The sequence below is a fragment of the Dromiciops gliroides genome, chromosome 4 (genome assembly GCF_019393635.1).
Source record: "Dromiciops gliroides isolate mDroGli1 chromosome 4, mDroGli1.pri, whole genome shotgun sequence".
Lineage (NCBI taxonomy): Eukaryota > Metazoa > Chordata > Mammalia > Microbiotheria > Microbiotheriidae > Dromiciops > Dromiciops gliroides.
Window position 1 is genome coordinate 233,907,436 of NC_057864.1, and position 53,962 is coordinate 233,961,397.

Here is a 53,962-nt window from a genome sequence, read left to right on the forward strand (position 1 = left end):
ATGTGATTTGCGTAAGAATTAAAAAAAAAAAGAACTCCTGGGGTCTTTAGAAGAGTCCAGGAAACCAGGCACCTGGGTACTCAATTATCCCTCTCTCTGGGTACTCAAAACTCAGGAAATGGCTCCAGTCCTTCAGAAATCTGACATTCGACTCCTGTACATTACTGTGACTGGGTGGTCCAATGGAAGAGTCCTGGGTTTGAATCTTGCCTCAAACACTTAAGAGTTGTATGACTATGGGCAAGTCATATGCTTTACATATATAAAGGGCTTTGCAAACCTTACACTGACATGTAAATGCTTCTTATTATTATTAATTCTTATTATTATATTAGTGCTGATCCTTTCCTTCCTACCTCTGCTCCTTCTCCTCTAAACTCCCAGCCCAACCAGACCCCCAGAGATTCAGGCCCAGGGGTGTACTAGTAAATGTTTAACAATTGGCTCTACAAAAATCTATGCATGGCACATTTAAATTTAATCTACATTATTAACATTTTCTCTATCACTTTTTTTTTTGCTGGGGGGGGGGGAATGGGGGTTAAGTGACTTGCCCAGGGTCACACAGCCAGTAAGTGTCAAGTGACTGAGGTCAGATTTGAACTCAGGTCCTCCTGAATCCAGGGCCAGTACTTTATCCACTGAGCCACCTAGCTGCCCCCTATCACTTTCTTAAATATAGGAAATCAACAAAACAATAAATCAAGCCCTGCTTTACAGATCTCCTGATTTTTAAAGTATAAAACTCACACTGACTCTTGAGCTAGTAAGATCTGGTTTCAGTACACTTTCCCTGCCCACCCCTACCCCCTAACACTCTATATATTTGGTTATCCTGTAGGAGACACAGGGAGGATAGATAAGTACCTGTAGCCCATGTGAGCCTCTGCCCTGACCTAGGGCTCCAGAGGTTAAAGAAGTGATGGCATGGCAAGGAGTAGATGAAAAGGACGACATACAGCACACGAGTCTTCTAGGAGAGAAGAATCGCTTGTAGGTGAAACTGTACATTCAGAGTGACAGGCTCTCTAGAACCTCAGAGATAGACTTTGACCCACACTCAGAATTATGCCAGCCTCTACCAGCTCCTATACCTCCAGGGACCTGAATCTTCAGCTTTCCTCTATCCATCTTCTCAGAAAACCAGGGGAGATCTCCAAATCTCCACTGACTCTACTCACTTGAGTTCTGCTCTCTCTCTCTGACTCCTCTTCCTCCTGAAGTTGAAGGTCCCTGAGGCACACCCAGTCTTCTAGGGGATTCAGCTGGCCACCCCTCCAACTCTGAAGTCTCTTTTAGGTTTAGCTGCTCTGAAGGTGACTGCTGGCAGATCCTGGAATGTTATCAATGGAACTTGGAGCCACTGGGTCATGAACAACTTTGACTTTATGGCAAAATGTCACCATCTCACTTCAAAGAGATGACAAGATGACCACCTCCACTCTTTTTTTTTCAGGGCAATGAGGGTTAAGTGACTTGCCCAGGGTCACACAGCTAGTAAGTGTCAAGTGTCTGAGGCCGGATTTGAACTCAGGTCCTCCTGAATCCAGGGCTGGTACTTTATCCACTGTGCCACCTAGCTGCCCCTCCACTCTTTCTTTACAGGATATGGCATGAACTTCAGCTGGACTGAGATCGGGGGATGAAATCTTCATTGTTTTGCCTTCATTTTCTAGCTCTGATGAAGTATGAAGTACCAGAAACCACCCCATGGGAAGGGAGTGGAGCTCCACTTTGGAACTAACAATGTTAAGGGTACTGGACTCACCTCCCTTTTCCTTTCCTATCTCACTGCAATCCAGGGTAGACTCTGCTATCTAACAGAGCAGGCTTAACACCCTAGAACTTACCCAAGAATGATGGAGGGTAAGATGTTTAAAAACAGAAGGGGCACATGATTGCAAATTGGAAGACCCGGGTTCAAATCCCAGATTTGCAGTTTACCTGTTTGATTTCTAATAAGTCTATCACTTCTCTAGACCTCCATTTCCTCATTTGTAAAACAATATAAGCTTCTTCTAGCTCTATATTCTAAGACTAAGGCAGACCCACATTCATTTGGCTCTGCTTAGTTTGGGACACCCCCACCTAGGAAGCAGAAGCTTGATTAAAGGGTTCCACTCCACTCCACTCACAAGAGCCTGGCCTCCCTTGCCCCACTGCAGGACTCAGACTGAAATATGTAGAATATGTAGAATACTAGACATCATTCAGTCCAAGAAGCTCTTAGTGCTGCCATCTTCAACTGTCTCAGAAGGAATCTTGGCTTATAGATAGGGGCCAAAAAGTATAGTTGTAAACATCCTTGGAACATGGAAGAAGTTCTCTTCAGACTTGGGATGAACATGATCAGAGCTGTCTTGGCTAAAGGAAATGTTGGGAAGTAGCTCTCTCTGACCTTGGCAGAATACAGACCAATTTGGATTTTGAACTTGACCAGTCGAAGATAGGGACTTGTTTTCAGTTTTCCTTTGGTTCCATACCAAACCCCCTCTCCAATCCCACATATGAATTTTCCAGTGTCCAAAAAGTTAGAAAGTTTTTAATATATGTGTGTGTATGTACATACAATACATGTATACACGCCATACAAAGATACATTATCCTCCCTGGTGCCCAGGAAGAGGAAGGAGGAAAAATGTTAAATAAGGCATAAGCTGCAATAAGCACCAGTTTGAGAAAGGGCAGGAGAAATGGTTTTGGGGGACATGATAGCTGGGCACTGGGACCTCAGCCTCAAAAGGAGTATATATCTGGATTCTTCTTAAAGTGCTATGGGTCCAAGAAGGGCTCCAGGGAGACTGGGTTTATATTGGCCAAAGAAGAAAAGGTATATTGTAAAATAAAAGGGGAAAATCACTGGCCTGCAAGCCCGGAGACTTGGGATTGAGCCCTGCCCCCTCACACCAACTCACTGTGTGACTTTGGTCAATTTACTTTTATTTGACCTCAGTTACCTCATCTGAAAAGGAAGAGTTAAAAAGGTCTATGACTAGAATGTTTTTTGAGGGGGTACTATTGATATAATCAAATCCCCCAGCTCCTACATCTATTTTTCCTTTTGATATTATGATTCTGGGAAGTAGAATGGGGTCAGATCAGAATCAAAGGAGGTAGAAAAATGTAAATAAGGGGAAGGGGAAAATGGCTAGTGCCTAGGGAATAGAGGATAGAAAGGGGTAGCAGGGAAAGAGGAGTGAGAATGATATGGTATAATCTTTATGGAACGAGATACCAATGAGAAGTAGTAATGACCATTATTGGGGGTTTAGGGTTGAGTTGAAGGATCCAAAAAAGGAAGAAGCCTAAAACAAAACCCCTTAGCATTCAGCACATGCAGCATTTGTTCTTCCTTACTTCTTGTAGGGAATAGAGCTTCAGTCTTCACAATGAAGGCTTTCAAAGTTTCTTTGGGGGTACCCAAGCCCTAGCCTCCACTCCTAGGATGTGTCTCCTCAAGGCACCATCATCTTGGAGGGTGGTAGTGGCCATCTTTGATGCTGGGGCCAAGCCAGGGTGGTAGCAGACGTCTTGGAATTCTGTGGCCAGGATATCTATCTTTGATTACATGGGCATCCTCTAACTGGTGATGACTGAGGGCCCTGGATTGGCATCTCCTGGCTTCTCAAAAAACACGTAATCCTGGGGAGGGGAGGAGCCAATAGGGATCCAATAAGAGGGATCCTGACACAGTATGATCCTTTAATCCCCATCCACATTCTCCCAAAGGACTGTCCCTCTCCATTTACCCATCTATTCTCTCACATACTATTTATCCACCCTTAATCCCACTTCCTTGAGATGAATAAGACACCCAGACCAAAAAGGAGGGAGAGGGAGCATAGGAGATGAGCACTCACAATGAGAAAGGCTGCCCCCAGCAGCACAGCCTTCAATCGAACATCAAGGTCCAGGGGAAACTGGAGGCCAAACTGGTCTGCATCAGTGAGGGCCTCTGGCACAATGCCTCCCCACTGTTTACTGATCCGACCCACACTCCGTGATTCATCCTTGGTCTTCACCTGATGACCAGGAGGAGGCAACTGATGAGCCATGAGGAGTCTACCCTCTCTTGTCCCCCTGACAAAAACACTGACAGGCCCACAATGGATTATTAAGGAAAACCAGGTTTCTATGGAGAATTTTAGCATTATGGAGCTATCATTCCTGTATTGATCTAAGCCCTTGCCAAACATATGTCTTTGGAGCAATGAATTCCTTTCATTTAGAACATAGTTATGGTGTTGCAAAGAAGCTCTTTTATTTATCCCAAAACTACTGCTTTTGAGCTGATTCTAAGGGTTTCTGAAAATTCTTCTGTTTGGGAATATGGTAAACATGGTCACAATTGGCTTGACTATATAGCCTAGGCCATGCCAAGCCTCACTCTGCCCCCTTTTCTTTTTCTCCGTAAGCATTTTCTGAAATACTTTATTCAGATGTCTACTCAGCTTCCATAACATTCTACTCTATATCACATACTTATTTTGGGTATACATCATATCCCACCATTAACTTGTAATCTCCCTGACAGCAGTTATTTCATGTCTTTGTATCCTCAGAATCTGAGTTGGAATCCCACTTTTGCTACATACTACCTATGTGATATTGTACAAGTTACAGAGAGTCATTGGTTACTGATTAATTAAGTAGTTACTGATACTCTGGTATTAGTTTCTTAAAGTGAAGGGGTTTGATTAGATAAACCTAAATTATCTCCCAAATCTTGTGATTCTATGAGTAAGTTTCTTTTTTTTTTAATTAAAAAATAGGGAGGGGGGGCAGCTAGATGGCGCAGTGGTTAAAGCACCGGCCCAGGATTCAGGAGGACCTGAGTTCAAATCCGGCCTCAGACACTTGACACGTACTAGCTGTGTGACCCTGGGCAAGTCACTTAACCCCCATTGCCTAAAAAAAAATAAAAAATAAATAAAAAGTTTAAAAAAAAATGGGGAGGGGTTAATCACTTAATTTCTATGAACCTCACTTGCCTTACCTGTAAAATGAAGGAAGGGGTTGGATTGGGTGGCCTATAAAGGGCATTTCCAGCTCTAAATTTATAATCCTATGGTCCTGTGTCTCACTGCAAACTACCAAATTGACTTTCTAATGCAATCAATAGAATGTCAATGCTTGTGAGCTTGAGTGCCGCAAACTGGTTTTCCTGACTGGTAGCAACTGGACAACCCATGGAATGCTAAACCAGTATCATTAGAATAAAGATCTTGTCTAAGAAGACGGTAGAAACTATAAGTTCTCCTTTCTCCTATGTCCCCTAAGACATCATTACCAGAAAGTAGCCACTTTGACAGGTGTTGGCATATTGCAGCAAAAGAGTCTCAGTCTTGCCATCACAGCAGTAGCCAAAGCATTAGACCATAGAGACTGCCATCATATGGAGGTATATATCTTTGCTCATAGTGGCTGCCATATTGGATTTGGTTGTTAATATTAGAGATGATTGATCTGAGGATTGGCCATCTTGCTTTCTAGGGGAGATCATAATATCAAGATAAGTATGTTAGACTTTTGAGTACTTTCCTGTTTATGGAAGGGGCCATCACTGTTTTATGTAGTATACAATATTAAATTCCAGAGTTCTCATTGGTTCCTTAACCAGTCAGAATTCCTGCCTCTTAATCCCTACCTCAAAGTTGGTGTCACTGCCACAACCACAGGCACAGCATGGCCCCACAACTCGAAGCAGTGTCTGGCGATCTGCATCCTGAATTGAGAACTTGGGCAGGAAGGGATGCCAGGTCTGTAGTACATGCCCAACAGTTGTGCCAGGGGGAGCCTGTACTTCCAGCTAATGCCACGAGAAGACAGAATCACTACAAGGTTCCAAGCTGTACAGTCCCCAATCCAGGCTCCAGTTTTCTTTGTGGGCCTGGGCCCATGGTGGAAGAAGACCATCAGGTTCTGGCTCCCTACCCCCAAGGCCTCTCAGCCCCTCAGTCTAGCTCCCTCAGCCTCAACATCCCTAACTTTAGCCTTCCACCTCCCAGGTTCCAAATCTTTGATCCCTTGCTCTTCTAGGCTCTACCTCTAAGACCTTGTCCACAAACCCTAGCTCCCCTCAAGTCTCAGACATCCAAGCCCACCTCCTGAAGGCAACAGGGGCAGCAGCAGGACCCACAATGTAGAGGGCGAATCAAGTGTAGGACTTCACGGTTCCTGGGATCAGCCACACGGATACGCATGGGCCGGCGAGCACCACAGCAGAGACGGGCACAGCAGCTGCTTTCTTCAACTGCCTGTCCCAGCGGTATCCCTACTCCAGACTGTAGCTCATATCGGTTACAGATATCCCAGCCAAAAAATGCTAGGAGCAAGAGGTAAGAGATGAAGATAGGGAGAAGTAAATACATGGACATTAGCACTGAAATTCTGAGCCCAATTTACATTTTTTATTCATTCATTCACTCACTCATTCACTCAATAAGCATTTACTAAGCACTTTCTATGTACTAGATATTATGCTGACACAAGTACAAAAATGAAATAGTTCCTGCCCTCAAGGAGCTTACAATCTAGTGGGGTCTGTGAAGAAACAACATGAAAATAAGTAGATACTAAATATATACCAAGTAATTTCTGGTGGTGAAGGGAAGAGCACTAGCAATTGGCAAATCAAGACAGGCCTTCTGCACAAAGTTGAACTTAGCCTGGAAGGAACTTAGGGATTCTATAAGAAAGAAGTGAGTAAAGGGGGAATTCTAGGCATGGGAGAAAGTCTATTCAAAGTCAGGGTGACAGGAGATGTAATATTGTCTGTGAGGGAATAGGGAGTAGGCCAATTTGGTTGTACCACAGAGTTTGTGAAGGGGAGTGATGTGAAATAACCCAGGAAAGAGAAACTGGAGTCAGAATGTGAAGGGCTTTAAGCAACAAACAGAATTATCTTAGGGGCAATTGGGAGCTACTTAGACTTCCCGAAGAGGGAATAACAAGGTCAAATCTTTGGCAGAATTGTAGTAGGAGTTGGAGAGTTGGAGTAGAGAGAAACTGGATGCAAAGAGACCAATTAGAGGATTCTTGTGGTAGTCCCGGCCAGATGTGAAAAGACCACCTTTACACCAAAGTAATGGAGTGAATCCCAGTGAATGGAGAGGAAACAGATGGGAGAGGCATGGTAGAGGTAGAATGAACATGATTTGGCAATTGAATGGATAGATAAAGAGAGAAAAAGATACCTCTGAGGCTTTGTCTACAAGGATGGTCCTACCTTCCACAAAAATAAGGATATCAGAAAGAGTGGAGGTTGGGGGGGGAGGGGGGAAGAAGGGGAGATAAAGACTTCGGTTTGAGATTGCTGACTTTAAGATGCCCATGGGATATCTGATTGGCAATGTGCCATATGAGGTATAGGAATAACAGAATATTCCTCTGATATAAAAAATGATGAATGTGAAGAATACAGAGAATCATTAGAAGTCTAAGATCAACACACACACACACACACAGAATGAGGTAAGCAAAAGCAGGAAAACAATATATATGAATACTTCAACAATGTAAGTGGATAAAACAAATTAAAACTGACTATTATGTGATTATAACTATATATAATATAATGCAATTCCCTGTTTTTGGAAGTGGGGAGTTACAGGTGTGGAATGATGCCTATGATGTTGGACTTGGTTGCTATGTTGCTTAGTTTTGCTAAACTGACATTTTTTCCCTTTCTTTTTTATTCTTTGTCATAAGGGATTGATCTCTGAGTAGGGGAAGTGAAAGAAAAATATTGGAAAATGAACATGATGTAAAAACAAAAGATATCAACAACAACAAAATTTAAAAGGAAATACCCAATTGTCTATTAGGAAGGAATGTAACTAAGAAGGGAGTCTAGTGCTAGACAGATAAATCTAGGCGTAATTGACCTAAAGATGATAGTTGAACTCAGGAGAAGCTGATAAGGTGATTTAGAGATAGAAGGTACAGACTGCTCCCTCATTTTTTATCCTACCAGTTTCCAACCAGGAGATTTTCTCTTCCAGCTCCTACCTCAACCATTCTCCAGCCTATTAGTTTTCCATATCTGGCCATAATTATACCCCACTTACCTTTCACCCGCTCAATCTTCTGCTGAATCAGGATCTGATCAATCTAGGAAGAGAGATATATACGAACACACTTCTCTGCTACCCCAGGGATCTAAAAAAAAAGGCCTAAATCTCCAGCTATATTTGCTACTACATTCCCTTTCATGCATTTTTTGCTTAAGCCCCCAGTTTTTTAGTCCCCACCTTCCTCCACCTATCCAAATGTCCTTCAGGACTCTAGCATCTTCTTCCCAAAAGTCTTTCCTGATTCACTACTAACACAACCACCTCTCAAAAGTACATTTTTCTCTTCTAGCATTTTATCTCTCATGTCACTTAAATACATTATATCATATATTGAAGTTATTAATAAATATGGTCTTATCTCCTTTATCAGACTAAGCTCCTTGAAGTCAAGGACTATATCTATATCTGCTGTATGTATGTATATATATATGTATGTGTATATATATATATATATATATATATATATATATATATATATATGTATAAAACTAAAATTCATTTTGTGTCCCCATTACATCCTACCCATCCAAGTAACAACCTCCAATCTCCATTTCTTCAGCTATAAAATGGGCATAATATTTGGAGGAGGTAGGGTATCTACCTAACACCACATTTTAAGGACTAAATGAAATAATGTGTATGTGAAAATAACTTAGGGTCCAGATCCCAGAATCTTCTTCCCTCATACTTCTAACTCACCTGTACAAGGAATTCCAGGCCAGAAGGGACCCCAGGCAACTGCAGGAAGGGAACAGTGACTGGTTCTGGTTCCAGGGGGGCCACAGGACCAGGGGAAGGGAAGAGGTTGACCATGTGGCCTGGGACAGGCGCAGGATTGGAATATGAGGCAGACTGGGTCACTGGGTATGGGGGTGATGGGGCATAGCCTTTGGGGGGTAAGTAACCTGTAGGAAGGTGATATGGAAGAGGGAAGAAGTGAGAAGCAGACTGGCCTCCTTAACTTTCCTTAAGCTCCCCAGAGAACTAAGGGGAAACACAGAGGAAGGAAGAAATGAAATTAACAAACACCTGGAGAAAAAGATGAAAGAGACAGCATGAGAGCAGAGCAGGGAGGGGCCCCTTCCTAACAGGTTCAACTACATTTTCAGGAGATGCCTCCCTTGACATCCCACTCCCTCCTTCAGCAGCTTCCAAGCCTAAAGATTAAGAGATGGGAGAATGAAGGATAACAGAAGGCCTTATGGAGGTCAGCCCACCCTCACTTATCCCTCAGAGACATGATCCCTCCCATTTCTGCCCAGTAACCACCCTACCCTGGGAATCCCTAATTACCTCCACAGATGACACCCTTACCTGCCATGGAGGGGGTGTTGTTAGCAGGATGTCAATGTCCTGTGAGGAGTGTCTTCTAGAGAAAGAGAGCCGAGGGGGGAAAGTTGTAGAGAGGAAAGGGGGAAAGGGAGCAAAGAGACATAGAGGCAGAGACACAAATCTGAGACCAGGAGAAAGGCTGGGTCCGGGCTGTGGCTCACTCGGAGTAACAGGAACAGTGGACGCAGGAATCTGAGATGCCGGCGTGGGCCTGGGGGTGGGTAGGTGGGAGGGAGGAGGCAGGGAGTAGCAGAAGAAGCCTTACAAGGGACCCAGGTGTCCTGGAACGCCTTAAGTCCCAGCCACACCAGTCCAAGCTCCCTCCACTCACCCCGTCTCTTTGTTCTCTTCTCCTCCCTCAGTAGTCCCGCCCTGCTCCACTTCCCTCCCCGCCCTAATCGGACGCCTCTTCGCCCAGGCTCACAGTAGGGAGCCCCCACCCCCACCCCCGATTGCTGGAGGTGCCAGGCGGCCTCCGGCTGTTCAGTTCAGAAAGAGTAAACTAAATTCAGATCCGTGCGAGCCCTAGAACTGCCTTTCCACCTAAGTTTGGGGGGAAAGGCCCGAGCACTAGTGCAGAACCTCGAGACGGGGTGGGAGAGGAGAGGACACACAGCTGCTTTCTTTAAGCCCCCCACCCCTCCCCGCGCCTTTCCGGATCTTCTCCAACAACTGGGAAGATAGAAGAGGAAGGGAGAGAGGATGGAAAAGTGAAAGGCTGACAGGCTGAAAGACGGTCCCTCCCCTCCCCCAGCCTATCTCTTTCTTCCTCCTCTGCGGATTCTGTGCTCTAAATCTACGATCCCACCATCTCTAGCGGCCAAACCCATAAGCAGCTGGGCCGCAGACATCAGGAGGTGGCCTGTTTTGGTAGCGCCTATAGACACCTTGGTTCATGCTCAGTGAGTCATTCTAGGCAGCAGGGAGGCGGGAGGAGGGGGAGAAACACAAGTGTGAGGCATGAATCAGTCAAGCTGCATTTATTTAGCACATGTTCTTGGCCTCGGATGAGAAGGGATGGGCATGATGAGCCGGGTAAAGAGGGGGCTATAAAAGGGGTCGGGCCAGCATCTTCTGGAAAATGGCACCACCGGGGATCAGGGTGGGGGTGGCGGCTTACATAGGGCCTACCCCACAATATGCTAATTAGATAACCCTAAGGTTTTGGGTGCCGATATGCAAATTAACCAACCCCAAAGTGAAAGGGTGTTGTACTGATACACAGGGAAAGGAGTGGGTTTAATGGAAAAAGTTACTGTGGTTTGGAAGGGTCACCACACTGGGCACACACATACTTTCACCGCATGACCGCAGCGCCCCCTCCTGGTGAATGCATGAACTACGACCTCCCCGAAACCATTTCATGCTTTTGATCCATCGCCTTCCTAACGGGTTCCTCTCACATGGCCCTCAGTTACCACCTATGTATGCATCAATCAATCAACATTTATTAAACACTTATTATATGCATGTTTCCCATACCCATATCTACGCCTCTGGTCCTTACCCCACGCAAGTCAGGCCCATACTTTCCCTGTTCTACAGACTCCCTTAGGTTGTTTAATTTTTACTAAAAACACAAAGGGAGGTAGTATAGAACATTTGAATTGAAATTTGGAAACCTGGGCTCTTGGAGGCCCTAACTAGGTGTATGTAGTCAAGTTGCTTCCTCTCTCTGAGCTTCAGGGGTCTCTTCTCTAAAACAGACCAGGAAAATTTTCGTTGAAGTCTCTTCCAGTTCTGATATTCTGAATTTACATAGAATTCTCTTGGCTCAAGGACCACAGAGAGCCTTTTCTGGTCTCCCCAATTGCTAGTTCCCTTCCTTATTAACTAGTTAATACTTAATGACCTTGTATTTATTCACAATACATACTTGTGTAGGGAAAAGGGTGGGTGGATAAGCGTTTATATAGTATGTGCCAGGCATTGTGCTTGGCCAGGAAGTCCTAGAATCAGGAAGACCTAAGTTCCAATCTGGCCTGGTTGTGTGACTAGTTGTGTGACCCTGGCCAAGTTAACCTCTATTTGTCTGTTTCCTCAGATTTAGAATGGGTATAATAATAGCACCTACCTCCCAGGCTGATTGTTAGGATCAAATGAACTGTTCATAAGGAGTTTAGTGCATAGTAGGCACTATGCAAATGTTAGCTATTATTATTACAAATATTAGCTAATTTCTTTTTTACAAATATTATCTCATTTGATGTATCACCTCACCTTGCTTATCCAATGGCCAGGCTCCCTTTAATTACATCAGAGAAAGTGTTCTCACAGGTGTGAACATCATGTTACCTCATTAACACCTCTGTGATTAACCTGTGATAACATCCCTCAGTGTTAACTGTGAGTTGAGGGTGTGTGTGTGGGGGAGTACCAGGCATCTGATTTTTTACATATATGTCTATGTTGTAACATCCCCCATACAAAGCAAATGTCTTCAGAGTAGGAATTGTTTCATTTTTTTGTATCTGTATTCCCAGCACTTAGAACAGTGTCTGGTACATAGTAGCTATACTTCTTGATTCGTTGATGGATACACCTAAAGCTAAAATCATCTTCCTTTTCAGACTATTATTGGTTATGCCATTTAAAAAGTCAAACCTGTTTGCACTCTTGGTGTCTCCCCCCACCTCCTTCTTCAGTTACCAAATCTTGTCCATTCTGCCTTAAAAATGTCTCTATTATCCTAGCCTTAGTCTCCATTTCCATGGCCCATTTTCATTTACAATTACATTCATTCTCATTTACTAAGCACCTACTATTGTGCTGGAGAGGGATGTGGTGGGACATAAAGATGAATAAAACACCATAATTACAGTCTGTTAGGGGAGATGTGACTCAAATATAAACAGCTGGGATCAAGGTTGAGTATGATAAGGGGGAATAGAGATTCAAAATGCTATGAGTTCAGAGGAGAGAGAGATTACCTATCAGCCTGAGAAGGGGAGGCTTCATGGAGGAGGTGGCTTTTCAGTTCCGCCTCTGTGAATTTAAAATGGCAGAGTTGTTGGGGAAAGACATTTCAGGCCAAAGGAATGTCATAAGCAAAAGTGTAATAAGGCAAAAAATTGTAGGAGTAAATTCAAGGAATTTAGATGGATTGTAGAGTACTAGAAGGGGAATAGTGTGAGATAAGGGTGGAAAAGTAGGTTGCAGTCAGATTAGGCAGGATTTGAATGGCAGATTAAGGAGTTTGGATTTTATGCAGGGAGTCACTAAGATTTTTGAGAAGAGGAATAACATGATTAGACCTGAGCATTATGATGATTACTCTAGCAGGTAACTCCAGTAGGTAACACTACTGAACTAAAGATAGGACAGATAGTGAGCATCAGAATGAAATGGTCTAAGATACTACTACACTAGGTCCTAAGCATATAAAAAACACAAATAAAATAGTTCCAACCCTCTAAAGGAGCTTACATTCTAACATGGTCAAGGGGGCTGGGGAGTAATTTGAGGAGATAGTAACAAGAAAGGCTTCTGGAGGAGGTAACAACTAGCCTAGAAGGAAGTAAAGTATTTTGGGAAGTTGAAAAAAAAAAGTACATTCCAGGTGAGGAGAGGACTCATTTAAATGCACAGAAGTGAAAGATGGATATGGAATGCTGAATTCTAGTTCACTTTAAAACAAATTAGGATATGAATGCAAATAAGGTGAAATAAGGCTTTCAGGGTAGGTTGAAGACAGATTATGGGCAACCTTACAATGCCTGTTCCAAGTTTTTATTTTGTCCTGGATGCTATAGAAAGTCAAGAGAATGATGTGGTTTGCCCCTCCCTTACGGACTGCTTATGAGGTCAAGGGGGAGAACTGCAAGGGAAATACCCATAAGACACTTAGGAAGCAACAAGGACTGAAGAGGCAGGAAGCTAGAAAAGCAAACAGGTTTATTTAGCATAAATTCACAACCAGAAACAGCTCTGGCAGAGTGAGGGACCCCATCAGAATGGTCCTTGGGGGAAAAATAGAGCTAGAGATTTGGCCATTGGGAGTAGCTAGGTGGTACAGTGGATAAAGCACCAGTCCTGGATTCAGGAGGACCTGAGTTCAAGTCCAGCCTCAGACACCTGACACTTACTAGCTGTGTGACCCTGGGCAAGTCACTTAACCCTCATTGCCATGCCCCCCCCCCAAAATAGAGATTTGGCCATAATGTGGGTCAAATGGGATATAGGTACTAAAGGGGTCAGAGTGGTTTCCTCTTTCCCCAATCCTTAATCAAAAAGGTTAGGCATGGCCAGGGATACCAAATCAGCCCCACTGAGGTAGGATTGGAGGGGCTACTTTAGGTTGATGATAGGGGGGCTCTTGAGCTGCTATGCTAATATGCTATGCCTGATATGCTAAACAGGCAATCTTAACACAGCAGGGAAGGATTCAACTGTGAAAGGGATGGGACATACAGGATATCCCAGATAGGTGAGTCAAAGGTCCCAACATGGTCAGACCCCTGTCATTGCCTGCCTCTTCTGTGCCTTAGTATAGGTAGTCCCCTATGTTTGGAATTCATTTCCAAATAGTTTAGGTGCTACCTCCTACACAATGTTTTCCCAAACCCCACCCTCCACTTGTTTGTGTTCTCTTCTCCTTGAAATTAATTTAAATAAATTTATCTATATACATCTTATATTCTCTCCCTACCTCTACCCACAATATTATGTAGGCTGCTTAATGGCAGGGGCTGTTTGCTGGAGATATTTTGAAGACAGAATGGACAAGACTTGGTACCTGGAAGTAGGTGAGAAAGGAAAAACAAAACACACACCAAGGTTTCAACCTAGCCTTTCAAAATAGTAGAATCAATAACAGACTGGAATAAGTATAGTATAAGATAAGTATAAGTATAAGATATAGTATAAGTATAAGATAAGTACATTAGCTTTAAATGTAGACACATAGAATGTCAGAGCAGACCAAAGATTATCTTATCCAATCCACTTTACAAAGAGGACACTGAGGCACAATACCTTACACACAGTAGGTACTTGTTTGAACTAAAGATTATTCCGGCAATTGTCTGAAGGAAGAATTGAAGAAAGGAGAGATTGGAATCAGGAAGACCAATTAGGAGGCTATTACAATAACCCAATGGGAAGTGATGAAGCCCTGGGTCAGTGGCAGTTTGAGTTGAAAGAGGGGGATGAACATGAGAGACGTCATTGAGGTACCACAAGTTGGCAATTCAATGTGGAAGTTGAGTGAGAAAGAAAAGACAAAGATGACTTTAAGACTACAAATCTGAATATCTGATAGATAGCTGCCCTTAATGGGAAATTTGAAGAACTGATGTGTTTTGGGAGAAGATTCTGTTTTAGACATGCTCAGTTTGGAAATGTAGGCATATCTAGCAGGGAGTTGGTAATGTGGGATTGGAGTTGGGGAGAGATTAATGGGAGTCATTTGTGTAACATTAGCAATGGAACCTATCAAAGCTGACAAGAAAACCAAGGGACATGTAAATGTGAGGTTAATATAAGGGTAATAAATGAAGCCAGCCTAGTAGATGAGATTACCAAAGGAAAGAATATAAAGAAGAATCTCTCAGGTCAATTTCCTCCCACACCCTGCCACCCAGGTGGGATCAATAAAGATGCCAAAGTTTTCTGCATTTCATTTTTAATTGTCTTCTCAATCCCAATCTCCAAACAAAACACCAGCAAAGACCAAGAAATCAAGTTCCCCAGAATCCCATCTGATGTTGGTGGCTTCTCCCAGGAACAACTGGAGTACCCTTACAAAAATAGACTTGCTGCTCCATGCCCAAAGAGGTTAGTCTGAAAACTGGTCCGGTGGGACAATATAGAGGAAGAAGATCAAATCGCTAGGGCGAGCCAGCCAAGAATAAGCAGAGAGCCCCCCACAGGGGCAATTGGCATTGCCATGGTGTCTCCTGTCAGGGCTTGGTAGTAAAAACTGCCACAGAAGAAGGAGATCCCAGAGGTAAGCAGAGTCCCTGCCTGGGAGTAAAGGAGAAGACAGCCATGTGAAGCTCTGAAGTGCAGGAACTGGGAATAGGGGATTACACCAGCTCTGTTCCTTCTGTGATATGGGAATATTCCCACAAGTCCTCAGCCCTGGGATTCATCCCTCCATACTCTCCTTCAGTCTCCTTGACTTGTTCCTCTAATCCTGTCCAGTCACAGTGTGTATTTACTCTCCCAATAATGATAGCTCTTATTCCTCCCTGAAGATAAGTTTTTGGTGGAGAAGACATTCTAGACAGACTGGGGGCATCCTAAAACTTACCCAAATCGGCTTGCTACAGAGAGGGACGCAGAGCAGAGCCAAACTGTGGAAGAAGTGGTGTTTGTTTGTTTTCTCAAAAAGCTAGAAGATGAAAGAAAATGCAAGAACTGCATTTTTCTCGGAGATTCATAAAGGTAGATCCACAGTTCCCTCTCTATTTCCTTAAAGGGACCTTCAGTCCCACCTTCCCTAAGAAATAACCAGGTTGCCATGGCCCCTCCCCGACACAGCATCAGGCACGTAGACCCCCATACCTTTTGACTTCCCCAACCTCAGTTCTTTCGGTGCCCCCAGGTAACTACGACTTCAGTGCTGCTTCTCTTTAGGGAATTCTACACGTGAGGACCATCATCAACTCCCTCCACTTTCCCCCTCACCCCGCACCCCGTCCCAAGGACAGAAGTAAAGGTGAAGCGGCTTTTTTACCTCCTTACGATACGGGTCCTGGATGTTCGCACCTGTGAAAAAAAAAAACAGCAAAAATTAATACCGACCGGCCAATCCAAGCACTTTATGAAATCGTGACCGCGCCTAACCTGCCAGCCTGAGAAAAAGGGATCCTTCAAATTGGTCGGGACTTGCAGGCTTCTGATTAGACAGAAGCAGTAACGGACAGCCAGGGTAGCCAATCGTAAGGAGACTGGGGAGGTTGGGGCAGGGTCTGTTGCTTCGAAAACTCTAATCCACCATAAAGGTGGTGGAGGGCAGTCTCGGAGACCTTTGAAGTCCACCCTCCTCCAGTTTTAGTTTGCCCGGCTCCCAGTTGTTACCCACTTGACCCTTTGAAGTCACCCACTTCCAGACCCCTGCTCCCGGCCCTGTCCCCCTCAGCTCTACACCCAAAATTTAAGCCCCGCCCCGGCCCTCTGACCATGCGCCCCATAAGTGGCCAACCCCAAGGCACTGGCCCCGGACACAGCGCCTAAGCGGCGGAAAGCAGCACCCAGTCCAGCCATGGCAGTAGAAGGTCACGGGATTTAGGAATTCCGGACCATAGATCCAAGAGTCTGGCCAATCCCAGTCGTCTATGCAAATGAGGTCTTCCACTGCCCAATCCTGGCTGCGTTCATTTTAGCGTCTACCACCTTCACCCCTCAACCAAGTTGAAAAGATTGTTTGTGAAGCTGCTGGTGAATGGCGGAGGTGCCCTGCGGGCGGAAGAACTGAAAACCAATTAGGAGGTGGGCTAGGGGCGGATGGAAGCGAAGAGACACCACCTAGGGCTGGACTCAAAGTCCGAAATCACTCCCTTATAGTCCCACCTCCTCCCATTGGCACCGCCTCGAGTGCTGCAAACCCTGCCTACCTTTGGAGAGACGATTTTGTTCCCAATTTCTTTTAGGCCCCACCCACTGCCTATGGGGCTCCTCCTCCCAACCTCGAGAGGCCAGGAGGTCCATTTTTTTTCCGGGCTACCTCTTCTTGGTTTGCATTGCCCCCTACCCAAGTTTATCAGAAGCCACACCCTGGTCCCCTCGTCCCAGCCTTCCTACAGCCTAGGGCAGGGGGAGAAGTAGCCAGAAGAGGGAGCCACCCCCCCCAACCCCAGGTACCCGTGGCATCTTCTCACTTCAGTTCCACCTGTCTCGCGCCTCCTCCTCTCCTCACCTCACCTCCTTCTCTCCTCTTAGTCCGACTAGGTTCATTCAACCTCTTCGATGCTTCTGGGTTTCTATCTGTCACCTCCCCTCCCTCTTTAACTGCTTTCTTCCACCTCCATCCCCGACCCCCACTTCCACTACTTCTCCACGGTCTCGGAAGAGGTGGGGGCCAAAGTGGGTAGAAGAGGCGAGGGGTACCTAAAGTTGGGGTAGGGGAGGAGAGGGAAGAGGAAAGGGGGGGGATGGGAGAGAAGCGGGGAGGCGGGAGCGAAGAAGAAGGGAGGGGATGGGTGGAGGGAGAGAGGACATCAGAGTGAGGGGATGCAAGGCTCTGTAGGCCGGGGAAAGAGGAGGGAGGGAGGGAGGGAAGTAGCGAGCTCGATCGGGGTTGGGGGGAGGGAGAGGGGAGGGGGAGGCAGCTGGGCTGTGACGCGCGTGGCTGCTGCGGCTGCTCCGCCGGCGGCTCATCACTCTCGGGCTGGGATGGACGAGGGGCGGGCGGGCCCCGGCTCGCAGAAACAGGAGTTCGGGCCGCCCAGCAGCTAAGCGCTTCCCCCACCATCCCTCTCCTCTACCTCCACCATCCCCCGAGGGACACTGTCCCCGCTCTGCCTTCCCCAATCCCAGGATCTCTGGAACCCAGCTCCCAAACCCCTAGCCCAGGGTTGGGGAGGTCGGCAAGGGACCCAAGCCCGACCTTTTCTGATCTCCCCTGGATTTTCTTCCCCCTTACTCGAGACCGAGTGGATCCCTCCTCCTCCTTCCTAAGGATTCCGACCTAATTCCCTCCTGTTCAGAGGATTCAGCGTGGGGCCTTCCCGACAGCCCTCAGATCCCTTAGGATCTCCGGAGACTACTCCCCCCCCCCATCCCCGATCCCTTAAGATCCGTGAGATCCGCCACCTTCTTCCCATTTTCAATTCTTCCTCAATCAAGTCCCATCGGGAGACGCCCCCAGCCCCTTTCGAATATCTCCAGGGATCCAGCGATCTCCGATCCATCGTACTCTACCCCCGCTGCGGGATTCTTGGTTCCCAGCCCCCTCCTAGGCGGGCATCTGCTTCTCCTTTCCCTGGCCTCGTACCCTACCTCTCCTCTCCCTGGGAATCGACTGGATCTGGGACCGCCCCCGGGGCTTGGGGTAATCCCCCTCCCCAGTAGGGTGAGGCGCTGTGGGCGGGGGCCCGGTCTGCCGGGTTTGAAGGCTCTAAGGCCCCTGCACCCCTAAGGACCCTGTCTGCCTCCCTCCTCCCCCACTCCGAGCCCCAGATGGAGAAGCCACGGCCCCGGGGTTGAGGCAGGTAAGAGACTGGGGAGGGGCCCCAGAGGGTCTGCCGTGTGCCTGTCTCTGCATATCTCTCTAGCCATCTTCAGTCCCTATATCACTGTATCTTCATTTCTCCCTCTCTTTCTTGGTCTTGGTCACTTTGTCTCTGTCTCTTTGTCTCTCTCTCTCTCCAGCCCATGAATGATCCTTTCAATGGGCCCACAGACCCCGTGTGTTCCCATCTCCCCCTCCTCCTCCCCCTTCCTGGCCAATCCATTTCTCCACTGCAGGGGAGGGGGCTGAGGCCTGAACCCCTGCCCCCCAACCCGCTTTGGGTTTGGGGAATCAGGCCTGAGCAGGTGATGGATGGATGGAGGGAGGGAGGGAGAGACTGGAAAAGAGAAGGGGGGTGGGGAAGAAAGATTGGAAGAGAAATGGAGACATAAGATGGGAAGAGAGAGAGAGATGGGAGAGATGAGTGTAAGAAATAGAGGAGAGGAAGATGGGAGGGAGATATTGGCGGAAGGGAAGGGGAGAGATGAAGAAAGAAATTGGGCAGGAGAGAGAGATGGGGACAGACTGAGGCAAAAGGAAGATGCAGGGGGAAATGCATAGAGATATGGAGGGAAAGAGAAAGATGGAGAAAAGGGGAAGAGGGATGAAGGAGAGGGAGAGAAGGATGTAGGTAGAAAAGGGATGAGACAAATGGAGATCAGAAGTATTGGAAGATGGAGGGACTGGGAGGGAGAGATGTAAGAAAGAAAAAGAAACAAATATGGGGAGATGGGATGGGGAAGGAGGTGCAAGAAGAGCAGGGAGAACTAGAGAGAGATTGGGGAGTGGAGAAGTAGCTGAATGGTGGGTATGGAGAGCAGTGAAACAAGACCCAAGTGAGTTGGGCTATGAAATGCCAGGAGAGGGCAGGGTCCTGAAAGAATAGAAAAAGGAGATGGTGGGGGGTGGGTGAGGTGGGAAAGGGATAGGACTGGAGTGGTATTGGGGATTCCTGTATCCTCATCTCAAGAATAAATTGACACCTGCAGAGAGAGCTGGTCTGGCAGGCATGCAAACATTCCTGGCTCCAAAAATGACCCAAAGAAATCTCCTTGTCAGCAAACTGCTTTGGCAGTGGGAGGGGTAGGGAGGGGAGGAAAGAGTATGTAAGAAGAATCCAGGTTTTTGGGTTCCCAGACCCTGGATCTCTCCCCTTCCCTAATCCTGCTTTTTTCAAGGGACCCAAGTGCTTTACCCACAAATATTATGGTTCCTTCTTAGTGAACTGGGAGAGGAGATAAGGGAGTCAGATAGGCTGGTTGTCTGAGCCCTAGAAAGAAGAAAAGGCTAGATCTTGGACCAATACAGAAGTGTGATATGAGATTGAGGTGGAAGGACAGGTGAGGCATGTAGGTGACAACCTCAGTGCCAGTAAGGAACCTCCAGTTCTTTTTTTTGGGGGGGTGACCTAGAAGAGTAGGGTGGACAGAAACAAACACTGTCAAGGGGCAGTTGCTGTGTTCATCACAAACCTTCTACCTTACCCCCCCCCATTCCAGTATCAGTAGTTCCCCCTCCCTACTTATTCACCAGAGTCTGCAGGCCTGGGTCACTAGTGCTATACTAGGATTGGCCAACAAGGGGGGCAAGAGGCGGGGCTTTCAGGCCTCTCTGACACCCCCCCAACTCCTCCCCCCCCAATACAGCCTCTTTTATTTTAGCTAAGGGTGGAAGGGACCCAGGAGTCTGGTGTCCTGGTCCTTGGGTTATTTCCCCTCTTACTCCTCCAGCCCCTGTTCCTAGTACAGACCCCAGCATCTCTGGTCCCAGAGCCCTTCATGCCCCTCTTCTCCACACCCTAGCCTCCTTCCAGGGTTAAAGCTGCAGCTGGTTGCCGCGGTAACATTGCGGGGCAGCATCCGGTTGTCCTGGCAACCAGCACCAGGATCACACATTTTCCCCCAGAAATTGCCCCCCACCCCCATATAAACTCTCCTCCCAAATCAGAAGATCCAGGCTTTCAGTTGTCCAGTCCCTAATTCACTGGAAACCCTTGAACTTTAGGGGAAAGAGAAAAAAAAAAGGCAGCTATGTGAAAGAAGATGGGTGACAGCTGGAGGGCTAGATACCTAAGTCCCCTTGGGTGCTGAGGGATAAAGAAAAAAAGAAGCTAGAGGCTTGGAAACCTGGGTCCCAGGCACTACCTCAGAGCAAGGGTGGGAGTGGGGAGTTTGCTGTGGTGGTTAAATTATAGCTCCAAAGTAATTAACACAGATAAACAAACCACCACTTCCTGCTAATTAATGAATTGGTATTTTTATATTCTCCTTCAAGTCTATTTCTCTCCTCCCCTAGACCAACACCCTGTGTGTGTGTGTGTGTGTGTGTGTGTGTGTGTGTGTGTGTGTGTGTGTGTGTGTAAGTAAACCTGGACACCCCAGTCCTTGAGAGAAGCCAGAACTAAGAATTCTGGAGGCCCTATGTAGAGACCCAAATGCCTAACCCCAAAGAGAGTTGTGCTGTAGGAATTCAGGCACCTGAGTGCCTTAACCACTTGCTGACAATAACCTGGCTCCTCTTATCCATTGCCCTGTGTCTGTTCTGGGGGTGGTAGGGTTGAAGGGTTGGTGGGAGGGATGGGAGTAATGCAGAACCTGAGTTCTAACTAACCACTTGTCTCTTCTCTGTTTCCCCCCTCCTGTTTTGCTTCTATCTTAATCCTCCCTTCCTTTCTCTATTTCTTGTTTCTCTCTCTCTTTTTTTTTTGCTTCTATCTCCTTTCCTCTTCCTGTCTTTATTTTTCTGTATCCCTCTGTCTCTCTCCATCCCCAAGCCTGCTCTTTTATCTCATTCTAGGTCCTGCCGTCTTCCCCCACTTACCATCTCCCCCCCCCATTCCCCCCCTTTGCTCTCTCCATGGAGCGCAACAGACCTCTCTCCTCCCCGATCTAATTTTTCCTCCCTCCCTGCCCCCTTTCCTTTCCCCTTTCCCCCCTCCCCATCCTTCCCCCTGGGGAGAGGGGGGGACCTCCCTCCCTCTCCCCCCCTCACTCTCTCTCTCTCCGAGGGGGGGATCCCGGGGAGGGAGGGGGGGTCCCCCCCAATCAGCATGTGGCTCTTGGTGCTGTGTCTGGTGGGGCTGGTGGGGGCTCAAAGGGGAGGAGGGGGTTCAATAGGGGCTATCCCAGGGGGTCCTGGGGCTGGGGAGGAACGCTTCCCAGTGGTTGGCACCGCGTATGGGCGTGTGCGGGGAGTTCGAAGAGAACTCAACAACGAGATCCTGGGCCCGGTGATGCAGTTCCTGGGGGTCCCCTACGCCACACCCCCTCTGGGGGCCCGACGCTTCCAGCCCCCTGAGGCACCAGCCTCTTGGCCTGGGGTAAGGAACGCTACCGCCCTCCCGCCTGCCTGCCCCCAGAACCTCCACGGCGCCCTCCCGGCCATCATGCTCCCAGTTTGGTTCACGGACAACCTGGAGGCTGCCGCTGGCTACGTGCAGAACCAGAGTGAGGACTGTCTGTACCTCAACCTCTACGTGCCCACTGAGGATGGTAAGGGCAGAGACTGGTGGCACAAGTCTGCCCCCTTCCCTAGGCCTAACACACATGTGCCCCTTCATACACAGATCCCATACTCTACCCACAGACACCTTTTCATCAAAGCAAATAACCATTCTCTCTGTCTCTCTGTTTCTCTGCCTCTTTGTCTCTGTCTGTCTCTGGCTCTCTATCTCTCTCTCTGTCTCTCTTTCTCTCTCTCTCTCTCCCCCATATACTTATGTGTTCCCATACACTTGTCTTACACTACATCCCTATCCCAGCAAATACACAAAACATTTCCCATACATACATCATATAGCAAGTTCCAAAGCATATTATACACATATATGCCTCAACACTTCCAGAGCATATTATACACATATGCCCCACAACTCCATATATATTCACTTCATAAGCAAATATGTCACTTGGGCCCTCTGCTATTCTAAAGAGAAAACCACAGCATTTCATAAAGATGATTTTTCTACTTGAGGAAGTTCTCCTGCCTCTCTCCCTTCCCATTTCCCTCTCCTCCCTCCTCTACCTGCTTCAAACTGTCCTGCCTCCCTGCCATGTATTCCTGAAGGACATAGGCATTTTCTAAACTATTTACCCACTCCAAAATCAAACAATCCCTTGAATCAGATGCTTTCCAGTGATTATTACCTTTAAAGGAAAATACCAACCCTGGGTAAATCAATTCTCAATACCCTCTTCATCAAGGAAGCAGAAAACACAATTCACTCTCTAAATAATCTAATTCCCAAATATCTAGAGCAAGACCTAAATAAATGCTTTTTGACTTCCTGACACAAACCACCCTAACTCTCACATATCATCTATCCCCGACATTCCTGACACATGTACACAAACTATCTTTGACAATCCCTCCAAACAGATAGTCTATTCCCCAAATTACCTATGCATTTACACAATTTAATCCCATACATTTACACAATATAATTCCCATATGCACTATTTAATTTACACTCCCTCCCCATACTACCTGTGAGGCAAGTCCATTTTATCCTCTACATTCCCCCATACTCAACCTACCCTTAAATCTCCTCAATCATACATCATAGCCCTTGATAAATTATTTGTCATTCAGTATTCCCCTATATGCATACAATCTACTCCAACATTTCCCATACATGCATATAATTTATTTCCCCACACATAAACAGTTCCTCCACATGCCCCATTCAAATACTGCCTACCCCCAATATCCACCTAGTCAAATACATCATTTATCCCTAATATCTCACACTGACACAAAGAATCCCTACCATCCCCCATACAGACACACAATCCAACACTTATACAATAGACCCATATAATTTACCCCCAATATTGCTTCTCACTGTACACATCAATCACCTTGGACACAAATGCCCCCCCACATCTACCCCTAATAATTTTCATACCCATATATGCAGTCTATCCCCATCGTCCTCAATTCAAGAATATCTCCAACATCCTCATAATTTACCACTCCAGACATACAATCTACCCCAACCTTATATACACATTCTATGGCAAAACTTCCTTTAAAGTATCCCAGCTTCCTCCCATACACAATCTCTATCTCACAAATGCCTCACAATTCACCACCCAGCATTTCTCTTTGCCCCTACAATATCACTCAGACACAGAAATTACACTTCCTCCAAAAGGGATTCCACTGACATACTGCTATACTGAAGCAAACCTACTTGTCCTGCAGAAGGAAGTGATCCTCCTCCCCACCCTATCACCAGAGTGTACTTTGTTCTTAGGTTGGAGAAACCCACCCCAAATTGTGGTCTCTTTTGGCCCCTGCCCCAGCCCATGAATCATGGTGCTAGATGATTGGCTTTCTCAGGAGTTGGGACCCTGGTTTCTATTCCTCTCCCCTTTCCTTTCTGGAGCTTGTCCTTCCTTGTCCCCTAAGTACCTCTCTCATTCCATGCATTCCCTCCCAGGACAAATAGGGCCCTTCATCTTCCAGGGTCTGGGTCTCTGAGAGTGTGGGGTTTGGGGATGACACAGTGGGTGGGGATGGAAAGTGGGATGTGAGGTTTAGCGTTATGGACTACTCCAGTAGGCAATTTCCATTTTCTCTTTGAAGAGAGCAGTATCTTGGAAGAGGGTTAACTGGTCCCCGAGGGAATAGCTTAGATCCCTGAGAGGGAGCTGAGGAATGGTATAGGGAGAAGAACAAAACTTAGAGTATCCACTTCTTCCTTTTATCCCACCTTGAGTTGAAGAGGGGGCTCTTGAAGAAAAGGGCACTTGGGTTGGGGCGGTGAAGTTGGAGAAACCAGGCCTGTGAGTCAGGAAGGGAGGGAAATGCTAGAAGTAAAACTGTTGCTGACCTGAACACTAACCAGCCTTGGGCAAGTGGCGCAGAGAGCGTAGGGTCATGCTTCCTGCCTTCTACCCTCTTCAAAAGAAATGTTTGGGTCTCCTTTTGCTGCACCCTCCTCATCCCATACAATCCAACTTGGGAAAGGAGAGGAAAAGGAGACCATAGCATTTGGGGGGGGGGTAGGGAGCAGGGTCTCCTAGGCAGGGCTCCCCCTTTCTCCCTGTGGCCCCACCTCCTAACATCATTTAATTTTCCAGCTATGAGCCAACAGACTGAATGAAACAAGTCCTTTCCAATCAAGTTCAACATATCTCTTATGACAGGTCTAAGCCCACCCACTTACCTCCCACCCCAGGCCTAGCCACACCTGCCCCCTCCAACCCCACCCCCACAAAAAAAGAATAAACAGCCTTTTTTGGGTGTGTTTTTTTCCCGAGGTGGGGGGAGCAAAATTGGGATGTAGAAGCATTTTTATCTTTTCTTGGTTTCTTTTTCTTGCAAACACATTTTGCTTTTTTGGCTCGTTTTTTCCCCCCTGCTTTCCCACCCCACCCCCTTTTCTGCTTTCTCTCCTTCCCTCCCCCATCCACTACCTCCCCGACCCCCCATCTTTCCCCACAAAATTGTCCTTTTTTCTCTGTTTTGTGTTCCCGGTCTTAGGTCCGATCACAAAAAAACGTGACGAGTCGACGCTCAATCCGCCCCCGCCAGACACAGGTAGATTTTTTAAAATGCCGCTGCTGCATGTGGTTGCCGACAATGACACACAGGATCCCTGGCCCACCATACCCCAAACAAAACAACCCAGACTAAAATCTTATAGTCCCTGAGGTCCCTTGACAATCATTCTTTACATTCAGACATACACATACATACAGAGAGGAAAGGAGGGGAAAGGAAAGGAAAGGAAAGGAAAGGAAAGGAAAGGAAAGGAAAGGAAAGGAAAGGAAAGGAAAGGAAAGGAAAGGAAAGGAAAGGAAAGGAAAGGAAAGGAAAGGAAAGGAAAGGAAAGGAAAGGAAAGGAAAGGAAAGGAAAGGAAAGGAAAGGAAAGGAAAGGAAAGGAAAGGAAAGGAAAGGAAAGGAAAGGGAAAGGAAAGGAAAGGAAAGGAAAGGAAAGGAAAGGAAAGGAAAGGAAAGGAAAAGGGAAAGGGAAAGGGAAAGGGAAAGGGAAAGGAAGGGAAGGGAAAGGGAAAGGAAAGGAGAAAGGAAAAGAGAAAGGAAAGGAAAGGAAAGGAAAGGAAAGGAAAGGAAAGGAAAGGAAAGGAAAGGAAAGGAAAGGAAAGGAAAATGAACAAGGATTTTTTTTAAAAATTACAACAAAAAAAATGAATTGTATAAATGTTTGGACCCAATTGAAAATGTGTATGAAAACAATAATTTCTTAAAGATTTTTAATGAAAAAAAAATCAAAGGAAATTAGAATCTTAGAATCATGAAAAAGAATCAAGAAAATTGGAATATTTTTAGAGCTTGAAAGAAACTGGCACAACTTTGGTACTTTAGACATATTTGGAAATGTAAAATCCTGGAGGGATTTAATTTGAAGTCAACTGGGAAAATTGGAGAAAATTGGGAATTAGGGAAGAGTTGGGGGAAATGGAAAAAAATTTTTATAATTAGAAACTGACACAATCTGAAGTATTGGAAAACAAGTGAGGTTCAGATAACAGTGACATTTGAAACCAATCATAAAAAGTGGAAACTTAAAAAAAAAAAACGGGACCCAAATTTTGCTACAAAATTTTGAAAGTGAAAATAATTTTTTTCTTTTTCTCCCCCCCCCAAAAAAAAGTTTTTGTTTTTTCTTTTCTTGTTGAATCTGGCCCATGATTTTCTTGCTTTTGGGGTTTTTTTTTCTTTCTTTCTTCTTTCTTGATCTCTTTTTTGTTGTCATTGTTGTTTTTGAATTCTTGTTGCCCCTTGCCCCTACCCTTCCCTGCCCTGCCTTGCACCCCTCTGCCTCCCCTTTCCCCCCACACTGGGAGAGTGGTGGTGCTGGGCTGGGGAGGGCATGTTGGGGATAGGGGATCAGTACTAGGAACACAGGGTACAGCTGTGGCTTTCAAGAGAAGGCAACTGACTTAAGGAAACTATCCTGTGACACAGGAATTTGGTAGCTGGGAGGGTCTGTGTGCTTCATTGGAATGTTGTATTGTTTGGGGAGAGGAGTTGGGGCTGGATAGCAAGTGAAAGGGAAAGAGGGTCTTACTGGTAAGAGTATTGACATGTGAATCAGAAGTCTGGAGTTGTAGTCCTGATTTTGCCACTAACTCACACCCAGCGTGGACTTGAAAAAGTAACTTCTCTGAGCTTCTGCTTCTTCCTCTGTTGAAAGAAGGGGTTTAAGTAGAAGATGTCTCTAAGATCCCTTCCAGCTCTGACATTCTATGTTTCTCTGACTTAGGATGAAGAATTGAGAGAGGAGAGGTAGAAAGCAAAGGGAAGGAATATACAATGAGAAATGCTCTGAGTGAGTTCAGCCTTGTCCAAGAGCAAGGGGGTAAGGTGTTTCCACAGCCTTTTGAAGATGAACAGGAAATTGTGAGGAAGTGCAGTTTAGGAGCTGAAGGACATTTTAACAAGGGGACCCAAGAGAGGAGGTAGATAAAAATCTTTGGTAGCAAGTATGCCTGAGACTTGTGAAGTACAGAAGTTTAAGAAATGTCTGTTAATGTCTGTTTTTGAAGTACCAAAGGTCTGGGGAAGAATTGGATTCATGCAGGGGAGAGTTCTTCGGATAGGTAAAGGCATTTGGGATTTGAGAAAGCTCTTGAGCTCTTCTGCTGCAGATGTCCTAGAATTAGATAACAGTTACCTCCATCCTGGTTGTTGGCTTGTATTGCTTTAGTGAGGGAGTGAAGAGGAAGGAATCCCCTGATGTCAAATTGGCCTCTTCTATTTGTGAGGTGCCACATCTCAGAGATCCCTAAAGTGGAGGGGAGAATTTAAAGTTCCTAGGCTCTAGCCAATTCCCTGGGGGTGGAGGCTGAAAAAGAAGAATAATCAGAGCACTTTAAGATGTGTAAATTGATTGACATACATTATCCCATAGGAGATATGTATAGAGCATGGGTTCTTGATGAAGTTTGGACACTGTGACTTCATCAGTCTCTCCCAAACACTCCCTCAGCCAAACTAATTAGGCTGGGGGTGTCGCCATGACAACTAGGGAGATGCCCTAGAAAGGAATTAGGGTGAGGAGGCTGACCCTCCCCCAAGAACCCTAGAATCTGACACCCTCCCTTCTCTGCCTTGCATACTCCTGAGGGAACAGTAGAGGGCTAAGGCCTATGGATATGAACATCCTTTAACTTCTCTTACTAGATCCCCATTCCAAAAGGATCTGCCCCATTTTAGCAACAAAGTTTCCTTTAAGCAATGAGGAGAGAGTGCAAGATGGACACAGATTTCTGTTGAGAGGTTGGGAAAGACATTCCCTGCCTTGGAGTGGTAGATCTTCTGATCTTAGAGATATTCCCTTCCCAGTGCTAGATTACGTGATTACCCTTCAGCTGGTGCCCATTGCCCTACTTTTGATTTGGACCTCAAGGTGTGGGGAAACATTAGGTAAGCCCCAATTAGCCAGGCACAAGGCACCAGGACTGGATTTGAGCAGGGGTAGGTTCAGGGGCACCTGTCTGCGCCTGAGGTTGTGTGCATCTTTTATTGGGGTCCTTATTACTCAAAGGGCCACCTTGTTCTGTCCAGGACTAAGGGCCCTCCAGGAAGGGTAACTGGTCCTGTTCTCCACCTCACCCCCTCTTCTGGCCCCAGCATCCCTCATTCTGTCTGCCTTTCTGGAAAGAGAACCATTTCCCTGCGAATTAGCCCTCACCCTCTGACATAGGGTTTGGGAGCCAAATGCACTTCGGTCTTCCCAGAGCACCTGTGTTCGCCTTGCCCCTCTCTGCGAGTCTCAAATCTTCCCCACCCCACTTTTGCTTGTGTTTCCTTCCTCGACCCCCCTTTCTCTGTGATACAACCCCTCTGTGGTTCTGCCCCTACCTGGCTGCTCACTGTGTCTTGGCCCTCTACCCCTCCCTTCAATGTGGCTCCACCCTCAAACCCACCTCATCCCTGTGGCTCCTCCTTGACCCCACCCCCTCGCTGTGGCTCCGCCCCTACCAGACATCCGGGACTCGGGGAAGAAGCCGGTGATGCTGTTCCTCCACGGGGGCTCCTACATGGAGGGAACGGGGAACATGTTTGACGGCTCCGTCCTGGCCGCTTATGGCAACGTGATTGTGGTCACACTCAACTACCGGCTCGGTGTGCTCGGTGAGGGCAGGATGTGCGTGGGGTCGAGAGGGCAGGATTTGCTGGGGCTGGATGGAGGGGAGGGAGGGGATGCAGGGGGGAGAGAAGGGTTGGGATGCTCTGGACCAGCAGGGGCGTGTCCTGCCCCAGAAAGGGTGTGTGGGTCAGCTGTAAGTGTACCAGGCATGGAGATGAGGTTTCCTCTAGGAAGGGTCGAGGGGGTTCCATCACCCTCCCTGAGATCTCCCTTTCTCCCCACCTTCTGACCCTGCCCCAGGGTTCCTCAGCACAGGGGACCAGGCTGCCAAGGGTAACTATGGGCTCCTCGACCAGATACAAGCACTGCGCTGGCTCAGTGAAAACGTGGGGCATTTTGGAGGTGACCCAGAGCGAATTACCATCTTTGGCTCTGGAGCTGGAGCCTCATGTGTTAACCTGCTTATTCTCTCTCACCACTCTGAAGGTACTGGCATGTTGTTTTGGGGGGACCCAGGTATCTTCATCCCAGATCCCTCCTAGGCCAGTCCCAGGGAGCTCTTATTCCCCTCTCCTAAAGGTTTTCGCTGTTCTGTCCTCCCTAGTCCCAGTTGAATCTACCTGGGGGACATCCTCCTTTTCCTTGGCTCCTTTCCCCTCAGCTGAGCTGCATCTAGCTCTTCTAAGAAGTCCTGAGTATGTCTCTCTAGTTCCATCCCTGCTGCTGGTGAGTGCTGCAGAGCTCCCTCACTCACTGCAGTCCTTCCTCTGTGTGTGTGTGTGTGTGTGTGTGTGTGTGTGTGTGTGTGTGTGTGTGTGTGTCCGTCCGTGTCCATTCCCTACTTCCCACCACCAGGACTGTTCCAGAAAGCCATTGCCCAGAGTGGTACAGCCATCTCCAGCTGGTCTGTAAACTACCAGCCACTCAAGTACACACAACTGTTAGCAGCCAAGGTCGGCTGTAACCAGGAAGAAAATGCTGAGGTCGTGGAATGTCTTCGAAGAAAACCCTCTCGGGAGCTTGTTGATCAGGATGTACAACCAGCTCGGTATGGGAGAGACCAGTGTCCCTGGTTCCCAGGGTCTGGGGGGAACAGGATTCATTCAATTAGTCACTCAGTAAGCATTTATTAAGTGCCTTCTATGTGCCAGGTATGGGGCTAAGAAGCTAGTTTGGGGATACAAAGAAAGGTAAAAAAGATAATGCCTACTCTCAAGGTGCTTTACAGTCAAATGGAGAAGACAGTGTGCAAATAACTATGTACAAAGAAAATATATACAAGATAAATTAGAGATAATAGAGGGAAGACAATAGAGTTAAGGAGGATGGGAAAGGCTTCATTCAGAAAGTAGGATTTTCACTGGGACTTGAAGCTTAGGAAGGAGGGAATTCCAGGGATGGGAGATAGCCAGTGAAAATGCCAGGAGCCAATAGATGGAGTGAACTGTTTGAGGAACAACTAGGAGACCAGTGTCATTGGACCAGAGCATATATGGGGGAAGTGGGAAGTATTCAGAAGAATCTGGGAAAGGCTCTCACTTGGCCCAGTAGCAGTATTTGATCTAGGAAGAGTTGGTGGGCCTATAGCCTCACCAGTCTAAAAGGGATCAGAGTCTCCCTAAAGACCTGACTTGGCTTTCTTCTTCTAGCTACCACATTGCTTTTGGTCCAGTGGTGGATGGTGATGTGGTCCCAGATGACCCAGAGATTCTGATGCAGCAGGGTGAATTTCTTAACTATGACATGCTGATTGGTGTCAACCAGGGTGAGGGCTTGAAGTTTGTGGAGGATTCAGCAGAGAGTGAGGATGGTGTATCAGCTAGCGCCTTTGACTTCACAGTCTCCAACTTTGTGGACAACCTCTATGGCTACCCTGAGGGCAAGGATGTCCTGAGAGAAACCATCAAGTTCATGTACACAGACTGGGCTGACCGGGACAATGGTGAAATGAGGAGGAAGACACTCCTAGCTCTCTTTACTGACCACCAGTGGGTGGCCCCTGCTGTGGCTACCGCAAAGCTTCATGCTGATTACCAATCCCCTGTCTACTTCTATACTTTCTACCATCATTGCCAGGCAGAGGGCAGGCCTGAGTGGGCTGATGCAGCTCATGGTGATGAGCTGCCCTACGTGTTTGGGGTGCCCATGGTGGGTGCCACGGATCTCTTTCCCTGCAACTTCTCCAAGAATGATGTCATGCTCAGCGCTGTTGTCATGACCTACTGGACCAACTTCGCCAAGACTGGGTGAGGGGGAGGAGGCAGCGGGAGGGCAGGGTGTCCACTTTTGGAGGAGGAACAAGGGATAGGGAGGTCCAGGATGTCTCCCTGTTCCCCCTCCCTGTGGTGGAGTCTATTCTTTATTTTTCTGTGTATCACTTCCTTCCCCTCTCTTTTATTTCCTCCTTTCCCCACTATTGTCCTTTCCCCTCTCCCTTCTTTTCTTCTCCCCTTCTCCTTGTCTTTTTCTGTCTCTTTGTATCTGTCTTCCTATTCCCTTCTTAGTGTGCATCCTCTTGTGTGACTCTCCCCATGTATTTTTCTCTTTCTTTCCCTTCTTCTCCCCTCCCTCCTTCCCCATCTCTAGCTCTGTGCATCTCTGAGTATGATTCAGTCTTTTTCCATCTGTTTTCATGAGTTTTTCTGTACCTATCTCCCTCCCTGGTTCTGCCCCTTTTCTCATATTCCTCTGTCTTACCTTCCCCAGAATCCTCTGCTCACTGTTGTTCTTTTCCTCTCATTTCCTTTTTCTTTTTTTCTCTAACTTTACCTCCTTTTCTATCCTCATATCTCTTTTCCATTTTGTTCTGCCACCAGCTGTGCTTCTTTTTAAAAAAATCTTCCCTTTTCTCTTGTTCTGTATCTCTAAGCTTTTGAATTCTCTCTATGACAGTCCCTTTATATTGCTTTGTCTATCCATCTCTTTCTTAGCTTTGGTATTTCTGCTTATTTTTCCTTTGTTTTCATCTATCTCTTCCTACCTGTCTCTCCTTTCAACATCTTTCTCACAGTACATATCTCTTTGCTCTTGATAAATCTCTTTCTATCTCTGTCACTGCCTCTCTCCCCGGGCCTTTGAATCTCACTCCTCCACTCTCCTTCCCCGATCCCTGCAGTGATCCCAACCAGCCAGTTCCCCAGGATACCAAGTTCATCCACACCAAGCCCAACCGCTTTGAGGAGGTCGTGTGGAGCAAGTTCAACAGTAAGGAGAAGCAGTACCTGCATATAGGCCTCAAACCCCGAGTCCGGGACAACTACCGTGCCAACAAGGTGGCCTTCTGGCTGGAGCTGGTGCCCCACCTCCACAATCTGCACACTGAACTCATCACATCCACTACCACCCGTCTGCCACCCTATGCTACTCGCTGGCCCCCTCGTCCACCCCCTGGGGCCACAGGCACCCTCCGGCCTCCACCACCAGCCACCACTCCACCTGAGCCTGAACCAGAGCCAGGGCCCCGGGCCTATGACCGCTTCCCAGGGGATTCACGGGACTACTCCACAGAGCTGAGTGTCACTGTGGCTGTTGGTGCCTCCCTCCTCTTCCTCAATATCCTGGCCTTTGCTGCTCTGTACTACAAGCGGGACCGGCGACAGGAGCTACGATGCCGGCGTCTCAGCCCACCTGGGGGCACAGGCTCTGGAGGGCTTGGTGGGGGCCCCCTGCTCCCCACGGCTGGCCGGGAGCTACCTGAGGAGGAATTGGTGTCATTGCAGCTAAAGCGGGGAGGAGGTGTAGGAGGGGACCCAGGAGAGACCCTTCGTCCCTCCTGCCCACCTGATTATACCCTTGCCCTTCGTCGGGCCCCGGACGACATGCCTCTCCTTGCCCCTGGTGCCCTGACCCTGCTGCCAAGTGGTCTGGGTCCACCCCCTCCCCCTCCCCCTCCTACCCTCCACCCTTTTGGGCCCTTCCCTCTGCCTCCCCCAACCACTGCCAGCCACAACAACACGCTACCCCATCCCCATTCTACCACCCGGGTATAGGGGGCAGCATTGGGGGAGGGAGTGCACCCCGCTTAGCTCTCCCCAAACCAGACAGGAAGGGAGACTCAACAATGATCATGGAGTCTAGGGGTTGTGTTGAGAAGAATTGTGGGTGCTGGGATGCCCATCCAAGCATGTCAAAGCACCTTATTAAGGTGGAGACAAGTTTTCACATCAAGATGTGCATACTCTGCCCATGGAGATATGTTTTCTTATCTGGACATCAGCCTTTAGACTTGTGGGATGACTTTTCCTACTGGGACACAGGTCTTATGGTGTGTGGAAGTGTGTTTTCACATTTAAGGCCTGCTTTTTCACTTGGAGGTATATTTTCCTATAATGGGGCATGTTTTCCCATGTTCAGAGTGTGGACTTTTTTGGGCCACCCTGGACTCATTTTGGCCCCCTAAAGGAAATTCCTTCCAGGGTTTGGACCCCAGAATCCTGACCTCTCACCCTCTAAAGGAGACCTTGGGAGTGGGCAGTTTTACACCTGTCAATGTAAGGTTGGAATGCCTACCTATCAACCCAAGGGGTTGACGCCCGGGAAAGATGGGTGAGGTGATCACAGGGACACATAGTGAATCATGTTTTTCCTAATGGCATCAGTCTGATGAAGCATGTTCTCCTGTGTAGGCATGAGTCTTCCACATATAGGCACAGACTTACCATTGGGTGGGAGGGAAAGGAGTGGATCTGTGTGGACCCATGCTGCTTGTGAGTGTCAGACATGCGGTTTCCCATATGGACATGTCATATGGGGAAAGTACGTTTCCTGTGTAGACATGTTACTGCATGTGGATGTGTGTTTTTCCATCTGGATGCCCCTATCTGCCCAGGACTCCCCTAATCCCCAATACCCATCCCCTATGAACTGGCTCTATCCCAAATTCCTCCCTGGACATTGGATAAGAAAAAATTCAAGGCCAAAAGAAGCCATGGGGAGTTAGCTGCAGACAACATAATAAAATTGCCCTTTATTTCGTACAAATTCTAGGGGGTGGGGAGGAGATACACACACCCCTTCCCACCCACAGAGATCTTGAAGTCAACAGGGGGCTGGAGTGGATGTGGGGACCAAGGTGGCGATGCATGTTTGACCAAAGTCCCAGACCAGGGTCTAGGGGGCAGTCCTCCCCCTACCCTTCTTACCAGCATTCATCTGTGCCAAACTTAAGGGTTTGAAGTGTGTCAGACCCTACCCCCAAGTGCCAAGGACTCACTTTCCTAGGGAAGGGGGAGAGAGGAGGCTCTGGGGACAAGTGAGATATATGGGGAGGGTAAACAAAGCTAAGAGTTCCTAACTTTGTGCCCCTACCCATCTCTCTCTGCCTCAGTTCCTCTTCTCTAAATCAATCTCTCTCTCTCTCTCTCTCTCTCTCTCTCTCTCTCTCTCTCTCTCTCTCTCTCTCTCTCTCTTTCTCCCCCTCCCTCCCTCAACTCTTTTTTTTGGGGGGGGGGCAGGGCAATGAGAGTTAAGTGACTTGCCCAGAGTCATACAGTTAGTGTCAAGTGTCTGAGGCTGGATTTGAACTCAGGTACTCCTGAGTCCAAGGCCAGTGCTTTATCCACTGTGCCACCTAGCTGCCCCTCCCTCAACTCTTTTTATGGTTTTAACTTTCCTCTGTTCTGTTTTTTTCTGTTTTTCCATCTCTCTTTCTCCCCTTGCCCAAGATAAATAGACCTTTTGTGTGTGTGCTTTCCCACCCTCTCCTTCAGATCCCTTGAGCCCTTGGTTGGGCTGGGTGGGGAGCTTGGGGGTGGAAATAGACCTGAGAATAGACTTACCAAGCAGGGAACAGAGGTCTAGTATAGTGTGGGGCTTAAATGGGAGGTGATACTTGGGTAGAAATAGGGAAACCCATTCCAGAGTTGCCAGGAGTGTCTGAGGGAAGCATTCACAGGAAAAATTTGAAAGTGGTATGGATGAAATGGGATTTCTCTTCTGGAAAAAAAACTAAAATAGAAGAATTTGAGTAACCAGTGGGGAAAAATTGAAAAGGATGATAACCAACTTGGAGGGAACAAGGAAAAAGAATAAAAATTTGCTCCAATTTCTTGGGGGCATTTGGTGCCAAACCAGTGGGGGCAGGGGGGAGCCTATGCCCTTCCACTGATACCCCAAATCTAGACTTCTCATCCTGTCTCCCCAACTTTTGACCTAGAATTTGCCTCTGTCCTCATAGAACTTCACCATATCCTCTTCCTGGTCCCCAACCTAATCCTTTTGATTCCTCATTTTCTCTGGACAGTCATAGACCCAGATTCTAGGGACCTCGACCCTGAAACCTAGTAGATAGGCTTCCAGCACTGGGGCACAAGAGAGGGGCTGGTATGGACCTGGGGTAGCCCATGATTCAGCCACAGACTCTACCACCTAGCCCCCAATTTTCCCCAAGTCTTCCTCTCTCTCTCTCTCTCTCTCTCTCTCTCTCTCTCTCTCTCTCTCTCTCTCTCTCTCTCTCTCTCTCTCCTGCCCCCCTTGCCCACAAACCCCCTACCCTAGCAGCTCTGTACACATTTTTAAACCTGGCAAAAGATGATGAAGAGAATTATTGTAAATATAAAAGTTTAACTGTTAGTCATGCCTGCTATGGGGGATTGGTGCACATATGGGTCTCTGAGGGAGACTGTTTTGGGGAGTGGGACTGAGTTTCCTATTGAGGGAAATGCACAGCAGAGGAGGGAAGAAATACCCTGGTATTGAAGGAAGTAGGAACCCAAGCTTCACCTCCATCTATCTCCAACAAACACACAAAAACAGAAAACCCAGTTTCATAGAATTTCAAGTGAGAAGGGAACTTAGAGGCCATCTAGTCTAACTTCTATACTAGGGAGAGAATTCTTTTGATGAGATACCTGACAAGGTTAGTTGTCCAGATTTTTCCTTGAAAGCCTCCAGTGAGAGGTAACTGAACATTTCTTGTGGCAGCCTAATCCATGTCTGATAACCTCAACCGCTTTCTTCACAATTGCTATCTTCAAAAACCTAAATTTTCCTGCAATTTCCACTCATTCATTCCTAGCTCTCCCCTCTAGAGTCAAGAGAAATAAAAATTCCTCACTTATTTGAAAGACATGCAGACAGCTAGCATCTTCCCCCAGTCTTCTCATCTTTGGGCTAAATTGCCTCAGTACCTTCCAATAATCTTTATATAGTCCTTCAACTGTCCTGCCCCAGACCCACTCCAGCTTATCATTGTCCTTAGGAAGCATAGAATCTCTAAATTGGAAGGGACTTTAGAGATCGCTTCTAACCTGTACCTGAGTAAGTAGGAACTATTTATACCATCCCACTAGCCCTCTTGCCAATCATAGAATTTTCTTCTGCCTAGCCTTACATGGTGGGGGACAGGGGAGCTAGGACAGATTAGGGTGATATCAGTCAATACAAACTTGATGCTGTGAATGGACAGAGTCCTCATCAAGGAAAGTTATCCCATCTAGGGTACAGGATCCCTCAGGCCAAGGTGAAAGGAGTCAGCTAGGAGCCTTTAGCTATATCCAAATGACTGCAAACCATTATGCAGAGGCTAAGAAGGCAAGACAAAAGAGATTGGAGTTCAGTGATATTATCAAAAGAGTTTCCTGAAAAAGGGGGGATGTTGAAAGTGTAAGGGGCTTGGTCTAGAAGGTGAAGATTGACCGACTTGAAGGCTTGAAAGAGGGAAAAGGTAAGGCAAGAATGGTCCATGTTTGGGGAGCATTTAGCCTAGTTAGGGCTACAGCAGAAGCCTAATGGTGGGGAAGCTATTAGTACAATGGTAGCATGGTTATTGTGATGCCTCCATCCCATTGTGACTCACCTCTTCCCCATAACTGCTGACTTCCAGAACAAGTTCATAGTGGGGTGGGGGCTGGGGGGCCCCAGGTGGCCCTGGGACCCCCCCCATCATGGGTGACCCTTTCCAGCAAGGGACCCATTCCTGTTCAGGTCCTGAGAGCTTCCAGAACCTAGGCGAATATATCTTGGTCTTTTTGGGCCTCATCATCTCCATCAACATTGGAATCAATGTGGTGACTCTGGTCAGGGCCTGGGTACTGGGGCCCCTGGGGGAATCAGGGGGACCACCAGAACCTTGGGTGTAGAGGGGTGGAGGAAGGGAGAGCCAGAGTGGTGAGAGGACCAGGATGCCTGGGTGTTTACTCTTTCCTTCTCCCTGACCCTCAGCTCCGGTGCCGCCTTGGGGGCTTTCTGAACCAAATATTCCATAATTTTTTTCAGGAAGGTAAGTGACAGGGTCTTTAATGGGTCCCAGTCTACTTCTTTATCCCTCTTCCCTGGTCAAAGACCCAGGAATTCCTCCCCTCAGACCCTGGTTCTTTCCCAAGAATTCATGGTTCCCTCCAGGGATCTGGGTGCCCCAGTACCTAGCCATTGCCTCTGAAGTGGTTCCCACTTCTTAAACCTTTTCCACTCATGATCCCTTTTTGCCTGATAAGTTTTCACATGATCCCAGGTATATAGTTATATAAAATAGATACATATAAACTTTTACTGTTACCAAATTTTTCATGAAGCCCCATATTCAGTTACATGACTGGGGTCATGACCCACAGTTTAAGAAGCTGGCTCTAGCGGATGTATTCCACTTTCCAGGCTTCTGCTCACCTTCCCCTTCCCATTCTGCAGATAACATGCTCAGGCTGGCCCCAATCATTCCCAAGAAACTGCTCATCCACAGGCCTCCAGCACTGAAGCAGAAACGGAGATTTCCTGTCTATCAGGGCCCTCCTGTCTGTAGAAACCCTCCTACCTGTCAGGATCCTGCTGTCTCTTGGAAACCTCCTGTCTTTTGGAACCATCCTGTCTGTAGGAATCCTGCTGCCCCTCGAAACCCTGCTGTCTGTGACCTCTGCACTAGGCATGCTGTGACTCTTGACCTGATGCCCCCAGGCTCCTGCCGGCAACACTCGATTTTCTCACCAGAACCCAATCGATGCCTAGATGCCAGGTTTCCCAAGGGAGATGACAAGGTTTTCCAATACTGGCACCCGGACAATTGCTCTGGCATTCGTCAATATGACTGGAACTCTGCAAGGCCTCAGGCACACTGGGAAAGGTTATCAGCTTGTCCCCCGTACCCTGGGGTCCCTTACCAACAATACCTGGGAAGATCAGCCAAGAGGGTGGAAGCAAAATCCAAGATGGGGCTAGAAGCTTATATGGACCCCATTAATCCCTCATCACATAATGCTGAGTCCCAGAGTTGCAAAGAGGGTACAGAACCAGGCATGTATGGATATTCCCCGCAGCTCTTCCGGCGGGTTACAATCACCCCTCTCAGCTGCAAGCCCATGCCCTCCACAAGCTATGTGATGTACCACAGCTGGGAAAAGAAGAGGCAGGTGTGGGAAGCAAGTAAGGGTCTTGACAGCTTGCCCGATGCACGGCCCCCAGACTCTCTTGAAAAGCCAAGCCAGGACTGGGTATACTACTCCCTGGTGGAGTAGTAATGGAGAATAATAAAATGGAAAAATAAGGGGTATAGCTCATAGTTGGTGTCTGGGATTCCCCTGATCCTAGATACTAAAGGGAGATTTCCTGGTGATAGGACCTAATACCCATTCAAAGTTATGTGGTATTTTATGGCTTGCAAAGTGCTTTCTTCACACCAATCCTGTGAGGTAGAGAAATAGAAGGATGACTATCCTTAGGAAACTGAGGCTGAGTGGCTAAAGACATTGAGTTCATTTGTCTAAGGTAATAAAGCTAGTTGGTAGTAGAATGAGCCTCAAACTTAGATCTGCTGACCCAATTGTATTTCTCTTCCTACTATACCATTGCCTCACACCAGATTAGAAGTAAGGAATAGATATCAAAAGATTGTCCCTTCCTTCCATACCGTTCCTACAACAGAGCCAGAAGCCATAGCCTGCCTTTCTTTTCTGGTTTCTACAGAGTCCAAGAGCTAAGAAGCCAAGTCTTTCTCCCTTCTTTGTTGAAACGTTGCCTAGAGACACATCCTTTCTCCAACAGAAATTGAGTTAGGCACCCATCACAGTTTTTCCCCATTAGCCTCTCTCTCTTCCTAACTATATAACACCACCTTCAATCCTCCCCCCCAACACCTATTTTTTTTTTTTTAGTGAGGCAATTGGGGTTAAGTGACTTGCCCAGGGTCACACAGCTAGTTAAGTGTTAAGTGTCTGAGGCCGGATTTGAACTCAGGTACTCCTGACTCCAGGGTTGGTGCTCTATCCACTGCGCCACCTAGCTGCCCCCCCCCCATCCTAATATTGTCTACATGAGTAGCAGCAAGGTCAGATCCAGGCAAGTTTCCTTATCCCAACTCCTAAAAAGAGAGATAGATTTGTTTGTCTGTCTGTATATGTCCTGACAGTCCCAATGAAGCCCTAGGCCTTTTTTTTTCCCCAGGGGGTGATACCTTGTCCCCACCCCTAGCCCAGAATCTCAGGATGTTTTCTGAAGACTATGCTACCCATAGTCTCTGGGTTGTAGTTCACAGCTTCCCCCTCCTTCCTGTCTAAAATTCTTATTTCAAAATTGAAAACATAGGATCCCATTTCCCTCTAAAATGTCCCCTTTTCATGCACACACCACATCATGCCACTATCCTTAACTTCCCCAAGTCTTGCCCTTTCATCCACCTTTTAGAAATGGACACACCATCCCCTACCTTTGCTTTTCACATAATAGCTAGAAGGGAGTAGCAGAGAAAAGTAGCTACTAACTAACCAAGGGAAGTTTTCACAAGGAGTCCGTCTCCTTTTTGCTGCTTCCTCCCCCAGGTTACTATCTTTCTGCATCTATGTCCTCAGGGTATATCTCCGCTATCAATTAAGATACTTTGTATCTTACCACTAACTCTAGGAACACTGGAGCCGTTGCCTCTCAGTCTTCCCAAAAAGAGGAAGCTAACCTTTCAGAACTCACTAGGTTTCTGACCGTCTTGGTCAGCCTTGGGATATTTGTTTACTTAAGATCAGGAACAAATACAAGAGGTAAAGATAACCATGTGCTCACAGCCACATTGAGGAGACAGGGCAGTCATACCTTCCCTTTCCTGGACTATTTTGTAATAGTTCACAGAAAACCAGAGAGAGAGAGAGTTGGTGGGGAGGGGAGGTTTCAGGTTGCTCCTTTTGTAGATTCACTGAGTTCTGTCTTGGCAGTGAATTATGCTTTGTCATCTCCCATTTCCCCGAGTCATCAGTATTACCAGCCACTTAGGGGATTCTTCATTGTTACATAGGGAAAACCCCTCAGCAAGGAATCACACATGGTCAGAAGTAGACCCAACCAGGTTTCTTATGGTAAATTGAAGTGGTACCAAGAGGGGGAATATCTGTGCTTGCTCCAAGGAATCATCCCTATTGGCCAGTTCACTCACATTACACATTAAGTGGAAATTAACATAGACAGAAACATCACTTTAAACCTTTGCTTGCTGCACTCCTAGTAAGTTATGTATAGTCTGAATCCCTGTATATATCAATCCTATTTCCCATGGACTTACATTAGCTTTGTTCTTTATTTTGTTTGGTGCAAACTACCTCAGTTTACCCAAATAACTCAAGGAGACCACCAAGTCAAGCAGAGACAGATTTATTACATTCCTGCAAGAATGGCCAAACTCAATAACTGAGTCGCAATAGCTAATACATGCCTTGAGCTTTTATAGTAATGTTGGTGGCGAGCTCACAATCTAACATCCAATCCTGTCTCACCCAGGGTGCGTGCTTAGCTCGAGATCAATGTATGGAGACATGCATACGAGTTCCAGGAACAAGGGGGAAAAGGGGAGGGGGAACAAGGTCAAACCGAAGGAAGAGGGAAGGGGGGGGGACAGTCAGATGTTTCAGATCTCACAATTCCCACTGACTCCCCCTTCCCCTCTCCCAGCCCCTATCTCTAAAGATATTCAACTTGAATAACAGGAAGAGTCACTCAGGTGTTTCAGCATTGTTTTGTAGTTGTGTTAATTTTAGAAGGATGACAGGCTTAAAATTTATCTTCGGCTATGTTGGGAAATCAAAGAAATAGAATAAAGAATAAAAGAATAATCCATTGTTGGGACCCTAGGGTCAAGAAGATTCTGCTCTGAGAAAAAGAGACATGTCACTTAACATCTGGTCTCAACTTAATTGCCGCATCCTGTGCTGAGCCTTGTCCTTTCTTCTTGAGTCCCAAGTATTGAATCGGTGGTCAAATCCCCCGACCCACTCAACAGGGACTGGGGTTCTGACATATGATGGATTCCAGATAAAACTAAGATGTAGCTGACAAGTGGGGAGACTGAGCAGAAGTAAAAATACTGTTAAATTGGCAATAAAACTTAAAGGAGACAGTGAGAATTTGACAAGCAATAAACTTTTTTTTTTAATTTTTTTTTTAAGTGAGGCAATTGGGGTTAAGTGACTTGCCCAGGGTCACACAGCTAGTTAAGTGTTAAGTGTCTGAGGCCAGATTTGAACTCAGGTACTCCTGATTCCAGGGCCGGTGCTCTATCCACTGTGCCACCTAGCTGCCCCAAGCAATAAACTTTTTTTTTTTTTTTTTTTTTAGTGAGGCAGTTGGGGTTAAGTGATTTGCCCAGGGTCACACAGCTAGTAAGTGTTAAGTGTCTGAGGCCGAATTTGAACTCAGGTACTCCTGACTCCAGGGCCGGTGCTCTATCCACTGCGCCACCTAGCTGCCCCAGCAATAAACTTTTAAACTAACTATATTGGGGCAGGGCTGGGTATCTTCCAGACCCCATCCTCAGAGTTTAATCTGACTCAAACCCATAATCATCTCATACAATTTCAAGCTCTGTTGGGACTAATCTTTCATTGCTAGTGGCTCCCAACATTTGAGTTTTAAGGTTGTCAAAGCTTCCCTTGTTGACCCTAAACCTCTACCTTGTTCCCCTTGTCACCAGTTTAAGGACATGTAAGCAAACACTTCAAGTCCAGGAATCTTATAGTGATGTCACACTAGGTGTGAAATATCCCTCTTATATCTCCCAAGTTTTGGATTTCAGTTTCCTCCCAGCAGTGCGATGGGACACATCAAATCTGAGGAGGGGAAGAATAAAGAATAATTAGTATGGGGTGGGGCTATTCAAAGAAGATGTTCTGGGTAAGGGGAACTTTGAGGTGAGTTTGGAAGGATTGAAAAGGGAGAGGCTTGTATTGGCAAAGAGGAAGGGAATGGGAAAATAAGGGAGGATGATTGGGGGCAGATGAACTGAAAGAACCAAATGTGTTAATGGAGTAAGAGGAGGCAGCTAGGGATTGTGAATGGGTTAGACACATTAGCTAACAGTGAAGAACCTGCAAGGAAACATTCCCAGGTTAGAAAGGGGTATCAGGAAATTTAAAAACATCTGGAATATGTAGGAACCAGGCAAGAATATGTGGCAGAAGTAGAGAAGTAGAAGTGAGCCATTCCCCAGCAGCCCTATAGTGGGGGGCTCCTTAAACAATTGGGATGGGGAGGATTTAAGTTCATCTGGGAATGTTGGTTCCATGTAATTTCATTAAACAAACAGTAGCTACTCCATAGTAGCCCTTTGTTAAACTTTGAGAATAAAAAGATGAAGCATTTTATAGTCTCTGACCTCAAGGAACTTGTATTCTCTTGGAGGGCAGGATAAATGAGAATATGCATAATTCAATGTAAAGAGTGATGGCAAGAGATCCAGACTGAGTTCTGGGGCAAAATTTAAGGAGGATTAAGAGCAACCCTTGGGCCCTGGATTCAGGAGTACCTGAGTTCAAATCCGGCCTCAGACACTTGACACTTACTAGCTGTGTGACCCTGGGCAAGTCACTTAACCCTCATTGCCCCGCAAAAAAAAAAAAAAAAAAAAAAAAAAAAAGAGCAACCCTCACAACTAGGGATTAGGATGGGGATGGAAAGGGAGAATGAGGAAAGACATACATGAGCATAGAGGACGGTTTCCACAAATTCTTAGAGTTGAGAGACAAATTCAGAGAACAGTAAGTTGTCCAGCTAGGCTGGGGTATAGTTTAAAAGAAGGGGAATAATATGAAATAAGACTTGTAATTCTGAGGCAAATTGTGGGGATTTTTAAGTGTCATACTGAGATTTTGTACTTAGAATGGAGCAAATTTCATTTTTTGAGAATGGTAGTGACAATGATTAGATATCTGCTTTAGGAAGATTATTTTGGATTCCTGTGAAAGGAAGGATTGGAATGGGAAAAGATCAATAACAGAAACATGTAACTAATTTAGAGTTTGACCATATCCCTCCAAAAAAAGAAACCCTACTACAACTATAATATCTACTAGGATCTAGTTTTCCCTAAAAGGGGAAAAAAAATTGTCCCCAGAACAGATTTGCCCCTGATTCTCTTGTCACAGTTTTTGATCAAATAAGTATATAAAGGACTCACCCATAGGGAACTAGGGCACCTTCCACTTGGTGGACTGGATGTCTGAAGACCACTCAAATCACCACACTCTACCTTGCTGACTAGACTAATTTCCAAGTAGAAATGAGGGAGTCTGTGTGTATACATATTATACACACATACATATATGTGTGTATATATATTATATACATATATGCTACAACTGTATCTTTATTGAATATTCTTGCTATGTTAGGTCAAAATAAATCTCCTTTTGTTAACTGTTCAATGACTTACAAGGCTCTCATTTTATCCCCAAATCAAATCTGAGCTAATAATATGCTGACATCAGACCTGCCCCTCACATTTGACATAGCTGGTCATTTGGACAAGAGGAGATGGCCTCATGGTTCTCTTTATGGTTGAACTGGAGAAGGATGCTGCAGATACAGAGAGAAGGATGATTGCATATGACTCCATGGCACACTTCTGATCCTTCCACAAAACTCCCAAGTGGAGCCTGTACCAGATTAAAATTGGGAGATGTTTAACAAAATAAAAATGCAATACAACAGAGTTGGTCCTGAGAAAACATACTGAAGTACAAGACAGAAAGTAAATCATTGCTGCTTTTAGGGGGAAAAAACCTAACCTCCCTAACTAAAAGATCTTGCAAAATATAAGTGACCAAAAATTTTATTCCTACTCTCAGAGAACCCAAATATAGCAAATGTAGTGTGGTGAGTGGGCCCCACATGTGTGCAAGGAGGGCTGTCTTTGAAAAGAGTAGAAGTGGGCCCCAAGGAGGGAGGCAGAACAGACGTCTCTAGCTTCTTCTCACCAAAGGAGTCTTTCATTCCTACCAAGAGGGAAGCAGGTAGTTGGGGCTGTTCATCCCAGAGAGAGGGAGTACCAGGCTAGAAGTATGTCTATCTTAATTATTGTTCATCTAGGGGATATGATCAAGTTCTGTCTCATTTTTGGTCACTTTGTCATTTCTGCAGGGAAAGGAGACCCCAAGCTCTATATCCAATTTGACCCCTTTTCCACCAAATATTCCCAAATACTTCCAAAAACTCCCACTTGGAGAATCCTCGAAGGTGGGGACTGGCTGAGAATTGAAGCTGTTAACTCTCATCAACTCTATCTCTCATAAAGGGCAGCTCCTTCATTTCTACCAATAAGGAGAGAGCCCCATACAAATGGGCTTTGGGACAGAGACTACGAATACAATGTTAATCTGTGGTTTTCTACATCAATATTTCCCTCCCCCCATCCATTTTCTATTTGAGTTTGATAACGCTGTTGTATGAGAAGTCAAGCTTCTATTCAGATGAAGCAATTAGTGCTGAAGGAAGCCACCTGGGTAAGGATGGTTAAAGAAATCACCAAGCCCAGCATTCCTCAGCTGTTTTTGATTGTCCTGCAGAAGTCAGATTGCCAGCATAATACCATTGAAAGCGAACTGCCTCAGCACTTCCAGCAACTAGAGACTGACTAGACGCAACAACTAGGGATGATGCAATGAAAGCTGAAGGGCAGCTTAATGGAGATAGTGGCCAGGACTGACCAGGCCACAGCCAGAAACCTCCTATATAGTCTCTGACCCAGAGATTCATTTTCTAGAGATCCTAGTGTGAGAAATGATTCATTAGGACCTCTGCTCTATTCCAATCAGTATTAATCAGTTTGATATTTTACATAAATCATATAGGGATAATTAGATAAGATAGTTTCTTATAGTAGGCCTCAAACTTTAATGTAATGTTCACTATTTGTTTACCAGTTATGAAGCTCACTTGCACAACCACAAGAATTCTTACAAAGATATCTCCAGATATCCAGACCCAGCATAGGTGGGATGCTTTGATGCTTTGGAAAGTCCCCCAAGTTATTTTTATACCTCCAGACCATTCTCTCTTGTACAACATGAGCAGGTGACCATCTTATGACCACTTAGTCAGTGGAGACACCCCATGCTTCACCCAACCTGTGACACCGCCGCCCCGCCCCCCCACTGCTATGTCATTTTGGGCCTTGAAGACCAAAGTCTATCAACCAATGAGATTCTGTATTTTACCATTCCTCTTTTGCATATTTGGGTATCAAACTCTATAAAAACAAGATCCTGCTAGTGCAGAAATGTGTTTAATGTGATTGTACATATATAGCCTATATCAGATTGCTTTATGTCTTGGGGAGGGGGGAGGGAAGGGAGGGTGGGAGGAAAATTTGGAAAAATCTTATGAAAACAAATGTTGAAAACTATTTTGACATGTAACTGAAAAATAATAAAATAATAAAATGCTTTTATGATTAAAAAAAACACACAAGGTCCTGGGGACCAGGGGTACCTAAGATCCTGAGGAAGATCTGAGGTCCTCCTCATTAGAAGGGACCATGGACCCTTTAATAAAATGTCATTGGCTTAGAGCTCTATTTCAGTGGTTTTTCTTGCAGATTGGGCATTTATAATCCCCACACTAGTACTGCTCTATCCCTCTGAAATTAGTTGAAGGAAGGTAGGAGTTAAAAAAAAAAAGTCCCAGAATTACCCTATTATTGCACCTGGGAGGAAGAGGACTCCCTCCCCTGAGGGAGCAGGAGGTAATGGAACTGTGTGATTGCAGGAGTTCAAACAGAAATCTGATGAGTCACCTGGGAAAAAAATGGCTCCTGAAAGCCAGGCCTAATGGAGCCAAAGCTGAGACACTCAGCTGAGTTCCACTGGCTTAGGCAAGTTAGGTAAAGATTTGTTACAGTCAGCTCAATTTATTAAGGGCCCCAGATGAGGACTGCCTTTTGTCCCTTTTTAGGCAGCTGAGAAAGGCAATTATTTGTACCTGACCCCATAAAGATTAATTCTTTTTCCAATCTGTTCCCCCTTAGAGGGAGTGAAGTTCCTAAAGGATATTAGTTTGATAGATTGAATTTATGTACTGACCACTCCATACATACTCCATGGCTTGCCACACCCTGTGACCAGCCTGTTTTAGGAACAATCAGATCCCACCTTCTGAACCCCACCAGAATGACTTCAGGCTTTAGCCATGGATCTCCCTGGATAAAGGTGTGAGCGGGTCAATAGATGAGATTTGAGCAAGAGGTCTAACTAGCTATGACTTAGACAAATACTGCTGTCAGTATAAATAGGCACTCTAGAAATAGGGAGAGAAAAGGATGATGACACCTTCTCCTGGAGGGAGCATTGGGCATGGCTCCTGAAACAGGATGGAAAGAAGACAATTGTAGTCAGCCTGTGGGGGTGCTGGTAAAACTATACAGGGAAGTTCAGCATCAGACCAATGGGGGCTCTACAGCCTCACCCAGGCCTAAACCTCTAACCTCACTGCCCCACTTAGATCAGTCAGGGGAGGTTACAGAGGACAGGGCTTGGAGAGAAGTAGTATATTGAACTCTTGGGAATCTGTTTCCATGCAGAACCTTTCAGTAATCTCTATGCATGTTATTGTGAATAGTGCTAAATAGTGCTCTTAGATTTACCCATATAGTTAACACTGAACAATATCAGGTCCTCAGAGGGGGTGAAAGATATTTCTTCTCTAGCAATAGACAAATCACTTATTAGTTATATGACCCTGGGCAAGTCACTTAACCCTGTTTGCTTTAGTTTCCTCATCTGTAAAATGAACTGGAAAAGGAAATAGTAAATCACTCTAGCATCTTTCCCATGAAAAACTCCAATTGGGATCACTAAGAGTCAGACATGACTGAAATGACTGAACAACAGCAAAAGTGATGGATAGGGAGGAAGCTGGATTACTTTGTTGTACTAGGTGTTCTTGATCTTGTCAATTAAGGAGACCAGGTAACCCAGACCCAGGATTAGTAGTATAGGATTTTTGACCTCCCCAAAGCCTTTTTCACCATTCCTATGGCTGAAACTAATCAGGATCAGGTTTTCCCTGGGAAGTAGTCCAATATCTTCATTGTCCCTCCCCAAGGATACCAGAATTCTCCCTCATACTGTGACACTGTGGCAACCCCTAGACTTTTCTGAGGGCATTGATGTATCTTTTACACTACCACATTGCTAACATGACAACTGGTCCAGATGTAGCCATGTTGGCCTGTGTGAGGGACAAATAGGTGGGAAAAACCATTCTGGAGAGCAATCTGGAACTATGCCCAAAGGGCTATAGAACTGTGCCTTGTGCATACCCTTTGATCCAGCAATACCATTACAAGGTTTATATCCAAAGACATCCCCCCAAAGAGAAAAAGACCTATTTGTACAAAAATATTTATAGCAGCTCTTGTTGTGGTAGATAAGAATTGGAGATCAAAGGAATGCCCATCACTTGGGGAATGGCTAAACAAACTGTGGTATATGATAGTGATGGAATATGAGAAATGACAAGCATGGGCAGCTAGGTGGTGCAGTGGATAGAGCACCCGCCCTAGATTCAGGAGGACCTGAGTTCAAATCCAGACTCAGACACTTGACACTTACTAGCTGTGTGACCCTGGGCAAGTCACTTAACCCCCATTGCCCCACAAAAAAAAAAATTAAATTAAAAAAAAAATAAAAAACACAACAAATTACCTAGCAGTTATTTACATTAAAAATGAATTATTTATCATTCACTCTAAAAAACCCACAAAGAGGTGGGAAATCAATTCTACAAAAATCAAAGGTCCAGCTTGTTCAGTTAAGTTTCAAAGAATGTAGTGGAATATATTGTTGTTGTTGTTCATCCTTTGTTTGCTAAGAGGACCAGTGGTGTCATGGGTGATGGCTTGACTTGAACCTGAATTGGATTTAAGTGAGGCAGAGTTGCACAAAGTCACCAGCCTCACTCTCTCTTTCCGTGGTAGGACAAAAGTCAAGATGACAGGCTATATCCTGGAATACAATGGATGACCTTGGCATCTTCAATACCTGACCAAGCTCAAAGTGCTCCATAGCACCTGCTTCAGCCATCTTCAGCATCATTGGAACAAAATATATTTATCTTCAAAATCAAACACTTTATAAATTGTATTATATATAATAATATATTATGTACTATATTACAATATGTAACTATATGTAATGGGTTTATACTAGGATTGCAGGGATGTTTCAAAATAATGAAAACTACAAATATAATAAACCATGTTAATAATACAAAAACCATATAACTATATCAATAAATACTAAAAATATGCTTTTGACAAAATTCAAAACTAATTGAAAAACTCTAAAAAGCACAGTAATATAGTATTTATCTATAAGCACAAACTATATATAATGCAGAAAAGTTAGAGGCCTTTCCAATAATATCAGTGGTCAAACAAATAAGTTCATTATCACCACTCCTATATAGCAATGCTGGAGTGCTAGCAATAGCAAGAAGACAAGAAAAATAAAGGGAAGGAATAAGAATAGAAAGACAGGTGGCTCAGAAGATAGAGCACTGAACCTGTAATCAAGAAGACCTGAGTTAAAATCTAGCCTCAGACACTTACTAGCTGTGTTAGCCTGTGTTAGCCTGTGTTAATCTATGTTTGCCTTAATCCACTGGAGCAGAAAATGGCAAATAACCCAGGAAGGATAGCATTGTATATTAAAAAGGTACATCTATGTGACCAAATAAGGTAAAAACTATGGAGAGTAGTTTGGGAGAAGGTCAAAAGAAAGAGAAATAGAAGTAATTTTGTCATTGAAGTGTACTACAGACCACTTGGACAGAAAGAGAACAGATGAGGAGTTTGGGAATCACAACCCTGGCAAAGACACCATGTAGTACTGTAAGGGACTTCAATTGCTTAGACATCTGGGAGAGCTCTCTCTCTCTGCCAAAAGCAGAGTAGTTAACAGTTGCTTCACCTTGATGATAACGTCATCCTTTAAAAGGCAGAAGAATCAACAAGGGGAAATTCTATTCTGGATCTGATCCTCACTAACAGAGAGAAATTTATTGCTGGGATTGGAACCTTGGGAGAAAATGATTGCTTTGTGATAGAGAAGAGGAAATCAGGGAATAGTCTGACGTACTCTAGATTTTGGGAAATCAGATTTGTTGTTTTTTTTTTTAGTGAGGCAATTGGGGTTAAGTGACTTGCCCAAGGTCACACAGCTAGTAAGTGTTAAGTGTCTGAGGCCGGATTTGAACTCAGGTACTCCTGATTCCAGGGCTGGTGCTCTATCCACTGCGCCACCTAGCTGCCCCAGATTTGGTTTTTAATAGATTTTATTGATATATTTTGTTTTTACATGACATAGATTTCTTCCTTTCATGTCCTGCCTCCCAGGGAACCATCCCTTATAGCAAAGAGTAAAAAAATGTAAGAAAAAGAATTCAGCAAAATTATTTTTAAAAATCTAATGTTCTATACTATGTGCTATACCTGCTCACCAAAAACTTTGCAAATAAGAGGTAAAAGGTCTTTTCATATTTTTCTTTTTGGGCCAAACTTGTTCTTTATAATTTCAAAATACTCAGTTTTGGTTATTTTGTAGTTGTTTACATTGTATATATAGTTTTTCTCAGTCTCCTTACTTTATTTTGCATCAGTTCATGTAAGTCTTTCTATGCTTCTCTGTATTCATCAGGACTGTCATTTTCCCCACCCCGGGGCAATGAGGGTTAAGTGACTTGCTGTGTGACTTGCCCAGGATCACACAAGTGACAAGTGTCTGAGTCTGGATTTGAACTCAGGTCCTCCTGAATCCAGGGCCAGTGCTTTATTCACTGTGCCACCCAGCTGCCCCCAGAGCTGTCATTTTCTACAGGGGAATATATTATACATCACAATACATTTAGCCATACCCCAATTGATACATATCTACTTTTTTTCAATTCTTTTATACCACAAAGAGTGCAGCTATAAATATTTTTGTACGCATAGGTCCTTTTCTTTGTTCTTTGCTCACTTTGTAGTAGAGACCTCCTAGTAGTACAGATATGAATGATGTATGGTCTCTTTCTCTCCTAACTTTTTATGACATGACCTTTAACATTCATATCACATATCAATTTTGAATTTATTGTGAAATATGGTATAAGATATTCGTCTAAGTCTAATTTCTTCTAGCTAGTAAGTGTTCAAGGTCAGATTTGAATTCAGGAAGATGAGTCTTCCTAACTCTAGGCCAAGCACTCCATCTACTGTGCCAACCCAGGAGCCTGTCCTAATATGTATTTTATATTTTGTCATTTATAATTGTTTATTGTAGTATAAGATAGTTTATATACTAATTATACTAAAGATAGTTTATATACTATTTATGCTAAACTACTAAACTACATAAGATAGTTTATATACTATTTATACTAAAAAGTATAAATATACTTTTTAGTTAGGAATTTATCTTCTATCCATACCTGTGAAAGATATATGATCTGCTTCTTTTCTAATTTTCTTATGATTCAGTCTTTCATATTCTGGTCAAAAATCCATGTTGAGGGGAGCTAAGTGGCTCAGTGGATAAAGCACCAGCCCTGGATTCAGGAGGACCTGAGTTCAAATCCAGACACTTGACACTTACTAGCTGTGTGACCCTGGGCAAGTCACTTAACCCTCATTGCCCTGAAAAAAATTTTTTTTCTAACAATTAGTGTTGTCTCAAAGTAGAATGGGCTACTCTGGGAGGTGGTGGGTTCTTCCTCATTTGAGGTCTTTGAGCAAAGACTGAATGACCTCTGGTTAGGTATATTAAGAAGAGGATTCCTTTTGTTTATGTGTTGGATTAAATGGCTTCTAAAGTTCCTTCCAACTCTTAAATTCAAGGATTCTGTATGAGTCCTCACCAAGAACTACTCAGTTTGGGTATGCCTATGAACTGTGACAAGGGTACCACCGAAAGAATTTTGCACACTGCTATTGACTCTAAGGTGGTGTAGGATTCTGGGGAAGGTATTCAGAAAAGAGGACAAATACGAGCCTGTATGCCTTTTGTTGTTCCAGGTTTGAACTCAGGTCCTCCTGACTCCAGGGTCAGTGCTCTATCCACTGTGACACCTAGCTGCCCCCTGTATGCCTTTTTTGAAACCTAGGTGCTTCCCCATATCCCTAAAGAAATGCCTGGAAAATGGGGTGCTTTGAAATTAGTTACTAACTCTTCCTTTACTGACCATTTCTGGTGTTACACTCACATGTACAAAAATATTTATTTCAGCTCTCTTTGTGGTGGCAAAGAATTGGTGAATGACTGAACAAGTTGTGGTATATGAATGTAATGGAATACTATTGTTGAGCAGGTGGATTTCAGAAAAACCTGAGTGAAGTGAGCAGAACCAGCAGAACATTGTACACAGTAACAGCAACATTGTGGGATGATCAACTGTCATAGACAACTCCAAAGAACTCATGATGAAAAATGTTCTCCACATCCAGAAAAAAGAACTGTGCAAAAAACAAACAAACAGCAACAAAAAGAACTGTGGATTCTGAATGCAGATTAAACCATACTGTTTCTACTTTTGTTTTTGTTCTTTTGTTTTTTGAGGTTTTTCCCTTTTGTTCTGATTCTCCTTTCACAACATGACTAATGCAGAAATCTGTTTAATGTGATTGTACATATATAACTTAGATTACTTTCTGTCTTGGGGAGAGTGGGTAGGGAAAGGCCCAAGTGTCCTGGGCCTCAAATTGTTCAGTTACTCCCAGTAAAAGGACAAAGAAAGAGGGCTGGTTTCAGAGGCAGAGGCCTCCCAATTTGGAAACCAAATAAGAGATGTGTTCCCAAATAGTCAGGATGGTGTATTGCTACAATCATAGACCAGATGAGGACATGCATGCTAGTTTTGCTCAAGATAGGATGTCAACCAAAGTGTATCATGACAGAGGGTTTGGTATATGTATCCCCTCCCATACCCCTAAATAACTAACCCCTGCCCATTAACCTTACATGAGTCGGGGGCAGCTAGGTGGCACAGTGGATAGAGCACTGGCCTTGGAGTCAGGAGGACCTGAGTTCAAATCTGGCCTCAGACACTTAACACTTAACTAGCTGTGTGACCCTAGGCAAGTCACTTAACCCCAATTGCCTCACAAAAAAAAAAAAAGAAAGAAAGATAAAAGTCCTTTCCAACTGGACTTACATGCCCCTGTGCAGATATGGCTTGAAGCATTAACACCCTGATGTACTTGACATTGGATACCAAGCTGACAATTATATTCCAGCTGTTTTATGAAGATTACTGGAGACATAAATCTCTACCACCTGTGTAATTATATTTTACATAGGGGAGCCCGTATCCTATGTAATTTAAATATGTGTATATTTAAATTACATAGGATACAGGGCAGCTAGGTAGCACAGTGGATAGAGCACCGGCCCTGGAGTCAGGAGGACCTGAGTTATAATCTGACCTCAGACACTTGACACTTACTAGCTGTGTGACCTTGGGCAAGTCACTTAACCCCAATTGCCTCACCCCCCCCAAAAAAATTACATATGATACATTTTAGAGTTCCCTAGTAGGATCCTGGGTACCAAGAGAGAAGTGGAAGCCATTGCCTTATTTTGGGGGGTGGGGTGGGGCAATGAGGGTTAAGTGACTTGCCCAGGGTCACACAGCTAGTAAGTGTCAAGTGTCTGAAGCCAAATTTGAACTCAGGTCCTCCTGAATCCAGAGCCAGTGCTCTATCCACTGTGCCACCTAGTTGCCCTGAAACCATTGCCTTATAATGTGAAGACCCAGGAAATCCATCTGGAGTTTTGTCTTTTATTTGGAATAACTCTATAGAAGTTCTGAATGTGAGCTAGGTCTCAATATTTAAATAACCTTTCCATTCATTGCAGAGGACAGCAATAACAATGAACATTAAGAAGGCACGAAATCCTCTATTGCAGGGTTGGATTGGGGAAGTTCCATTTTGGAGACTTTTTGGTATTGAAAGAATACAAGACACATCTGAGGATGAGAACCAATCAATTATTCAACAAGCATTTACTAACTACTATGTGTCTGGCATTTGCCGGCCACGGGGGATACAAAAGACAAAGAATAAAACAATTTCTGCTTTAAAGCAGTGGTGTCAAATTCAGATAAAAATAGATCCCTGATGACAGCATATTAACTTAGAAAATCGCAAATTAACATTATTCCCACACACACACTTTTCATTTCTCTTTTATGTGTTGTCTTCCTTGATTAGAATGTAATCTCCTTGAAGATAGAGCATGTCTTTCTTTTATTTGTATTCCCAGCATTTAGCATAGTTCCTGCTACATGGTAAGCACTTAAAAATGCTTTATCTATCTACCCAGGAAGAGAGAGTAAGTCTATGATAATTGCAAGCAGAGAATCAAAGGGGGGAAAATGGGTTTTCCACAAGGATTATATGAATACGTAGAAAAAATGAAGCAAGGTTTTTGGTGGGTTTTTTTGGTGAGGCAATTGGGGTTAAGTGACTTGCCTAAGATCACACAGCTAGTAAGTGTTAAGTGTCTGAGGCCGGATTTGAATTCAGGTTCTCCTGACTCTAGGGCTGGTGCTCTATCCACTGCGCCACCTAGCTGCCCCCCCCTTTTTTTTATGAAGCAAGTTTTAAATAAATGAAATAAAAATTCTAGAAGAAAGAATTAGGAGAATAAATAACTTTGAACAGAAATGGCTTTGAACAGAAAAGATTCCTTAAAAAGTATAATAGATGTGTGCGACTGTCTTGTGTCTGAGGCCAGGTTTTGGCTGGGATCCCCCTGGGTCCAGGGGTGATGATTTGTCCACTGTATCACTTAGCTAGATGATAACATCTTTAGGGTTAAATTGAGGGGTGAAGGGAATTAATTGGGGGAGGGGGAAGGGCAGAAGTGAAATCCTACATGAAAGTAACAGGAAAAGGCTTATGGAATGGGGGGAAGAGATGGGAGAGGAGCAGGGCAGTAAATGAATTTTACACTCATCAGAAAAGGCTCAAAGATCTTAAACTCATCAGAGCTGCCTCAAGGAGGGACTAATAGACACACCCAACTGGGTGGAGTAATCTATTTAATCTAGGCAGTAAATGAGCCTAACACTCATCAAAATTGGCTCAAAGACCTCAATCT

At 45.4% G+C, this 53,962-nt stretch overlaps 3 protein-coding genes across 30 annotated transcripts; 2 read left to right on the plus strand and 1 right to left on the minus strand.

Annotated features, from left to right (window-relative positions):
* Positions 1-2,526: 2,526 nt before the first annotated feature.
* PLSCR3 (phospholipid scramblase 3) lies at positions 2,527-17,454 on the minus strand. 26 transcript variants are annotated; one of them, XM_044004030.1, is made up of 11 exons: positions 17,231-17,353; positions 16,087-16,118; positions 15,661-15,741; positions 9,390-9,444; positions 9,105-9,232; positions 8,775-8,813; positions 8,070-8,112; positions 6,105-6,325; positions 5,648-5,809; positions 3,861-4,022; positions 2,527-3,642 (listed from the first exon to the last, which is right to left on the minus strand). In XM_044004030.1, exons 4-11 carry the CDS (start codon positions 9,394-9,396, stop codon positions 3,580-3,582), a joined length of 825 nt encoding a protein of 274 aa, XP_043859965.1. In that variant the 5' UTR covers positions 9,397-9,444; positions 15,661-15,741; positions 16,087-16,118; positions 17,231-17,353; the 3' UTR covers positions 2,527-3,579. The 26 variants fall into 26 exon arrangements, with proteins under 26 accessions (XP_043859965.1, XP_043859951.1, XP_043859954.1 ...); XM_044004016.1 differs by lacking the exon at positions 9,105-9,232 and having other exon boundaries at positions 17,274-17,454; XM_044004019.1 differs by lacking the exon at positions 9,105-9,232 and having other exon boundaries at positions 8,775-8,980.
* Positions 17,455-17,692: 238 nt separating this feature from the next.
* NLGN2 (neuroligin 2) lies at positions 17,693-33,622 on the plus strand. 3 transcript variants are annotated; one of them, XM_044001068.1, is made up of 8 exons: positions 17,693-18,562; positions 21,356-22,073; positions 25,072-25,128; positions 28,541-28,690; positions 28,947-29,132; positions 29,502-29,694; positions 30,296-30,892; positions 31,762-33,622. In XM_044001068.1, the coding sequence occupies exons 2-8, from the start codon at positions 21,632-21,634 to the stop codon at positions 32,633-32,635; spliced, it is 2,499 nt and encodes an 832-aa protein (XP_043857003.1). In that variant the 5' UTR covers positions 17,693-18,562; positions 21,356-21,631; the 3' UTR covers positions 32,636-33,622. The 3 variants fall into 3 exon arrangements, with proteins under 3 accessions (XP_043857003.1, XP_043857002.1, XP_043857004.1); XM_044001067.1 differs by having other exon boundaries at positions 21,379-22,073; XM_044001069.1 differs by lacking the exons at positions 17,693-18,562; positions 25,072-25,128 and having other exon boundaries at positions 21,694-22,073.
* A 483-nt stretch (positions 33,623-34,105) lies between these two features.
* Positions 34,106-40,386, plus strand: SPEM1 (spermatid maturation 1). The gene is made up of 3 exons (XM_044001071.1): positions 34,106-36,661; positions 36,807-36,864; positions 37,269-40,386. The coding sequence occupies exons 1-3, from the start codon at positions 36,530-36,532 to the stop codon at positions 38,087-38,089; spliced, it is 1,011 nt and encodes a 336-aa protein (XP_043857006.1). The 5' UTR covers positions 34,106-36,529; the 3' UTR covers positions 38,090-40,386.
* Positions 40,387-53,962: the final 13,576 nt, after the last annotated feature.

Excerpts from the sequence above, each read along its gene's own strand:
- PLSCR3 (XM_044004016.1), bottom strand. The coding sequence starts at position 17,306 with ATGAACCTAGTCGGACTAAGAGGAGAGAAGGAG. Across the intron at positions 9,445-15,660 it reads TCTGTAGCAAGCCGATTTGG|AAGACACTCCTCACAGGACA; the intron begins GTAAGTTTTAGG and ends CTCTTTCTCTAG. Across the intron at positions 8,113-8,774 it reads GCCTGGAATTCCTTGTACAG|ATTGATCAGATCCTGATTCA; the intron begins GTGAGTTAGAAG and ends CTCTCTTCCTAG.
- NLGN2 (XM_044001068.1), top strand. The coding sequence starts at position 21,632 with ATGTGGCTCTTGGTGCTGTGTCTGGTGGGGCTGGTGGGGGCTCAAAGG. Across the intron at positions 29,133-29,501 it reads TCTCTCTCACCACTCTGAAG|GACTGTTCCAGAAAGCCATT; the intron begins GTACTGGCATGT and ends TCCCACCACCAG. Across the intron at positions 29,695-30,295 it reads CAGGATGTACAACCAGCTCG|CTACCACATTGCTTTTGGTC; the intron begins GTATGGGAGAGA and ends TTCTTCTTCTAG.
- SPEM1 (XM_044001071.1), top strand. The coding sequence starts at position 36,530 with ATGGGTGACCCTTTCCAGCAAGGGACCCATTCCTGTTCAGGTCCTGAG. Across the intron at positions 36,662-36,806 it reads GAATCAATGTGGTGACTCTG|CTCCGGTGCCGCCTTGGGGG; the intron begins GTCAGGGCCTGG and ends CCTGACCCTCAG. Across the intron at positions 36,865-37,268 it reads CCATAATTTTTTTCAGGAAG|ATAACATGCTCAGGCTGGCC; the intron begins GTAAGTGACAGG and ends CCCATTCTGCAG.